The following is a 71,532-nucleotide window of genomic DNA, read 5'->3' on the forward strand; positions in this document are numbered from 1 at the left end:
GCCCACCTCCTGCTCCGCCCACTGGCCTCCCTTCTCCCTCTGTCCAGGGGATGGCCTCCTGTCCTGCAGGGTTGGGGGCTGGACTTGGGGAGGAGGAGGAGGAGGGACAGAAAAGGAAGGTCAGTGGAGAGGCTGAAAGCCAGTGTGCGTCCAGCCTCCACCCTCTGTGGGTGGGCAGTGCAGAGTGCCCAGGCCTCAGGCTATGGGAGCAAGATGAAGGTGGACAGAGGTGGGCAGTGTGCAGGTAGGAAGAAGCCCAGGCCCAAGGGTCACCCAAACACATGCTGTGGAGACTCCAGGCAGGCAGCCTGCTTCTCAAGTCCTTACTGGGGCATCCAGAGGGCCAGGCCAGATGCCCCAGCTGGAAGGGTCCCTGGGGACAGACCTGCCTTCCGGGGCCATGCACCAGCCACCCACCCCATGACTTCAGACTCCACAATAGTTATTAACATTTATCAGGATATTTCACAAGAACACCTGAGTTTCTTTCATCTCCTGAAAAGCTGGAAGCTCTGGCCACACAGGTCCATGCCTGCGTGGGGACAGCTGGCAGAGGCTCCCCTATATCACCATGCCTGCTGGCCTCCAGCATGCCTGTCATGGGGGTCTGTGTTGAGACTTGCTGGAGACACCAGGCCCTGTCTCCAGCTCCGCCCTGGTTGCCTCCATCGCAGCCAACTGGATCTGTTAAGACCCCCAAGCCTGCCCCGTGGCTCTTGCCTCCTGGAGCATCACCAAATGAGACTCCGTGGAGACCCCACGACCAGGCCTTGTCTCCCCCATGCTCCCTCGGCTCCTCGCTGTGTGTCACTGGCTCCTCCATGCCTTGGTGGCCCTGCACTCAACTTAGGCACCCTTCCTGCAACCCCTCCCCCAGGGTGTCCTGGCTGGGAGTGGGGCTCCTAGGGACCTCCTGCCACACCCTCTGCCATGCCCACTCCCCTTCTGTTCCTCCCCTGTGGCTGCACATCTTCTCAATGTCTCAGTGGGAATAGCCACTCCAAACAGAGCGATTTCCTTTCCTCTGTGTTCTCAGGGCCCAGCACTGTCCAAAATGGACAGCGAGGACATTTTTCCGGGTCCTGCTGCAGCCACAGCCTTTGGGACGCCTCCTGCTTTCACCCTTGTAGCTGGCCCCAGGACATATGGACCGTGATGGAATATAATGTCCTGGTGTACCCCGAGCTGCTAGGGACAGAATGCCCACCTTACCAGCCTTCCAATGTGCTGACTGAGGACAGGACCCTCCTGAAATTACTGTGGAAGCTTGCGTACCGGGCCCCCCAGGCTGTTGGCTGGGAGAGGATAAGGCTCAGGTCTGCCCTGGGGCACAGAGAGCTCACTGGGAACCAGCCACGGGGACCCTGGGCGGGAACCCACAGTGGGGGCCGCGGGTGAGGACCCTGGATGAGGGGCCCAGTCTTGCCCCCTCAGACCCCAGCAGAGTGGCACCATGTCCAGCAGGTCAATTCCAGCTGCCCACTTGGTCTGGAACTGTGGGACTCTTGGGGGCATCCTTTCTGTGACTGTTTCCTCAACTGTCAAGTGGGAACATCCTGGGGTTTAGGTGAGACTGGAGTATTACAGAGTTGACCCTGAGAAGGAGCCCCACTAGGCCCACGCTCAGTCAGTGCATGAGGCAGAAGGAGCCCCACTGAGCCCCACGCTCAGTCAGTGCATGAGGCAGAGAGCAGAGCTCCAAGGGAGAAGGGGCAGGACCAGCGGGAAGAGGCCGGCTGGGCTCCAGGTCCCTTCAATGCCTCTGACACCTGCTGTCCCTGCCTTGGCTCCACGGGCAGGGACTTTGCTGTATTTCCTTGAGTAAGAGCACGGTTGGAAGGGACTGGCCTCCCCTTCCCAGTGGGCAAGTTGCTGGTATCAAGCAGCTTCAGAACACCCACTGCAGGGTGGTGAGCTCTCACAGATGCAGGACTGAGGCCCAGGTATGCAGCAGGTATACAGCTGCAGCAGCATCTAAGCATAGCAGGGTGGGTATGTGGGGGACAGCGCTGACTCATGCCTAAGCTCACCTGTGCCCTGCCCACCTCACCTGGGTCTCTACTTTACCCGTGTCCTGTCCTACCTCACCTGGACCCTGACCACCTCACCTGGGCCCTGCCCACTTCACCTGGGTCCCAACTCACCTGTGCCCTGAGCACCTCACCTGTGCCCTGTCACTCCTTGCCTGGGCCCCACCCCTGCCTCACCCATGACCGGTCATCCATTTCTGGCTCCCACAATGACCCTCTCAGCCCACAGGTATGTGCCCTGCAAGTCTGCCCATGGCTGGGCAGTGACAGGCATCCCTTCAGGGTGCCTTGCGGATGTTAGAGGGATGGGGGTCCCAAGGGACTGGACACCCCTCAGTCATCAGTTCCTAGGTCCCTCTGCTCTCCCTCAAGGCCCTCGGGGCTCTGGTGCAAATAGACCTTCCTGACATCTTTGTGAGTAGCCAGCACTCCCACGATCCCGTATCTAAGTCTGGCTCTACTTGCTACAGGGGCAAATGGCCCTGTCTACCTCACTAACATGACCAGGGACACAGAGCAGGTCTCCAGGCATGGCACCTTGTCTGAGGCCCCCCTGTCTAATGCCGCTGCATCCTGGGGCAACCACAGGGGTGTTACTTGCACCCTGCAGGCCTGGATTGGGGTCCAGGGCGTCATGACCGGCTGTGCCCATCTGTTACCCTCATTCTCCAGCCAACCAGGCCCACTGTGGGGAGACCCTGCCCCAAGGCTGTGTCCACCTGTTGGCTGCCAGCATTTATTTATGTAGATAAGCACTGTCCACCACCGACCAGGGGAGGCAGGCACAAATCTCAGGCCACAAATCACGACGCCTGTGTGGTCCCCCTGTAGTTTCGCAGCATGGCTATTCAGGAACCCACCACTCGCTCCCTTGGGCATCTCCAAATGGGGTGGCGAGCTACGAGGTGGCACAGGGTGTGCCCAGTCCCCGGGAGAGGAAAGAGGAGAGAGGAGGAGTCCAGGGGGCCAGTATGGTTCAGCTCACATGGATGTAGATGGTATAGATGGGTGGGCAACCGTCAGGAGGGGTGGCATGACTGCAGACATCCACCAGGTGTCCCTGGGCACCACCCATGAGCTCCTTCTGTCTTCCAGCGCAGATGACCCCTCACTGCCCATTCGGAGTTTTCTTGACAGTCATCCCACGCCCCATTCTGGGCCACACTGCTGGGCCTGCAGGCAGAGGCCCGGGTCTTTGAGGGACGTGCTGGGTGACCCTGGGCAATTGGCTGCCCCTGTTTGGGCCTCACTTTTCTCCTCTCTGACATGGAGGAACCCTCCAGGGCCAAGTGCTATGTGGCCTGTTGGTCCCTCAGCAATCCAGGCTCCCTTCATGCCTGCATGTGGCCTGATGCCACCTCTCAGATGAGTACAGGCCCTGCCACGGTGGCTGTTCAGCTAGGAGACACGGCAGAGACTCAACTCATGGGGCAGCTGGGGCCTGGGGCTGCTGGGCCCCTGGGCTGGCCTGGGCCAGATGCCCGTGGGCTGCTGAGCTCAGGGCCTCCAACCACTGCTGCTGCAGCTCGGCGGACGGGGCACTCAGGTACAAAGACTGCTGGGCCTGCTGCAGCTGCCACATGTGTCCAGCATCCAGCCTCTCTGCGGGGTCTGGCACACTCACCCTGCAGCCAGAGAGAGGGATGGCATGCAGCAGCTGGCCATCCTGCAGGAAAGGAGAGGAGCGTCAGCACCCCGGCCTCTGGAGTCCTGGCATCACTAAGTGGCCCCACAAGTGGGCAGCAGAAGGGTGATTCTGGACAGCCGGGGAAACTGAGGCCCTAGGGTCACATGAGCCACCCACCACGTGGGGTTGGGCCCAGGCTGCATGGCCCAGGCCTATCTGGGCGCCGCGGGCTTGAGGCTGTGGGCTGCCGGAGCAGGGTGGACCCCCACCCCCACTGTGGCCCAGCGTTCAGAGGACACAGCTGGCTGCCTCCTCGAAGGTGCAGCACCAATTCCAGGGAGTCCGACTCAGAGATGGCAGCCCACACCTTGCTCCAGGCTGTGCCGCCATCCGACACCAGCAGGGGGCCACAGAGCAGGCTGGGCGGGGGGTCCACCGCGGCTGGCTTCTGGGGACACAGAGGACAAGTCAGGTGGAGTCTCCCTTGTAAGAGCCACTCTCCAGGAAGCACCAAGGCTGAAGCTCTGGGGGGAGAGAGGCGGGGGAGACAGACTGGACAAGGCCTGGGCCAGCCTGAGCTTCCCCAGGGTCACTGCAAGGCCACTTGGGATTGGGCTGGACCTTCTAGGCAGTGAGACCACAAGAAGGGTCAGGACAGAAATAAAGATAAGGTAGGAAAAAGTGGAACAGCAGGGAACCAGAATATGGCGGCTGTGGATGATTTCCCTGTACACACACACACCTCTCACACATAACATCACACACCACACACATTCACATCCTCCAGGACTATGAAGAAATAAGTTTCTGTTGTTTAAGCTGTCCATGCTGTGGTATTTGTTATACAGCCTGAGCTGACTAATGCACCATCTAACTCCTGAGTGCAAATGGTTCCCAAGCTCTCGGCCATGACTGGATCCTAAGAGCCCAACATGCACACACGTGATATTTGGCATTCAACTGCTAGCTGCTCTCAGTGGCCTATGGACCCAACTGAGCCCTACCAGTCCTGGTCCCAGGGAAGGCGACAGCACTAGGAGCAGTCTGTCAAGGCTTCTGGGGTCTTGTGTCTGGAAGGCTCACCAGCCCCAGCCCACCCACCTCTGTGCTCTGCTTGGGCTCCAAGGGCTCCTCGAGGCTGGGGCTCGAGGGGGCCACCGGTTGGGTCAGGAAACACTCTCGGCAGACACGACTCTGCCTGCCGTTCTCAGCCTTGAACTCGGAGCACTTCCCACAGATGACCTGCAAGACAAGGGCACCTGTGACCCCAATGCCCAGGGACAGAAGACTATCCAGAAGGAGGCTGGAAGGAGAGGTGTAACGGCCTGTGGAGGGGAAGGGCTTGTCTGTGAGCCATGGGAGTCGGGAGCCTTGTCCACAGGGCAAAGACCCCAAGTCTGGCCCCTGCTGGGCCTCCAGAGCCTGCCTTCTTGCTCAGAAGTTCCAGGATCCAGGGGTCTGTGTGCATGGAAAGAAGATTTGGAGGAGGAACTAAGCACATGGAGGTCCCAGCAGCTGGCCTCCTCCCACCTGGACTCACCGCCCCGCACAACTTGCAGTGGTGCTTCCTTTTGGTGATGGAGTTGAAGGTCTCGCCGCAGCTGCTGCAGCCCTGCTTCTCCTTGTCACGTCTGGTCTTAGACGACCCTCTCCTGGGCTCAAGCTGTGGGAGGCAAACGGCTGCAGTCAGCTTCCCAGCGCATGTGGAGTGGCAGCTGTGCGATACACAGGCAATGCACATACAGGGCAAGAAAGCCGGACGTGCAGAAGGGAATTAAGCAGGAGCCACCCTGGCCATGGCCCCCTGCCCAGCCTCACTCCCCAGAAGCTGCCCTGCTGTCACACGGGGTGAGATTCCAAGGGGAACAGGAACTCTATGCTTGGAATGACTTGTCCCACCACGGAGGTCAGTGACTTTGCGTGTCTGCAAAGATAACAACCGGAACCCACACTGGGGGAAACGGTGGCTGCTCTGCACAGGAGCCCAGATGCCAAGGACTGGGGTGTCTGCACCCAGCATCCAGCCAGGTGGCCCTTGCTTCCATGCTCTGCCCTTTATTGGACCCCAGAGCATGGTCCCTGCTCCATGCCAGGCACTCAGAGGTGTGCAGTTGCCCGCCCAACACGTGTGAGAGTACTCTCCAGGGGTGGGAGCAGGGTCAGGGGCTGGACTCCCCTCTCTATCTCCTCCGATGCTGCCTGAATTTCCCACAAAAGAGGGCAGTGATGAGTCCTTTCAGCAAGACAACGGGAAGTCATGAAACATGGTGTGTGTTCAGAGAGGTTAGAAGATCTTTAAGACTAGTCACAAGAACACACTATAAAATGCTTTTACTTCTTTTTTGTTTGTTTGTTTTCTTTTACGTTTAAACAAGCTGTTTTGTGTAAGGTTTCTCAAAAAGTTTTACAAGAACCACATCAAACTCCTTGGAGCAAAGAGGAATTGGAGAGTGGCAGGCAGCAGTGGGAGAGAGGTTTTCATTTTATTCTATCACTTTACTTTTTTTAAAAAAAAAGTATTTATTCCTTTTTTAGTTAAACATATTTACAAATTTTTAAAAATCTAAAGCAGTCTAAAACTAAGGAACAGGTATATAAATCATACATGGGAGGTAGATGTCAAGGCGACATGTTGGAAGACTGTTCAAAGGTGTCAAGTTATATTGCTAAGGGAAACAAGCAAGTTGCAAAATAATGTACAGTAGCGTATAATGTTTATACCAAAAAGAGTACGTGCATGAAAAAAAGACTGGAAGGAAGCACACCTGATGATCTTATTGGCTGTTTGGGGTAGAGTAACTCTTATCTGACTCACTTATCTGGATTTTCTCAAGTGTTCACCGAGAACAGCTTGTGAAAGAGGAAGAAAACCAATAGATACATGGAAAAGCAAACCAGCCACTCACTGACCAGCCCCCCTAACCCCCCCACCTCCTGCCTCACATTCCCATTGAGGACTGTGTTCCCTCTGCACTGTGGACAGCGGTTTGAGAGCTGGGTGAGGGAACCTATGTGGTCCACTCTGGCTGCCTACCCCTGGCCATAGTGACATCAGTCGTGTCCAGGACCCCAGCCCCACCAGATGCAAGGGCTTGGGAGGTGAGCAGGAGGCAGGAGGGAGTGAAGGTGGGAGTGGGCACCGACCATGCAGGGTGAGGCTGGGGTGGGGGCTCAGTAGCGCTGTCTGATTAGGTTTCCCCATATGATTAGGAGTGGTGCAAGTTGGGGGACAGCTCCCAGGCCCTTGCCCTGCCCCTCATCAGCCATGAGACCCTGCACAAGTCACTTCTCCTCTCCAAGCTTGGTTTCCTCATCTGTAAAGTGGGGTGAGGAACCGTCCCTGGCCCTGAACCCCATCACAGCACAAGAATCCTGACTGGTTTTGCTGATTGCCCTTACATGTTACCATGGCTCTCAGGAAATGCCCCATCGTTTGATGAAACAGCTTTCTAGCTCTGAACCACCCCAGCCCCTTAGCATTTCCTCTCTGTGTGGGTAGGGGGCGCTGGGGTCCCAGCAGAAAACAGAGTCAATTCACCACAAACTTAAGACTTTAAGAAATGTCACAGATATGTATCAAATTCCCCAGAATGTCAGAGCTAGAATGGCTACTGGAAGTGCTTGTCTCAACCTCTCCCCTGCACAGATGGGGAAACAGAGGCCCAGAGACAATTTTTCTGTTTAAAAGAGAAACACTTAAAATAAGTTTAACATTAGTGTTTCTGAGCAGAATAAAATGAGGTCTGAGATTTGTTTTAAAATATTCCAGAAGAAAGAAGAGTATGTGGGGGTGGGGTGAGGATAGGGGTGGAAAGACAGATAAAACATGAACAGCACAAAGTTGAAGTTGCTCCAGGCTGGTGTGGGGGGTCTCGCTGTCTGTTATTTCTACTTGTGTGTGTCCAAAGCTTCCCTAATAAAAATTTGAACAAAATAAGCTAAAAATATGTTTAATATAAACTCTGCAAGTTTAAGGAGAAAGAGATGCACTGGTTGGGGGTGAGGGAGACAGAAGGGAGGGGCTTGGGCATTGGAGGCTGTTACGGGCTGAATTGTGTCCCCCAAAAGTCATAGTTTGCAGTTCTAACCCCCAGCACCTCAGAATGTGACTGTATTTGTAGAGAGGGCCTTTAAAGGGGTGATTAAGGTAGAATGAGGTCACTAGGGTGGGCCTTAATCCAATATAACTGGTGTCCTTATAAGAAGAGGGGATTAGGACATGGTCACACACAGAGGCAAGACTATGTGAGGACACAGGGAGAAGATGGCTATCTACATGCCAAGGAGAGAGGCCTGTGAACAAAAAAAGAACAAAGAGTGCCACTCATCATCCAGTTATATAAGGGTTAAGATGTACCCACTGCAGTCACCCACGACAGTGCACTCGGGAGGGAATTCAGGATGAAAAAAACAAGATGAGGCATTCTGTGTGTTGGAGAAACAGGCCCCGAGATAGAGGCACATCTCAGAAAGAATTTCAGTGACCCCAGATTCTTGCATCTTCCCATGCAGAGAAAATCACTTAAAAGTATTAGCTTAAGATACCTGCTCTTTGTGATATAGCAGGAATCTTTTACCAAAATGTATGCTTGACTACATGTATTTCCTAGCCAAAAAATTTGTACATATACTGGCTCCTCCCCTCCCTCTTACAAGCAGTTCCTCAGAGCTATCTCCCAGGCTATAGTCCTCAGTAAGATCCTGAGTAAAACTTAAACTCAACTCTAAGTTGTGTGTTTTTCTTTAAGTCGACAGGCCTCAGGAGAAACCAGCCCTACCAACACCTTGATCCTGGACTTCCAGCCTTCAGAACTGTTAGGGAATAAGTGTCTGTGGCACTTTGTTAAGTAGCCTGAGCACACTAATTCTGGCCTATGCTTCCAAGCTCTGCTGCCTCTGCTCATAGACCCCACTGTGGGCCCCACCACTGTGAGGCCAGTGCTGGCCCCCTGGTACGAGGAGCCCTGGGACCAGCTGGTGCCTCTGAGGGTGATAGGGACGCTTGCTCTGTCCAAGACCCCATCACCCTCCTCCTCCATCTCATGACCCCTGACCCCATGGACACTGGGTGTAAGAAAACCTTGGGCCCCCTCTCGGTTTATTCCATGCAGCTCAGGACCACAGAGCCCTGTGGGTGGAAAATGGGTGGCACAGACCCGACAAGCAATACTGACGCTCCCCACAGCCACATGCCTTACTGAAGGCAACCCCTGTCACCCGGCCTTGGCTGCCAGCCACACTCTAGCCCTGAGGCACATCTGTCTGCCCCACTCAGGGCTCCTCCCCTTGAGACCATCTCTCAGGACTGCTGGGGCTCAGACATGAGAAGAGAGAGGAGGGGCCATCCCTGGGTCTGCTGTGGCCCAGGAGCCTCAGCCCCCTACCAACCTTCATGGTGACCCTGCCATGCCTGTTTTCCAGGTGAGGACACCAAGGGCACTCGAGGTGGGAGTGGTCAGTGGCAGGTGGCTGGATCCGCATCTTGCCTTCAAGCACTTACATGTGCTGCAGAACCTGGGCTCTCCAGACCCTGCGAACAGTGCTGCACAACTGCTGAGAACACAGAGAGGCCCTGGGGGCTACTGGGGCATCCCTGAGGGGCAGGGCTGCCCACAAGGTGGAGGAGAGGCTGTAGCAGGTCAGGGGTATGTGGCCAAGAGCTCAGGTGCTGAAGGTCAGCAGGGACCCTGTCCTGGCCAGAGGGACCAGAGGGCAGTTCCTAGAGCCGGGCATCTTGGGGCTGGGGCTTGGAAGAGCGACCCATCCTGGCTTCCTTTTTTTAGGCTGCAGTTCGGTGATCAGACAGGGTCTGAGTACCAGCTTTCTTGGCTGGGAACCAGCTTCCTCGGTGCTGAAGACTGTAAGCCACCATGGCCCATGCTTGATGCAGCTCCCCCAGGCATTTCCCGACACCGAGGGCTGGTGACCAGGTGGCTGAGGTGAGCCCACCTGCAACAATGAGGACAGGTCTTCCTGGCCAACCATACTTCCTTTTTGGATGAGGATATAGAATAAGTCAACCAAAGGGAGGGGCTCAGATTTTCTTTTTGGATGTGGAGACATTGGAAAGGCCTGAGCCAAGTCTAACCAGGGAGGTGTGGAACCGTGGCTTCCCTAGTAACAGCCAAGCGACTTCACCCAAAGCGCTCCAAATGCACAAGCGTGGGCTTGGGAGGTCTGTGCTGAGGGCCTGTTTTATTCAATGTTTTCTCTTCAGCAGATTCACTTACAAAGCAGGGAAGCAGGAGGAAAATTCAGGTAAGAATTGGGTCCCAAACAGTGGCCCTGACAACCAGCCTCAGAAGATGGAGCCACACAGTTATCATCGGTCCTAAAGGGTGTGGACGTAGGCCCGGGTCTTAGGCCCGGCCCTGTGGTGGGTGCAGCCCAGGCCCTCTGCCCTTCACAGGCAGCCCTGTCCTGGGCTTGGGGTGGAGGGGCAGCACTAAGTTTGTGCATGCTGAACGACGGGTGGCAGGGATGGGGCCTTTCACGACATCGTGGAAGGGTCCATATGTTGCCATGGTGGCTCTGGAGCCCAGGGAGGCCTTGACATTTCTGTGCTTCCGTGAAGAGAGACACAACTTTTGCAGAACGGGGAAGTCTTTGGATTCTGCAAGACTCCCTTGCAAAACTTCCTGGTTTGGGTTTAGCTTTTCTTAGGAAAGAGGGCCTAGTGGGAACTGTGCGTCTGAGGACAACACCAGGAAATCAAATGAGCACACCAAGAGTGAGTTTACATTTCCTCTCCAAAAGCTTACATCTGGCATGTTGTAGCAAAGATCACTCTTTCTAGTGTCAGAATTAAAACCCACTTTGGGGTACTTTCCACAAATATCCACTGAGCACATCTCGGACTTGCCCTGTATGGCAGGAGCTTCACTGAGCTGCCCTCCTGGGTCCACCAAAACCCGTGCTCGTCAGAAACACAAATGAGAAAAACCATGGCCGGGCCATGTGTGCTGGGGCCGGAACTGCAAGTCTGTTGCTGACAAGCATTTGTCTGTTGTAGGGCCTGGGCCTGGCTTGGGGTGGATAAAGGGACTGGGACAAGGAGGCCTGAACTTGAATTGTGATCCCGAGCATCTGGCAAGTCAATGATGCTGCAGAGCCCTTGGAAGCCTGAGCCCCTGGGTAGAAGAAGGTGGGGTGGCCTGCATATCCACTGGCTGAGCGTCGCCATCGATGCGCAGCAAGTCTGCAGCCTGGCCTGGGCAGACCCCTGGACTGCGCTGAGGCCCTGTGCCTCAGGGGCTCTCAGCTACCTTTTTACCTGTCAAAGGAGTTGGGCAACCAATCGGAGGGGCACCCGAGTAGCCAACAGATACCTGACACAGCTTCTCTCTCTCTTCTCCCCACCCAAGGGAAGGTGAGGGTAGAGGGGGAGGAGTTGCCCAAGGCCTCATGTCAGGACCCACTCCACGTGTTAAAACATTAAACATGTGACCTTCAGGTCCCTTCCAGCTAGAACATTCTCCGATGGGCACTGCCTGTCGTGTGTGCCAGCCCCACCTCCTGCTCCTCTGTCTCTGCCTTGGCACTGGATCTTCCTCAGCCCTGTCTCCCTGACCACACAGCCCACAGCCACTTCTACTTTACCCCGCATCCACGGACTGAGGCCTGCCTGTGGACTCACCCTACAAAGAATGGGGGTTGCTCACGGCCCTTGATGCCTTCCGGCATGCCCCAGGCCAAGGGTCGGATAGCAGGGGGCCCTGCAGGGGGTCCAGCTCAGCTCCTCTGCAGAGACAGGGAGAAGCAGTGCTTCATGCAAAGGGCCATCATGGAGGTTGTCAGAGACCCTGGCCAAGGGACCCTGGAGCTGACTGGAAAGCTGGAGAGGCCCCATGTGTCATTTTTCTCTGGGCAGTTAGTTACACAGATGAAGCTTGAGTGTGCAAGCTGCTTTTCATGATGTTCCTAGACGTTCCAGAAAGGAGCCCAATAGCACACTGCCAGCCTCACACGCACAGTTTGGTGATTCAGAAAGCTGATGGTGGGTTGCTTCATGTGAGAAACACTTGTCAGTGACTCTGGGGTCAGCTGCGAGGGCTTCACAGATGAGGCCTTGGGGCACAGTAGGCATAATTGAGGCATTCTGCACAGAGGGGATAGCAGGCGCAAAGGCCCTGGGACATGGCCAAGTGAGGGAGGCCAGGGCATGGTGGGGGAGGGTGGACTGGAAGGAAGGCAGGGCCAGACAGAGCCACAATGCAGGGAGCCCCTCAGGGAGTTTGAGGGGCTGTGACAAGACCATGTCTCCCCTGCTGATAATGCTGCCTTCAGATTTCCTGACTGAGTTCAAACAAATTAGCACAGACCCCCTTTGGTTCTCGCAGTGCCGCCCTGTGGCAGCAGTAGCACTCAAGTAAGGGGGTTCCCTCCTCTCACTTGGTCCCTGAAGCCCATCATGCCCTAGAAATGCTCCATCCCTCCATGGGAGCCCAAAAACTCCTCAAGGTTTTCCCAGTGCCTGGCAGTCAGAGACACGTCGGGTCAGGGGTCGTGTGGTGACCTGGCAAAGCTTCTGCTCTTGTAACAGAGCAGGGGACTGGAGCATCTGGGCACACCTGTTCTGGGGCCTCAGCTGGGGCCCAATGCTACCCAGCAGCATGGATTATGTGGGAGGAGGGGACTAGTTTTCTTACTAAAAATCTAAGCCAGGACAGGAACATTTACTCCCCGTGATGAGCTAGACATCCGTCCCTCCCTCTGCTGCTGTCCCAGGAAAGTCAAGTCCCACCACAAGGCCTTTGAGCAAAAGGCCAGGTCTCCTCACCTATCAAGCCCGTTTCCTATTCCTAAAATGGGTTGACCCTAACAAGTCCCAACCCAGAATGGCTGTGATGACCAGCAGGGTGGCCCTTGTAGCCAGGAAAGAAGGAGCTCTGCAAGTTGGTGCTAAATTCAGGCAGACTTTGCTGTCCAACTGGGGAGCACCTGCCACCAAGGGAGTGCTGGCCCAGATGAGGGATGTGAGAAAGAGAAGTCAGGGGGAGGGAAGGAGAGGCAGGCCCAGTGGAGAGAATGTGGGGGCAGTACCGACCTACCCATGGAGGAAGTTCCCCTTTAGGAGCAAACCCCCTGTTAGGGGTCAGGCTGGGGCTCAGGCCTCCACTCATTCCTTCTGAGCCTGGAAAATTCAGGGATAGGGCAAAGCGAAGATGCCCAGGAGAATCCCCTCTCAGGATGCAGGGTACAGCAGCTCCTTGGTAGTCTAGGCTTATAATTGTCATCAGACTTCACGACTATTAGGCCCAGTGGTTAATAATGATGCTTCCCTGTACTGGATACTCATTGCATGTGAGGCGCACACATTTACCCTGTTACTAATCTCCCAAACTGACAGAGCAGGAGGGACTCGGGCATAATCCCGTGGCCTGGCCCTGTCAGGGTGGGGACATGCACACAGGCTATCTGACCCTGGACCACGCCTTCTCCGCCCACATTGACTGAGCCTCCTGAGGGCCAGGTACCGCCTTGATCCACATTTCATCCAGGCATACTTTACCTGTGGTAAAGAGCACAAGTCTTCAGAAGAACTCAGCTGTGTAACCTTCACCTACCCAAGGAAATGGATATTTGGGTCCCAGCAGGCTTGCCCCAGCCCTCCACCAACAGGCCCTAGAGGCCATCACTGTGAGGACCCAGGTCACATGGAAGGGGGAGGCTAAACCCTCACCCTCAGGTCACCCTGGTCTGACCCCAACTTCCACCTCCCACCCCTGTCAAAGCTGGGGGGGTCACTCACCCCTGCAGCACCCCCTCCACCAGTGGCTACCGCTGCAGGCACCTCTGAGTTGGCGCTCACCATCTGGAGGGGACAAGACAGCTGGCATGAGCAGAGGTTCTGTGGCCACATGCTGACATCCAATGCAGCGTTGGAATGCCACCATTCCTTCTGTCTGGTCACAGGGTCAGGAGGAAGACTGTCGGGGCCTGGTGTTTGCTATGACTTTGGGAATCTGTCCTCCCTGGCCTGAAGGCATCTCAGAAGAGTTATCATTTCCCAGCTGGGGTGGAGGGCGGTAGGCAGGTATGAACCTCCTTGAGGCCCACCAGGCCTAACCAGCTGCATCACACCACGTGAGGTGGCCCTGGCATCTGGCTTTCCTCAGGCATCTGTGGAGAGCTCGGTGCCCTGCCTTCTACGGTCAGGCTCTGTCCCTGCACCAACTTTAACGGCAGGTATGGGGTGGGGTGGGGGGTTCTGTTTCCAGGTCACCTCTTTTCAAAGTAGGGGACAGTACTTTCCCTGCCCGGGGACAACACAAAATTTTCTTCTAAAATAGTCCAGAAAGCAGACAAAATGGAGATTTGATGCAAATATTAAGTGGATAATGAGGTGGCCTGTCGCCCACAGACCAGTGAGACCACAGGGAGGGCCAACCCAGCCTGGTGTCTGGGACTCAGGGCTGCTCAGCCAGGCTGGGCTGGGTATCCCTTAGCTTCAGGGATGTCCCTGAGGCATGGAGTGAGGGACCCTCACTGTGAAGTCATGTTTGGTTATACCTAGACAGAGGGGATGGCCAAGGCCTAGGGTGGACCCATGTGGCCCTGGGTGGGGATCCTGCTTCCTGGCTCCCCCCAGGCCTGGGGACAGCTTCCCACGGGGAGCAAGCTACCCCTGCTGATAAGATCACAGCCCCTAGGTGCATGTGATAGGACAATGCCTCATGTAGCAGCTTTATCCAGGCCTGTCCTTCCCTCCCTCCTCTCCAATCACTGACCACCCCAGCTATAAGGTATAGGCGTCCCCACATGGATGCTCAATAAAGGTGGGCATGAGGAGAGCATGGGGACCAGCTTCCCCCCCAAACACCAGTCCTTGTGCAAAGGGCCTGGGTTGCCCCAGGGACACTGGCACTCACAGGCGGGTCTGGAGTGAGGGAGGAATCCTCATCCTGGCTGAAGGAGCCACTGAAGGCCTTGAAAGTCTGGCTGTTCTGCTTGTGCTTCTCAATGGTGGCCTCAATGACCTGAAACAAAACCACAGAGAACAAGGGCCCTCAGAGAGCATTCCAGGAGGGTGAGGACAAGCGTCCCGTGGTCATTGCGTTTTCCCCTGACCAACAGCCTCACATGTCCTCTGAGATGAGGGAACAAGGCTCAGGGATGTGATCAGTGACTGACCAGGTCCCCACTCCAATCTCCATGGGTCCCAGTGCCACCCCACACGCAGTACTCCAAGCCACGGGCAGATGCTCTTGGAACATTTTATATGGATTCGAGGCCATGTTTCCACTTCCTGCAACAGCATTCCCATCTAATATCTGTTTGAATTTCCTTTTTCTCTTCTCACTCACATTTCTGTCTTATGAATTTTGGGAGCCACTAATGGTGGCTAACCATCACTAATGGTTAGCGTTTGGCCTGGTGGTGGTCTGCCAACCCCGGTCACTGCCTTGGCCTCCGCTCTGACGTGGCCCTCCTGACCTGTGTCCCTACCATGGCTGGTTCTGAGCTGAGCCTGCTCTGGCTGCCCCAGGACACTGCCTGGCCTGTCTTTGGAAGCACAGGCTCTGTCCTGGAAGTCAAGCTGCTGGTCCTGCAAGACCCACCGCTCCTGCCGGCCATGGAGAGAAGGACAACGCGGACCCACCTTGGAGCTGCCAGACTGGAGATCTTCCCCAGTGTGAGGGCACCTCCCTGCATGTCCACCTCCAGGCCTTTATGTTTACTTGTTTACTGGGGAGCCCCAAATAAGAGAATGGATTCAAAGGTTTGTAGAGTCCGAAGGTGCTTATAAACTTGGTCACCCCATCACTTCAAGGTGGATAGATGGGTGGGTAATACCTGGGGGGGACACGGGGCCATCCCATCCCTTGCTCCAACATGAAATGGCCATACCGCTCAAGAATTTGGTCATTTGGTTACTTTAAAACTTTAGGAGCTTCACCTGAATCCATTCTTTCTTTTCCTCTTCTGTCCTATAAAAGCCAAAAGAGTATTTTATTCATTTAGTCTTGGATACTGACTCTAAACCACCTGATTCCTCTCAGCCCTGAAGTACATGCCTGTGCTGCTCACTGCCTGAAAGTGCAACTCACGGCTTGGGAGAGCGGCCCCAAAGGCTCTGGAACACTGTGGCCAGTACCACCAGGTGCAGTCAGGCGAGGTCAAGTGTGGCCAGGTGGAGTTAAGTGTGGCCTTGTGGGTGCAGGTGGGGTCAGGTGTGGCCAGATGAAGTCAGATGTGGCTAGATGTGGTAAGCTTGGTATGCAGAGCCCTCTGCAGTGGATGTAAACCAACACTTTGGTGGGCCACAATGGGTCATTGCAAAGATCTCACGTCATTGGCAGAAGTGAGAGATGCGCTCTCCCAAGCCCCACCACAAGTCACGCACCATCTTACAGGGTAGTGTGACAACAACCACCAAAATTTAGAGTGGACATGCTACCCTTTGGCCAGCAATTTTACTTCAGGAGTCTACCAGATGGACGTAACGACACATATGTACGAAACTTGGTTCATGGACACTGCTTGCAGCACCATTTGCAACAGCAAGACCCCAGAGGACCTAGGTGCCCGTCAATGGGAACCAGCCAACGATCATATTGGAAAATTATGCTGCTTTAGAAAATGGTGCTCATATATGGGATGATTTCTGATAAATTAAATGAAAAAAGCAAGATGCAGAACAGACTAGATAGAAAATGGTCATCTGTGATTTAAAAAATAGATACAGGGCTTCCCTGGTGGCACAGTGGTTAACAATCCACCTGCCAGTGCAGGAGACAAGGGTTCGAGCCCTGGTCTGGGAAGATCCCACATGCCGTGGAGCAGCTAAGCCCATGCGCCACAACTACTGAGCCTGCATTCTAGAGCCCGCGTGCCACAACTACTGAAGCCCATGCACCCTAGAGCCCGTGCTCTGCAACAAGAGAAGCCACCGCAATGAGAAGCCTGCGCACCACAACGAAGAGTAGCCCTTGCTCGCTGCAACTAGAGAAAGCCTGCGCACAGCAACAAAGACCCAACACAGCCAAAAATAAATAAATAAATTTATTTTTAAAAATAAATAAATAAAATAAAAAATAGATACATATGTATGGGGACAGAAATTCCAGAAGAATACTTCAGAGATGGTTAAGAATGTCTGCTGGTGGTGGGGAACAGGGTGTGGGCAGAGGCTTAATTTTCATTGACTTCCCCTTAGTACTGTTACATTTTAAACCACAAATAAGCGAGTAAAATGAACACAAACACATCGAAAGTTTATCCAGTTTAGAAAAGGAAGCCATCTGCTAAAATTTCAGGTCAAACATATTCACACAGCAGCAGACACCAAGGCAGCTGAAACCTACCGAGTTTGTAGCTCCAGGGACCTTTTCTTTCCAGTTATGATGAATGTGTAGGCTGCATTTGACTTGACGACATCCTGCACCTGAAGGCATACAACAAAGGACAAAACAAAAACAGTAGGTCACTTTTAGCAGGTCCTGAACTGTGGACTCACACTCTCAGACTTGGAGGTCTTTCCCTGAGAAGGGGTGGGGAGAGGTGACCCAGTGAGTCTGCAGGGGAGTGCTCGGCTTAGGGTCATGGTTGCTGCGGGCCACTCCATGAGTCAGTCCATGGTGGAGGGTGGACCACCGACCTGCTCAGGCAGGGCTAGAACCGCTCATTCACTGTTCTTGGAACTGTGCCGGCCAAATCTGCCTGCTCTCAGGGCTTCCCAGGAAGTCAGCCCCAGTGCCTTTCCCCACAAAGGTACCCACAGGCACTCCCGACACAGGGATGGGAATCTTAGGAGAAGAGCCAGGAGGATCTCCACTACCCTGCCGGGGTTTCTGAGGCCCCATGGGCAGGTACCTTCTATCTGCAGGTGTCTGCAACAGGGAGCCTTCCCTCATCCCCTCAACACTCTACTCCCACAGCCCTTGGCTGGATGTGGCCCACAGGCTGGCCACTGTCAGAAGGGATTTTTTTGTATCACTAATGCAACCCTTCACTTTTTAGAATAAAGAAATACTTTGATTTAGCCAGTATTTTTGGAGTGCCCGTTAATTCAAAGCACTCTCCCACAGAAGAGGGGGACTGACTCCAGCTCCAGCAGCCCCACAGCACGAGACATCAATGGACGCAAGGAATAGGGACAGCAGGGACAACAGGTCATCTGGACCTTGGGTACAAGTGCCTGCAGAACCTCATCTGGGCTCCAAATTGGTTCAGGAGTGGAGAGAGCATGGACCAAGGACAAGGGAACAGGCAGGATGGGCACCCCATCTGCATTCACCCCAAGTTTCCCTTAGAGTCTGTAAGTGGGGCCCTTAGGGCTGACTTCACAGGGGACAGGAGATGGCCCAGGTCCTGGCATTGCCCTTCATCCTGCCAACATGAAGCCGGCAGCGCACTGGCAGGTAGGCCAAGTGGAGGGACAGGGGATCCTGCCCATTCAGCCCAGGATGCTAGGCCAAGGCGCCCTCAGAGATGTTCCCCCATGCCTGGGTCAGGATAGAAGCAAGGCTCAGACAAGTAGGCAGGCAATCAGTTGCACAGCAGTGAGTACTTTGGTGGCTAAAGCGCTGTGTCCCTACACCTGCTCTGTGCTTTCTCAGGGGAACAGATCGGTGGGAGGGGCTCACCCACCTGGAGGTCGGAAATGTCCATCTTCTCCCGGACACTGAACTTCTGGCCCATGAGCCGCAGTTTGGGCACACAGTAAAGGATCATGCTGTTGAACTGCGATAGTGACGGGCACGTATGGGGTGAGGGGCGGTTGACTCCACAGAGGAGCACCCCAGGGAGGAGGTGGGGCGTGGCTCTGGCAAGAGTGGGCAGGGCTAGGCGGGGCTGGGCTGAATGTGGGAGTGGTGAGGGCACGCTGGGGGTTGGACTGGGGGAGTGGCTGAGTGGTGGGGCGGAGCTCTGCAGCTGGTTGGGCCTGGGCTGGATGAGGGTGTGGCTGAGTGGCTGGGTAGGCCCAGGCTCTGCCGCTGGGCTGGGTGTGGCGTGGCAGGGGCGTGGTTCTGCAGCTGGGCTGGGCAGGACTGGGCAGGGCTGGGTGTGACCGATTGGGGGCTCACCAGGAAGAGGTGGCGGTCCTGGGTCGTGCCGTTCTTGGCTGATAGCTTCTGGATGTGGCCCTCCTTGATCAGCTCGTTCGCAGGGTTGACGATGTCCTCCTCCCCACCCAGTCTCTCGTATACCTCCAAGAGCTTGTGCATTTTCTCCTGAGAGGGACACGGGGCTCAGGCAGCTGCCCCACCACAGGGATTGGAGGCCTGCCAGGGCTGGGGACCCAGTGGTGTGTGGAACCCTGCCCTGCAAGTGTGGTCCAGAACCAAGGAGGGACCACGATCCTGCTGACAACGGTGGGAGGGAAAACACGGGCCTTGAACAGAGGTTCACCTTGCAGAGAGTAATACATAATAACAACAGTTAGCACCATTGCTATGTGCCACACCCTGTTCTAAACACAATGTGGGTATTAATTAATTTAATTCTAGCACCCGCCTTAAGAGGCTGATGCCATTACTATCTTCAATCTATAGACAGAGAAACTGAGGCACAGAAAAATCAAGTGAGTTGCTGGAGATGTCTCAGCTAGAGAACTGGGACTGGCTCTCTTAGCCTCCACAGTGAAGGGCATTGGGTCAGAGGAGATACGCTGGGCAGCTGCAGCTTTTGCCCTGGACAGTCATCCCCTCTTGTGGTAGCCTTACCTGGTTTCCTGCTCCACCCTCAGATGGCCCAGGGCCATGATGAGACCAGACCTCTGCCTATCCACAGGTCATCGCCCTCTGTTCTCGAGACTGGTTGTGTGGTCATATGGCCAACCAGCACCCTTGTGGTGTGAGGGGAGAGGGTAGGCAGCTCGTTGCTCCAGCTCTGGGCCAAGAGGCCACAGGCCCTGACCAGGAGCTTGAGCCAGGAATGAAGGAGTGAACTCAGCAAAAGGCAGAGCTGAGCCTACAGGAACCTTAACCCAGCAACAAGGAGCATGGATCCACCATGCTACAGCAGCCACTGCCCTTGGACCTGACCAATCTTAGCCTGCACTCCTTGGAAGCAGGCTGGTTTGGTAGCTCTTCTGCCTCTGGTATGGAAACAGGTGGTAGATGTGGGCATGGGAGCCAGCATGGAGAGTGAGGAAGAGCAGGCTAGGCAGGGCCAAAGGGCCTTGTGTGTACTGGGGGCTGGGCGTGCAGTGGACATGTAGGAGAGCTTATGTGTGTACCTGTGAGGCAGTGGCAGGCCAGGAGGCTTCTGGACAGGGAGTGACAAAATAAGCAACCTATAGAAAGCTCTGAGTAGAGAAGTACAGACCAGAGACCAGGGAGATTGGAGGTGGGGAGGCAGGGGTGGTGGTCCAGGTTGAGGGGATTAGGGATGGACAGGTAGAAGCATGAAGAGGGTCCCATGAGCACACATTGATAAGCCTTCCCCCACACCTGACCAGAGCCCCCTGCCTGTCACAGAGACCTCACCAGACTTGGAGCGAGAACTGCCACACAGTGGACATGCTACTGTGGGACAGGAGTCCACCCCAAGCCCCTCAGAGATGTAGGCCCATGGGGGCTCCTCCATGGGCTCTGTGTGAGCTCATGACCACAGAGTTCCATGAAGCAGCTCTTTCTCCTCCATTAGATTTAGTCTTGGGGAGGAAAAAAAGGGGAGATTAGATTAAAAGTATCTAGAGTGAAATGTCACCTGTTTAGGTTGCCATGGGTGCCCCACTGTGGGCCTGACCTCAGGCGCATCTGGTCTGGGGGCTCCAGACCCAATCCCGGGGACAGGCAGGTAATGAGGACACAGAACGTGGACCACACATAGCAAGAGCTGCCCCAAAACAGGTGGCCCGTCTCTCATTTCTCCTTTTTGAGAGATGTGGGGTCAAAGAAATATTTCACTTTCTTTTTCCTCTCAAAAAACAACAGTGCCCATGTGAAAGTAAATAGGTCTCAGGACTGAGGCAACCAGGGCTGGGTAGGGACTGTGGCGGCCTGGAGAGCCGGCCCACTTAGGGGGCACCTCGCCTCGTCCCAGGTTGTAGTGTGGGCCTGGGGTTTTCAGAGTTTTCCAGTAAAGCCAGGAATTTGGATTCTCCTGTGAAATGACCTGATCTCTAATTCTGGACAAGGATTTAGAAATTCTTACACCATGTCCAGGCAGTGTGCAGGCCAAACAAGGGCCTCTGAAGACAGGGCCCACTGGGTCAAAAGGCATTGGTATGAGCTAGGAGGCCTCCCCATCGGCAGAGCCTATTACTCGGGGGCGTTAGATCAACAAGTGGACACCATCTCCTCCACCTTCAGGCTGTATTTGGAGGTGGGGCCTTTGGTAGGTGATTAAGTTCAGATGAGGTCATGGTCATGGGGTGGGGGAGGGGTGGGGGCATGATGAGATTAGAGCCCTATTAAGAGAGACACCAGAGAGCCTGCTCTCTCTTTTTGCTATGTGAGGACACAGCGAGAAGCTGGCTGTCTACAAACCAGGAACCAAATCTGCTAGCACCTTGGTCTTGGACTTCCAACCTCCGGAATGGTGAGAGTAAATGTCTACTGTTTAAGCTGTCCAGTCTACAATACTTTGTTAGAGCAGCCTCAGCTGACAGAGCTTCAGTGAGTGAATGAACGAAAAATTAATGATGCTGACACCAAGAGCTAACACTAAATTATGCCAGGTCCTGTTCTGAGCACTTCATGTAGAGTGATTTAATCCCTACAACAGCCCAATGAAACAGATTCTGTCAGTGACCTCATTTTACAGATGGGGAAACTGAGGCATGGAGCGCTATATAACTTACCAGCAATCACCAAGCTAGTAAGGGACAGGCCTGTCTGGCTCTCAGTGGAGTCTCTGTCTTCCTGGGGGACAGGTGGGTAAGTATGCATGCTGACAGTGCCTGGCCCACCCTGTGCCCTCCCTGCCCCAAACTACTGGTCCCTTGGGCATCTTCCAGGGTCGCCCACACTCACCATTTTCCGAATGGCAGCGTTGGAGTGGTTGGCAGCTGTGGAGATGAGCTCCAAGGACCCTGCAGGAAGAAGACAGAGTCAAGCTGCAGGGCGCCTGGTGGCTCCACCCAGGTAGTCGCCCCACGAGGCTTAGTGTCATGTTCTGCCCTGCTCCTGCCCTTTCCCACGGCTGTACCAGGCTGCTCATGAGACCTGGCCCTGGGTGTGGGGATGCGACCCTGCAGATGCATCCCATTTGCTGGGGGTCCGCTGGGGTTGGCATGCCACTCCCCTGTGCAGACCTTGCCCCATGCTGCCTGCCAGCTGCTGCCCATGCACCAGGAGCAGCCTTGCCAGCCCCATAAGGTCCTGCGTGAGGCCTAAGCTCTGCCAACACTTAGCAGCCCCCTCCACAGAACCATCATCCACCCCTCGCACTGCAATGGGGGCAGGGGCGGTTTTCCCTTACACTCAGACTCTCAGTCACCTCCTTGTTTAGGGGTCACTTGGAGCTCTCTCTGTCTCTCTGTCTCTGTCTCTGTCTACCTCTTTGTCTCTCTCTTTCTCTCTCTGACTCTTTGTCTCTCTCAGTGTGGGTTTTCAGCAGGGGCCCCAGCTCCCACCGCCCAGGAGCCCCTCAGCCTGTGGCCGGCTTGGCTCACTCTCTGCATCCTTCCAGTCTGGGGCATCCTCTGGGAGCCTCTTCAGGTAGTCCTTGAGCAGCAGCTCATAGCGGGGGACCCTCTGCACGGGCTCCAGCATATGGTGCTGCAGCGTCAGGTTTCCGCACATCTCCTGCTTCTGTGGGGGAGATAGAGGCAGTGTGGGGCACCCCTGGACACACATGTGGATCCCCCAGGAGGCTGCCTGGAGTACTGTACCCAAATGACTGCAGACCGCATCTTACAGCAGAGGAAACTGAAGTTTGGAGAGGTTGAATGATGGAGTAAGGAGCTGGACCCCAGGCAGGCCTGCTCTAGACCCAGCGCTGGCCTTTTTATACACATCCTCATTGGAGACTGTTCTGTGGGGACAGCTGGGAGGACCCAGACATAAGTGAGGGGGTGAGCGTGCAAGGAGTGCAGGCAAAAGGAGAGAAGGAAACACTCTGATATTATCAGAGCTATCCTCTCTGGGGAGGGACAGGGATGCTGAGAGATGCAGGGGGATCTAGGACCCTACGCTGAGAAATCATGGGTGACTTGATTACAGTGGGATCTGGGGAAAACACAGAAAGTTATCAAGGGGCCACCCCAAATCCGAGCCTGGCCTCCAAACCCTCAGCACAGAGGGACTCTGTGCCCATTAACCCTTCAGGGTACAGTGAGGAATGTAGGTGCACGTATGCATGTGTGAACACATATGTATGTACACACATGCACATGTGCCTATGTATTATGTGTGCACATGTATGCATGTATGTGCATGTGGCACATACTTGAAATATTTTTTAAAGCATTACTTTATTTAAAATTGGTGAATGTGGCTAATTAAAACCCCAAAATTTTGTATGGAAAACAAAATCATACATAAAGTTAAAAAATAAAACATCAATGGAGAAAAATAATTTGCAACACATTTGACAGTTAACAGCTTACATTCTTAACATATAAAAACCTCATGAATCAGTAAGAAAAAGACCAACATGGCAGTAGACAACAGCAACCAGAGGTGTGACAGGCTGTTTGCAGAAAAAGAGAAAGAAAAGATCAATGCAACATTTTCCTAAGTGCTTCCACTAGCCATTGAGAGATGCTGTGGAGGGAGACCAGCAAGTTTGGATCCAGGTCCTATTGAATGACAGTTTCTGATGACATAGATCGCACAAACTTTTTTTTTTTTTCTTGCGGTACGTGAGCCTCTCACTGTTGTGGTCTCTCCCGTTGCGGAGCACAGGCTTCGGACGCGCAGGTTCAGCGGCCACGGCTCACGGGCCCAGCCACTCCGCGGCATGTGGGATCTTCCCGGACCGGGGCACGAACCCGTGTCCCCTGAATCGGCAGGCGGACTCTCAACCACTGCGCCACCAGGGAAGCCCTGCACAAACTTTTTGAGCCACGATTTCCTCACCCATGAAATGAGAATGATGATTTGTCCCTGGAAGTTATTTTAAGGATCAAAGCATCAATAGAGCATCTGGACACATCCCACAATTTTACTGATTTTCTCCATGTTGAAACACAAAGCCAGCACTGTGCCCATGAAGCAGAGGTGGGACCGCCCTACCTGGATGCCTTGGACAGTGTCCTTAAATGCCGGTGAGCGCTGGGTCCAGGTGCTCACCAGCTCCACGGCCCGGTCAAAGTTCTTGACATATTCACCATACATCTTGAGGAATGGGGCCAGCTTCTGCAGGATGTCTCCAAGCCGGGGGTTTGTGTCCCTTTGTGGGGGAGTGAGTGAGATCGTCAGGCAAACAGCTCCGCTGAAGTGCCAGGGTGAGACAGGGACTTCACCAGGGAGCTATGGGACAATGGCCTGACTCCCAGCTCTGTGTGATGGTGGGCAAACTGGTCACCTCCCCTAAGCCTTACTTTCCTTCTCTGTATCACATGGGATGGAAAATAGTGTGTTACCTAGAGGATCATGTAAAGTACTTCAACCATGCAGTCATAGAACGATTGCTCAAGACCAGGAGTTGTTAGTAATAATGGAATCACTTTAATGATGAGCCACAGTTATCAAAAAGAATCAAGAAAACCCCATTATACTTCTTCTATATGAGCAAAGATTAGGAACAATGGGGCAATTTAACTCTGGCAATGTCATGGGAAAGCAGCACCGTGTAATAATGAATGGTTTGGACAGGGATTTGGAAATAAATTTCAAGGAGCAGAAAATATATAACCTTTGACCTTAGAACTGTGGGGGATTTATCCTAAAGAAATAATCAAAAAGAAGAAAAAAAGACATATGCATAAAGTCATCCTTGGCAGCATTACTAGGAACATGCACTCAGAGGCCCACCACCTGTGAAGACGGATGGGCAAGCTGCTGGACTCTCGCACCCTTATTACACAAGGAGTGTCTGTGTGCTGACAGTCACTCCAGGGCCTTGAGGAGAAAACTTATATCTAGCAGGTGTGCACTGCATCAGCCAGAAAGCCAATCTAGCCCTGAGCTTTAACCTCATGGCCTTGGACACAGTATAACCTGCTCTGCAGGTGGAGCATGTTTTTCTAAATATTTACAAATTGCCCTGGACCCCTGCTGAGCCTTGCAGGTGCAGGGACAACCCCCAATCAAGCCCCCTGGCCTCTGTGTTCTCCCTGGCCTGGCTGCAGCTTGGAAATGGCCTCTTCTCTTACCACAGAACCACACACTGGCTCAAGCCAGGCCAGTGAAGAGGGGAGACAGCAGAGACCCCAAAGCAAAGCTGCAGCAGCACCCAGAACAGAGAGGGAAGCACATAATATGGAGAATGGCAAGCTGGGGGCCATGTCTGTAATGTTTTATTATCATTTCTTACAGCTGGGCAGTCCCTCTGCCACAAATGAACGGAAGCGGCAGAGGGACAGAGGGACAGCCCTCTGGGGACACTGCTGAGGAAGAAAAACATCTCATTTTTTAAAGCAGAGGTGCAATATACACTAGGAGGGAAGATAAACCAATAAGCACTGTCTATTCACTGGTGTTTGCAGATGGCAAACCTCATTTAAATTCCACAAAGCCCTGAGCAGGTATTAAAGTCCTTTTAATTTGCAGATGAAGAAGCTAAGACACTGAGAGGGCTTGGGGTCAGGGTTGGCCCAGGACCCTACAGAAAGAGAGCCCAGGGCACTATGAGACAGGCTCCCCAGGTGTCTCCTGGCTTTTGGGCATACAAACCCCAGATTTAGAGGCTGCTTGGCAGACAGTATTCAACAAAACCACTGCAATAGTGTCACCATGACCCTCAACCACCAAGGGCATTGGAGCCAGACTCCCTGGGAGATGCCAGCCCCTACACTTCCCAGGCACCATGAGCTGCACTTACCACTCATTCATGATCCGTGTCTGCAGCTCAGGAAGGAGGAACTTCCCGTGGAAGCAATAGATGGAGGAGATGTTAGAGAAGATGCCTGTGGTGACTTCCGAAGGGATCCCTGCTTCCATCAGTCGGGTGCAGAAAACCTGGGCACGGAGAAGCCCATGCAGTGGTCACTGAGTGTGGGTCACTGCAGATGGTTACGATCATGCTTCTGCTGCAGGTATGGGAGCTCAAGAGAGGCTGCCGTTGCCTTATGTTTTCTTAGTGAACCTTCCACTTCATCAAACTGGCTCAAAGAACCTTATGGTCTTAAAGCAAGCTTACTTATGGCTAAGAATTGAGGGGTGAGGCAGGGACAGTCCCCTCTAGATGGGGACAGGCCATCTTTCTTCCATCTGCCCTTCAAGGGAAATGGATGGTCCTGATTTCCTTTCTTTGCTTTGTGAGCTACAAACAGAAGAAGCACCTGTCAAAACCCAGTTTCTGTTGCAGTTTTACTTCCTGTGCTCATAAACCCCACGTTGCCAGGTGGACAGGGAGAGTGCCACCCACTGTCCCAACTATTTGTGCAGGAAGATGTCCAGAGGCCATTTACATGCTCAGATAATTTAACTGCCAAGAAGAAAAAAAACCCCAAGGTGACTGGATGAGACCATTGCCCCAAAGCCACAAGTTCTGAAAGCAAAAACTAAGACTTTCTGGAGGAGACTTAAATTTGTCCAAGTTTTAGTATTCATGCCAGTCATACTCCAACTGCAAGCCCTAGCCAATGCTAAGAGAGAAAGTTTGCCTCTGAAACTGTCCACTGAAACTCTGGAAGTGGACAAAGGCAGGCCCAAGCCAGGACGGCTACCTGGTCTAGCAGGTGTAGACGCTTCACGTAGGTCTCCTCAGTATGCAGCAGCTCCTGGGCAATGTGGAGCAGCTTCTGGGGCTCAGCGCACTGTGAAGAGAAGAGCCATAGCTCACCTAGGGAAGATGAGTTTGGGGGAGGCAGCATATGACAAAGGCTACCCGCTGTATGCCAGGGATGACCAGGGGCCCCAAAAGACCAGAGGAAGCTGCTGGGACTGGGATGTGGGGCTCAGTTCTCGCAGATGGAATTTCCAGGGAAGTTTCTGGGGAAGACATAATAGTTTCTACCAACCCCCCCAAACCTTCTGCAGCCCAGAGAGAACTCTATCTTCCCGGGGCTTTAACTACAGAGGAGCTGCAATAGCCACATCAAAATATATTGTGGAGTGACATCAGCAAGGTGGCAGATTAGAAAGCTACAGGCCCTCCCAACAGGCACATGAAAAGATGCTCCACATTGCTAATTATTAGAGAAATACAAATCAAAACTGTAATGAGGTACCACCTCACACTGGTCAGAATGGCCATCGTTAGAAAGTCTACAAATAAATGCTAGAGAGGGTGTGGAGAAAAGGGAAACCTTCTACACTGAGAATGTAAATTTGTGCAGCCACTATGGAGGTCCCTCAAAAAACTAAAAATAGAGTTGCTATATAATTTTGCAATCCCACTCCTGGGCATACATTCAGACAAAACTATAATTCAAAAAGATACATGCACCCCAATGTTCATTGCAGCACTATTTACAATAGCCAAGACATGGAAACAACCTAAATGTCCATCAAAAGATTAATGGATAAAGGAGATGCGGTACATATATACAATGGAATATTACTCAGCCATTAAAAAGAATGAAATAATGCCATTTGTAGCAACATGCGCTAGAGATTATCACACTAAGTGAAGTAAGCCAGACAGAGAAAGACCATATGATATCGCTTATATGTGGAATCTAAAATATGACACAAATGAAATTATCTATGAAACAGAAACAGGCTCACAGACATAGAGAACAGACCTGTGGTTGCCAAAGGTGGGGGAAGGGATGAATTGGGAGTTTGGGATTAGCAAATGCAAACTACTATATATAGAATGGATAAACAAGGTCCTAGTGTATAGCACAGGGAACTATATTCAATATCTTGTGATAAACCATAATGGAAAAGAATATTTTAAAAATATATATGTATATATATAACTGAATCACTTTGCCGTGCAGTAGAAATTAACACAGCATCGTAAATAAACTATACTTCAAGAAAATATATTAAAAAAAAAAAGAAAGTTATAGGCCCTCCTTCCCCCACTCATGAGTTAACAATATACAAACAAGAATACCTCTGTGGAAACTCTGGAGACCAGCTGAGAAGCTACAGCTTCCAAGGCATTGTAAAACTAAGAAGAGATTCTATCAAATAGAGAATGAAAATTGGCATGTTTGGAACACCCTTTTGTGTTCCTCCCCCATGCAGCATAGCACAGCACAACTGGGAAGAACCGCCCCCCCCCCCCCCCCAGCTAGGGCTCCTCCCTCAAGATGGAAACAAAGGAGTGAACTGTGCATCCAAAATTTTGGCTCATCTGGAAGCTGCCTGAGGGACTGGTTTCTGTCTTGCCTGATTTGGAATGCTGTCATGACCAGCGCCAGAGTTGGAAAACAGAGGCAAGCAGCATGTTAGAGCTGATGTTCTGCAGGCAGATGCCAGGGGAGCAGGAGATCAGAAAAATTTTAATAGGTCTTAGAAATTCCAGCCTGATTGGCTAAGGTTTTCCCTGCACAAAGCCAGCATGCAAAGACTGGAGAGATGGTTGTTTTTCAGATGCCCAAATTCCAGCAAAAATTTACAAAGAAACAGGGAAACATGGTGTGATTAAAGGAACAAAATAAAATTCCAGAAACCAGACCTAAAGAAACATAGCTCTATGAGCTGCCTGTAAAAACTATTAAATACCTGTCATATAGATGCTCAATGAACTAAAAAAGAACACAGACAACTAAGTGAAATCAGGAAAGTGATGCATGAACAGAATATCAATAAAGAGATAAAAACTATTTTAAAAAAAAGAGCCAAACAGAAACTCTAGAACTGAAATTTGCAATAACTAGACTGAAAAGTTCAAGCTAGGTCATTTGAAATCATAAATCAGAGAAACAAAAAGAAAAAACAATGAAGAAAGCAAAGAGAGCCTAAGAAACTTATGGGATACTACCCAAGGGACCAATATATGCATTTTGGGAGTCAAGTACAGCATACTTGAAGAATTAGTGGCTAAAAATGTCCCAAATATGAGGAAAGAAATGGACATATGAATTCAAGAAGCTCACAGAACTCCAAATGGGATAAATCCAAAGAACCACACTGGGACACATTATAATAAAAAAAAGGGGGGGGTGGGAGGAGTGGGATGATATATTTAAAGTACTGAAAGAAAAATAAAACTGTCAACCAAGAATATGTATCCAGCAAAGCCATCTTTCAAAAATGAAGAAGATGATACCAAAACCAGATAAACATATCACAAAAAAAGAAAATTACAGGCCAATATCACTGACAAACATACACACAAAAATCCTCAACTAAATACTAGCAAACCGAATCTAACAACACATTAAAAAGTTCATACACCATGATCAAATGGGATTTATCCCAGGGATGCAAGGATTCTTCAGTATACACAAATCAATTCCTGTGATACACATATTAACAAATTGAAGAATAAAAACCATATGATCACCTCAACAGATGCAGAAAAAGCTTTTGACAAAATTCAACACCCATTTATGATAAAAACTCTCCAGAAAGTGGGCATAGAGGGAACCTACCTCAACATAATAAAGGCCATATATGACAAATGCATAGCAAATATTATTCTTAATGGTGAAAAACTGAAAGCATTTCCTCTAAAATCAGGAAGAAGACAAGGGTGCCCACCCTCGCCAACATTATCAAACATAGTTTTGGAAGTCCTAGCCATGGCAATCAGAGAAGAAAAAGAAATAAAAGGAATCCCAATTGGTAAAGAAGAAGTAAAACTGTCACTGTTTGCAGATGACATGATACTATACACAGAAAATCTTAAAGATGCCACCAGAAAATTACTAGACCTAATCAATGAATTTGATAAAGTTGCAGGATACAAAATTAATGCACAGAAATCTCTTGCATTCCTATACACTAACAATGAAAGATCAGAAAGAGAAACTAAGGAAACAATCCCATTTACCATTGCAACAAAAAGAATAAAATACCTAGGAAAAAACCTACCTAAGGAGGTAAAAGACCTGTACATAGAAAACGATAAGATACTGGTGAAAGAAATCAAAGATGACACAAAAAGATGGAGAGATATACCATGTTCTCGGATTGAAAGAATCCACACTGTGAAAATGACTATACTACCCAAAGCAATCTACAGATTCAATGTAATCCCTATCAAATTACCAAGGGCATTTTTCACAGAACAAGAACAAAAATTTTACAATTTGTTTGGAAACCCAAAAGACCTCAGATAGCAAAAGCAATCTTGAGAAACAAAATTGGAGCTGAAGGAATCAGGCTCCCTGACTTCAGACTATACTACAAAGCTACAGTCATCAAAACAGATGGTACTGGCACAAAAACAGAAATATAGATCAATGGAACAGGGTCAAAAGCCCAGAGATAAACCCACGCACCTATGGTCACCTAATCTATGACAAAGGGGGCCAGAATATACAATGGAGCAGAGATAGCCTCTTCAATAAGTGATGCTGGGAAAACTGGACAGCTACATGTAAAAGAATGAAATTAGAACACTCCCTAACATACATAAAAATAAAGTCAAAATGGATTAAAGACCTAAATGTAAGGCCAGACTGTATAAAACTCTTGGAGGAAAACATAAGAAGAACACTCTTTGACATAAATTGCAGCAAGACCTTTTTTGACCCATGTCCTAGAGTAATGAGAACAAAAACAAAAGTAAACAAATGGGACCTAATGAAACTTAAACCTTTTGCACAACAAAGGAAACCATAAATAAGACGAAAAGACAACCCTCAGAATGGGAGAAAATATCTGCAAATGAAGCAACTGACAAAGGATTAATCTCCAAAATATACAAGCAGCTCATGCAGCTCAATATCAAAAAAGCAAACAACCCAGTCCAAAAATGGGCAGAAGATCTAAATAGACATTTCTCCAAAGAAGATATACAGATGGCCAACAAACACATGAAAGGATGCTCAACATCACTAATTATTAGAAAAATGCAAGTCAAAACTACAATGAGGTATCACCTCACACTGGTCAGAATGGCTATCATCAAAAAATCTACAAACAATAGGACTTTCCTGGTAGCACAGTGGATAAGAATCCACCTGCCAATGCAGGGGACATGGGTTCGAGCCCTGGTCCAGGAAGATCCCATGTGCCACAGAGCAACTAAGCCTGTGCACCACAACTACTGAGCCTGCGCTCTAGAGCCCGTGAGCCACAACTACTGAAGCCTGCGCACTTAGAGTCCATGCTCCACAACAAGAGAAGGCACCACAGCGAGAAGCCCACACACCTCAATGAAGAGTAGCCCCCGCTCGCCGCAACTAGAGAAAGCCTGTGTACAGCAACAAAAATCCAAAGCAGCCAAAAAGAAGATGAAAAAAAAACTACAGACAATAAATGCTGGAGAGGGTGTGGAGAAAAGGGAACCCTCTTGCACTGTTGTGGCAATGTAAATTGATGCAGCCAGTATGGAGAACAGTATGGAGATTCCTTAAAAAACTAAAAATAGAACTACCATATGACCCAGCAATCCCTCTACTGGGCACATACCCAGAGAAAACCATAATTCAAAAAGATATATGCTCCCCAATGTTCATTGCAGCACTATTTACAATAGCCAGGACATGGAAGCAACCTAAATGTCCATCAACAGATGAATGAATATAGAAGATGTGGTACATATATACAATGGAATATTACTCAGCCATAAAAAGGAGAAAAATTGGGTCATTTGTAGAGACATGGATGGACCTAGGGACTGTCATACAGAGCGAAGTAAGTCAGAAAGAGAAAAACAAATATCGTATATTAATGCATGTATGTGGAATCTGAAAAAATTGGTATAGCCAATCTTATTTACAAAGCAGAAATAGAGACACAGAAGTAGAGAACAAACATATGGATTCCAAGGGGGAAGTGGGGGATGGGATGAATTGGGAGATTGTGATTAACATATAAACACTATTGATACTATGTATAAAATAGATAACTAATGAGAACCTACTGTATAGCTCAAGGAACTCTACTCAGTGCTCCGTGGTGGCCTAAATGAGAAGGAAATCCAAAAAAGAGGGGATATATGTATCTATATAGCTGATTCACTTTGCTGTACAGCATAAACTAACACGTTGTAAAGCAACTATACTCCAATTTATAAAATAAAAAATATATAATAATAAAAATTTTTTAAATGAAGAAGAAATTAAGACTTTCCCAAATAAACAGAAGATAAAGAGTTCATTACCACTAGACCTGCCATACAAGAAATGCTAAAGTAAGTCCTTCAAGTTGTGAAAAGATGGTAGATAGCAACATGAAGCTGTACAAAAATATAAGGTTCTTCAATAAGGGTAAATGCATGAACAAATATAGTAGCCTGTACTATCATAATTTTGGCAGAAAATAACACAAAAAGGACAAAAACATTTAAAAGCTATAAATCTATGTGAAAGTACATACTATACATATAAATACATAATTTGTGACATCAATAACATAGAGTGTCTGGGAGGGGGAGCTGTAAAGGAGTAGAGTTTTTGTATATCATTGAAGTTAAGTTTTGTTCAGCTTAAAATAAAATGTTATACAGATGAAAAGATGCTCAACATCACTAATTATTAGAAAAATGCAAATCAAAACTACAATGAGGTATTCCTCACACCAGTCAGAATGGCCATCAGCAAAAAGTCACAAAAACTAAATGCTGGAGAGGGCGTGGAGAAAAGGGAGCCCTCTTGCCCTGTTGGTGGGAATGTAAATTGATACCTCCACTGTGGGGAATAGAATGGAGTGTCCTTAGAAAACTAAAAATAGAACTACCATATGACCCAGCAATCCCACTACTGGGCTTATACCCTGAGAAAACCATAGTTCAAAAAGACACATGTACCCCAACATTCATTGCAGCACTATTTACAATAGCCGTGACGTGGAAACAGCTTAAATGTCCTTCGACAGATGAATGGATAAAGAAGATGTGGCATATTTATACAATGGAATATTAGCCATAAAAAAGAACAAATTGGGTCATTTGTAGAGATGTGGATGGACCTAGAGTCTGTCATACATAGTGGAGTAAGTCAGAAAGAGAAAAACTAATATCAAATATTACCGCATATACGTGGAATCTAGAAAAATGGTACAGATGAACCTATTTGCAGGGCAGGAATAGAGATACAGGTGTAGAGAATGGACATGTGGACACAGGGGAGGGGAAGGGGAGGGTGGGATGAATTGGGAGATTAGGTTTGACATAAATACACTACCATGTGTAAAATAGATAGCTAGTGGGAACATGTGGTATAGCACAGGGAGCTCTGCTCAGTGCTCTGATGACCTAGATGCGTGGGATGGGGGTGGGTGGGAGAGAGGTGCAAGAGGGAGGGGATATATGTATACATATAGCTAATTTACTTTGTTGTACAGCAGAAACCAACATAACATTGTAAAGCAATTATACCCCAATAAAAAATAAAAAGCAGATGGAAGATCTTTAAAAAAGTAAAATACCATAACTTTAACTATTTTATGTAATTGCAATAGAAAAAATATATAGAATATACTCAAGAGGCAATGAGAAGGGAATCAAGCATATTATTACAAAAAAATCAATTAAACTTAAAAAAGGAAAGCAGTAAGATAGGGACAAAAAAGCTACAAAACATACAGAAAACAATGAAGAAAGCAATAGTAAGTCCTTCCCTACCAGGAATTACTTTAAATGTAAATGAATTAAACTCCCCAATCAAAAGATATGGATTGATTGAACAGGTTAAAAATAAAATCCAATTATATGCTACCCACAAGAAATTCACTTTAGATTTAAGGACATACATAGACTGAAAGTGAAAGATGGAAACAGATATTTCATGGAAATGGTAAACAAAAGAGATCACGAGTGGCCATATTTACATCAGACAAATGAACTTTATGACCTTTTTTTTTTTCTTTTTTTTTGTGGTACGCGGGCCTCTCACTGTTGTGGCCTCTCCCATTGCGGAGCACAGGCTCCGGACGTGCAGGCTCAGCAGCCATGACTCACGGGCCTAGCTGCTCCATGCATGTGGGATCTTCCCGGACCGGGGCATGAACCCGTGTCCCCTGCATCGGCAGGCGGACTGTCAACCACTGCACCACCAGGGAAGCCCCAGACAAATGGACTTTAAATTAAAAAACCATTACACAGTACAAAGAAAGACATTATATAATGTTAAAAGGACCAATTCACCAAGAAGGTATAACAATTATAAATATTTATTCATCAAACCTCAGAGCTCCTAAATATATGAAGCAAACTTTGGCAGAATTGAAGCAAGAAACAGATAGCAACAGAAGAATAGTAGGAGATGTCAGTACTCTACTTTCAATACTGGATAGGACATGCAAAACATCAATAAGGAAGCAGGGGATTTGAATAATACTGTAGAACAAATGAACCTAACAAACATATGCAGAATATTCCATATAACAACGGCAGAACATACATTCTTCTCAAGTGCACACAGAGCGTTCTCCAGGTCAAACCACGTGTTAGGCCACAAAACAAGTATTAACAAATTCAAGAAGATTGAAATCATATAAAATATCTTTTCCAATCACAACAGAATGAAACTAGAAATCAACAGCACAGAGAAAACTGGAAAATCCACAGATTTGTAGAAATTAGACAATACGCACTTAAACAGGAGTCAGTAATAGAGATTAGAACAGAGATAAATGAAACAGAGGGTAGAAAAACAAAGGGAAAAAACCAACAAAACTAAGAGTTGTTTTTTGAAAAGATAAACAAAATTAACAAACCTTTAGCTAGACTTACCAAAAAAATGAGAGAGAACTCAAATAAATAAAATGAAAGAGGAAATATTACAATTGATACTAAGTTGAATACAAGGGATCAGAAGAGATGGCTCTGAAAAATTAAATGCCAACAATTGGATAAGCTAAAAGAAATAGATAAATTCCTAGAAACACACAACCTACCAAGACTGAGTCATGAAGAAATAGAAAATTTGCACAGACCGATAACAAGTAAGGAGGTTCAATAAGCCATAAAAAACTTCCCAACAAAGAAAAGCCCAGAAACAGATAGCTTCACTGGGAAATTAATACCAATTGTTCTCAAATTTTTCCCAGAAAATTAAAGAATAAGGAACACTTCCTAACTCATTCCATGAGACCAGCATTATCCTGATACCAAAACTTTGGGGCCTTGTTGACCCTGGAGGGACTGTCCCTCCCAGGGTTCGCTGATTCCTAGAGATGTAAAGGATTCGCCGGCAAGAATGTCTTTCAAGTGCAAACCAACCCATCCAGAGCCCACACCCAACCACCTTCTTTATACTTGCTTTCCCCTATTCCCCTGCCCTAATTACACAAGCTATCCAGGGACAGCCCCTGTGCACAGAACCCACTGAAATTATTCAAACTGGCCAATCTTAAGACTGCTTACCCTGTCTCACCCATCCCTTTCCTCAGAAACCACAATAAAGACTCTACTGTAACTTATATAGTATTTGTACATAAACTATACTTCAATTAAAAGAATAAAATCATTACATGATTAAAAAAAGACTCTTGCTCACAATTTCCACTCCCTCTGCCTCCTGCCCTACCCTGGTGCTTTTCCCTCTGGTTCCCCATGGTGTGGTGTGCCCCCTCCTCTCGGGAACTATGAGTAATAAACTGTCTTTAAATGGCAGTCATCTCCTGATTTGTGGGCTTCACCATTCCTGAATAATAATAAAACTTAGCTTAAAACATGCCCCCAGCCCACTCGCTGAGAATTTGGCTTTCAACAGTGCAGGGCTGTGGCTGCCCTTTGCCCACGAAGCCTGCCTCTTGATGTGGCCACGTTAGTCCATACCATCTCTACCAGGAGCCAGCAGGTCTGACCCTGGCCAAATGCCACTTGTGCTTGTCTTGGGACCCAGTCACTTGCAGCTTACCTCCGCTGTTCTCCTCCCATGCACAGGCGGTCTCTCTAAGCCGAGGCTGTCGGCTTTACTTCCGTGTCCCCACAAGTCCCAGTGTAGAGCCCAGAGCCCAAAACGCTAAAGGGACACAGATGAGCTTACTTGCAAGGCCAAGCCCCCACGGGCGGGCACGCCTGCTTCCCGGAGCCATCTGCACGGGGCTCCCCTCGCGTGTCTGGGCTCCCTTCCTGACTCTGCCACACACCATGGGAAACCCTGGGGTTTCCCCATTCATAAAATAAGGTGACAAGCATGCTGTCTTCCTCATGGGGGCTCTGCAAGGCAGGCAGCAAGCACTGGCAGAGAGTGGTGGCAGCGCTGTTTCCGCTAAGTTGGACCGCCACAGCCACCCTGGGGTGGGGTCCCTGTGCCACCGTGGGGCCATGGAACTAAGGCTTGGGAGTGAGATCATTGTCTGATGTGTCAGGGAGACCCCTGCCTGTGTGGTCCTTCCCCAGAGCCTGCCCATCAACCCATAGCAGGGGCTTCTCTGAGCATGGTGTCTGAGTGTACACCCTGCTACTGGCACCAGGCCTGGGTGATGGCACTGTAACCTCAAATACCCTCAGAGGAGAGCTCTGCAGCCCCTGACACCTGGGACGGGAAGGTGGCCTACCTTGGCTGGATCCGCGTCAGCCCTCAAGGGGCTATTCTCGGGGTCTGGCTCCTCACTGCTGCCCTCACCCATATCGCTATCGGCCTCCTCCCGTGGGGCCTTGCCACCTGGGGCTGTCTCCAGGTGCAGCCCTTTGATGGTGGGGCCTGGGCCCGCCTCGCTGCCGTCCTCGCAGGAGAAGTGCTCGCCGACCACGCTGCAGGAGGGGCTGTCTATCCCGCTGTCCCGGTTAGGGATCTTAGTGCCGCTGCTGGGCTCACTCACAGAGCCCACGTCCCCCGCAGAGGCCTGGCTGCCAGGGCTCCCGGAGGCAGGGTCACCACAGTGGGCTCCAGGCCCAACAGGGAGTGCTCGGAGCTTCCCCGGGTCTGTGCTTGGATGCTCCAGGGAGGAGCTGCTAGGCCCAGCATCTGGCTCCCCCCGGGTGGCAATGGGGGCTGGGGGCATTGAGGACACCCCTCCTGGCTCCATCCTCAAAGTTGAGTTCTCTGAGCTCTGTGAGGGGCTGGCCGGGGTCTTCCTGTCAGGGAGAAATGAGCATAGTCAATGCCAGCTGGGCTATGGACTAACCCCCAGGTGGGGCCCTCTGGAGAAAATCAACATGGAGGAGGGGGGCTGGGGCTGAGTGTGAAGTGAACACCCTGGTCAGCCTCAGCTGGGTCCTGACTAGGCAGGCTTTGGGGCAATGGCAAGTGGAAAGCATTTTATTCTAAAAATAAATTTCTTCATTAAAAAAAGAAGGAAGAGAGAGAGGGAAGGAGGGAGGGAGAGAGTGAGAAAGAAAGAGAGAAAGAAGGAAGGAAGGAAAGAAGGGAGGCAAGAAGGAAGGAAAGAAAGAAAGAAAAAAGAGAGTGAAAGAAAAAAAAGGAGAGGGAGGAATGAATTCTGTAGCGTGAAGCTACCTGCCCCTCAGTGAATTCAGAATATATGTATAAACGAGTAGCAATAACCACCATGAGCACAGTGAATCTGGTCTGTACTGTGCTTTGGCGTCTGTGGCACTCTATCCTACCATGTAGCTCTGAGGTGAGGCAGGATCCCCATCGAGACCCTCCCTCAATATCACTGTCGATATTCTGTCTGACAGGTGACCTGTCATTTTCCAGAGACCTGGAGGCTGAGGAGGCTGGATCTTGGTTCCCAATTCCTCTTCCTGCTAAGCACTGGAGCTACTTCATGCCCTCACATGGTGCCTCTTCTGGAAACCTTCGTGGAGGAAAGGCACCTTCAAGTGTCAGTCTAGGTGCACAGAGAGGGTCAAAGGTGAGACTAGACTGGGAGGAGATTGACATTCCCCAAAATCTTCCACTTGAAACCCCAGTGGAGCTGCAGAGGAGGTCAGGGACCAGGAGCAGCAGTCACTTATTCCTGGCCAATAGGTGGGTTACCTGAGGCTGTCAGACTCCGCAAGGACACTGAGGTGGAAGGGTGGGTGCCAGGCTCCCTGCTGGCTGTGTTCCGGGTCCTTTGAGTTGGCCAGTCCAGGCCTTGCACAGGGTTGGAGGGCTGGGGGGGATTTGCTGAAAATCTTTTTCTTGCCCAGCAGTTTTGAAGTGGAGCAGTTCAGGAGGTTCTAAAAAAAAACGTGAAAGGAGAATGAAAACCACCTTCTCCGCTGGCACTTGGAGCAGCGTGGGTGACAGACCCAGTGCTCAAGGGAGAACATGGAAGGGCATCTTCATGCCACCACCCAGTGCAGGAGACCCCCGGGCAGGCCATAGAGGTCTGCGGGTGGATGGAGCATGGCTGAGTCCCTGGCCCCCGTGCAGCAGCTTCTAGGCCCTGGCTTAAAACTGGGGCCAGAACTGAGCTTGTCCCCAGTCATGCAGTGACTCAGGGAGAAAGGGTCCCCTTGAGTGTGCAGTGCCCACTGTATCTGAGGAGAGCTGGCTGGCATCTCCACGCACCCTCCCAGACACAGGCACTCACTCAGCTCTGCGGCCAGTGGCTTCTTCACACATTCCCTTCCTCCCTTGCTAAACAAAATAAAGAACCATCGGTGGAGATGCAGTTTCCCCTCCCTGCAACACACACAACCAAAAAGGTGTCCTGAAGCCTGACCCTCGGCCACCCATGCAACAGAAGGGCCTCCGGTCAGAGTGTGCTCAGAAGAGAAACATGAGCCACCTCTGTGCGTGCGTGGCCTTGAGCGCTGGCGAGGCCCCAGGAGTCAAGCACCAACTCCAGCCCCTGTGATACTACGCTCTTGCCTTCCAGTGCAGTCAGATTTCTTCTGAGTGGACCTTTTTTTTTTTGCTGTACGCGGCCCTCTCACTGTTGTGGCCTCTCCCTTTGCAGAGCACAGGCTCCAGACGTGCAGGCTCAGCGGCCATGGCTCACGGGCCCACCCGCTCCGCGGCATGTGGGATCTTCCCGGACTGGGGCACGAACCCGCGTCCCCTGCATCGGCAGGCGGACTCTCAACCACTGTGCCACCAAGGAAGCCTTGGACCTTTCTTTAAGTGACACTAAAACCAGTACAGGGTGCACATTTAGTATTGGCTACTGCCACGTTCTTAAAGAGCTTAATGGGGAGAAATATCAAGATTTCTAAACAGAAAATGCATGCTTTGCTACATTTTTCTCATAGCACAGGTGATAAACTCCAGTTTCCGGAAATCAGACATGACACAGCAGTCAAAATATGCCAGATGGAATGCAGGCCACGCTCAGCTTTGGTGTGTCCAATGCAGCCATCTGGTGCCAGGTGGAGCCTGCTGCAATCACACCTCAGGGATTCCTCCTTCTGGTCAAGATGGAATAACAGAAACTGGAGATACTCTCTCCCTGGAAACAACCAAATTATGGATAAAACATACGAAACAACAGTTGAGAGACACCTTACACCAGGCAGCAAAGCGCGGTGCTCCTGAGAGGTGGGTACAAGTGCAGTGATCCCTCTCTCACCCCAGCTTCCTGCCCAGAGAAGGGGATCTCAGGTAGACCTCTGAGTAAGGAGACAGAGCTGGGAGTCCAGGAACATGAAGGCAGCTGGAGGTCACAGGATAGAGCACTAGAGAGAGAGCTGCACAGAGAGAGCACAGAGAGCTGACAAGGGCCCTTGGAGATGGCTCAGTGCATGTGTGAGGAAACTGCAATGCTGGAGAAAGATCTACGTGAGAGGGTCAAAGGGAACATCGCCTGGTGCTCACACAGGGCAAGGAATATGCCTGTTTCCACCAGCTAGACTGGAAACCCCAAGATCCACAGGGAGTTAGAGAACTTGGAAGGGTCTTGCCTCAGTGTGGGGCATAGTTAGCCCCATGGTGAGCTCTGCTCAGGTCCCACCTAACAAATACTGATGAATTTTAACAGGAAAGTCCATCTGTTTACAAACGACTTAACTGCCTCCCTAAACAATGCCTAAGGACAATTATAAGAGCACAAACATATTCAACATCCAGTAAGGTAAGATTTATAGTGTCTGGCATCCAACCAAAAATTACCAGACACTGAGGGCAGGAATACACAACCCATAGTGAGGAGAAAAAGGCAGTGAGTTGAAATTGACCCACATATGATACAGATGTTAGAATTACCAGACAAGACAAGGTCATTAAGGCAGCAGCAGTTACCCGCATTATATTTAAAAGGTCAGTAGAAACATGAAGGATAAAAAAAAGATGCAAATCCAACTTCCAGAGATGAAAACCACAAAGTGTGTGATCAAGACCCACTGGAAGGGACTGATGGCAGATTAGATATTGTAGAAGAAAAATTAGTGAGTTTAGAGAGACAATAGAAGCTATCTAAAATGAAAGAGCGAGAATGAATTGTGAGATGTGGAGAAACTTTAAGCAGCATAATATCTGTGTAACCAGAATATATATGTGGAGTCTCAAAAAAGGAGTGAGCTTGAAAAATATTTGAGAAAAATAATGACCAAAATTGATACCAATTCTACACAAATCTTTCAACCATTGAGGGGAAAAGAGAATACTTCTGAACAACATGGATGAATCTAGAAATAATTGTGCCAGGTGAAAGAAGACGGACAAAAAAAAGGCACCTACTTTTTTCTCATTTACATAGAGTTCTAGGAAATGTACACTAACAGGTGCTGCCAGAAAGCAGACAGGGATGTCGCCTGGAAGGAGGGGTAGGTGTGGTGTGGGGGTTACAACGGAACACAGAGAAGCCCTCAAGGGGTGACAGCTATGCTCATCATCTTGGCAGTGGCGACACTTTCACAGGTGTATATGTGTATGTCGAAACGTCAAATTGTACATTTTAAACATATGCAGTTAATTGTATGTTGATTATACCCCGTGGAAGGTGATACCTCTGAGCTGTGCAAACTTGGTGAGTTGCTGACACTCACCAAGTGTCATTTTCCTTGTTACAGAAGGGACAATGAATCATGTAGAGGAGAGTGGTGAGGGGTGTGGCAGGCCCAGAGGCTGGGGAGGCTGGCCTGCCTGGATACCCTTCAAAGGGAGGAAGTGTGCCTTTCCTCTGGAGGCCCTTTAGCCATGACCATCTTATCTTCCAAGGGTTTTAGTGCAAGGGCAACTGAACCATGCTCGGCCAGACTGGGAAGCCCAGGGCTCAGCATAAAGACACCCTCCAGGGAGCAGAGTACGTGGTGGAGGAAGGTCCTCGTTGCAGAGCAACCTTCCTAAAGATCAGACGACCCTCTGATCTGATTTGGGAAGCCACAGGATACAGCCCACAGCCTCGCTTACCTCAGGACTGGTCTCCCTGCTGCCTGTCCAAGGCCAAAGTGAGTGCAGGGCAGGCCAGTCCAGTTCCAGCCTCCCCTCCACACTGCTCAGAGCCAGAGGCTAGGGTAGGGTTGGGGGAGAGGAAACACATGTCCAAGGGTGCCCAACATACACACATATAAACACACACATGCCTCCACACGTGTACACACATATGCACATGCACACATACACAAATACATATAAACACATATCCAATTGTACATACACACCCACACACCCCATGTGCCAGGAGATGTGCTGTGTGCTTTTGTACCCTTGCTCAGCCACAATCACCAAGGTGGGTGACATTCCATGTTTCAGACAAGGACGCCAAGGCTGACCCTGGCCATGCTGGCCTGGGGTAATCAGCACCCAGGAGCTGGGTCCCCCAGACATGCTGCTCTGAACCCCCTGGACTGGGCTCCGGGCTCATTCTGACATGCCCCAGGCCAGGGACGTGTAATCACGGAGAAGCCAAGGAACATCTGTCATTTCTGTCTTCCCAGCCACTCAGCTCTCCCTTTAGAAGCCCTGAGCTGAGGGAGCCCACCCCAGGTGAGTTGAGCCTGCTGCCGAACTCAGGACCCAGGGCCCCTGACACCCGAGGCTGCCACCACCCAGCATCAAAGGCCCCAAACCTGGGACTGGGGGAGGTGTGGGGACTGGAGAAGTACAGAGAAATTAAATGTGCCCCACTATCTAGTGCGTTGTGGACCGTTAAGTGGCTCCATCCACAGTAGCCAGTTGGATGGGGTAGCATGAATGCTGTGGCGCCTGCCCTGGAGTCTCTGAACCGCTTGGTAGCTGCCTGAGATGGGCAGGGATAGTCTTACAGACCTGCCGCTGGACGTCCCCACCTTGGAAACAGTGTAGGAACCCCCACTAAATCCACCATTATGCCCATCTCACTTGCTGCCTGTCACCTGGTACCCTGGAGGCCCCAAGTGGGCAGAGACCTTGGTGTCTTGTCACTGACATGGCTTAGTGGCCCCGGCATGTGGAGCCCCAGCTGACAGCTGGCAGCAGCCATCAGATGTGTGAGCCTGAGAAGAAGACTTTGAAACAGTTCCAGCCCTCGCTGGCAACAGTCCCAGAGAAACCCTGAGTGAGAGCCATGGGAATGCACCCCACGAGCCCCAGAATCATGAGAGATGACAATCCTTGGTGGGGTTGCTCTTTACCCTACCATGTCCAGGTGGTTGGTTACGTGAAGGAGGTAATCCAAACAATACTGAAAGCGCCATAGGGCGATACCAGAAACTGCTGGGCTGCACGCAGGTTGCAGGCTGGGAGACAAGGCTGCAGAAACCCACAAGGCTGTATTAGCAGTGACAAAAGTCTGGCTGCGTTGGCCATGCCAGATGTAGCAATCAATGACATGTCAGCAAAGCTGCCCAGTGACCCAGGGGTGCCTGCGCTCCAGTGTCAGGATCCAGAAGTGCAATACTTGCCTTGGGGCCTCAGCCCGGGAAGTGCCCTGGCTGCAGCTGGTACAGTCTGCGTTCTCCATCCTGTGTGCTGAGAACACAGAGATGGACACAGGTACTGTGGGGTGCCACATGCTTCAAAATTCGCTGGGGTCAATGGGACCTCGGGGCGGGATGGGGCCAGCAGAGTGGGGAGGAAAGGAGACGGATCAGCACAGCACCACCCCAGCTTGCTGGGACACCCTGCTCAGATGTTCCCCAAACAGTTCACACCATCACTTTAAAAATTTACTGTTTTTTTTTTTGTTTTTGTTTTTGTTTTTGTTTTTGCGGTACGCAGGTCTTTCACTGTTGTGGCCTCTCCCGTTGCGGAGCACAGGTTCCAGACGCGCAGGCTCCGCGGCCATGGCACGGCATGTGGGATCTTCCTGGACCGGGGCACGAACCCCTGTCTCCTGCATCGGCAGGCGGACTCTCAACTACTACGCCACCAGGGAAGCCCACTGTTATTTTTTTAAACCGCATGAGTGATGGGTCATTTTTTTTTAAAGAAAAAGATATTATGGAAAAACAAAAAAGAAGCAAAAGTTACCTGTCCGTTCTAGTACTGGGATACTGGTGACTGGGCAGGGGCCTGCAGGCTGGACAGCGGGGGTGTGAGGTAGGTGCGGGTCCTAACGCTCCTGGGTGTGCTGCAGCTTTTCTTAGAGAAGCTGCATTTGTTTCAACACCAAATTCCAACATGAATCCCTTATGTCCTCAAGAACGCATTTCTCCCAGAAGAATTGAAAGCAGAGACTCGAACAGATGTTTGCCCCCTGTTCACATGTGAACAAAGGTTCAGAGCAGCATTTTTCACAGTGGCCAAAAGGTGGAAGCCTACTTCAACATGAATGAACCTCGAGGAAGTGTGTGTCTGGAACAACCCAGACACAAAAGGATAAATATTAAGATTCCGCTTGGGTGAGGTACCTGGAGGGGGCAAATCATAGAGACAGAAAGTAGAATGGTGGAACTGAGACTGGGGAATGGGGAGTTAGTACTGAATGGAATAGATTTTCATTTTGGAATGATAAAAAAGTTCTGGAGATGCATGGTGGCGATGGTGCATAACAACGTGAATGTACTTAATGCCGCTGGGCTGTACACCTAAAAGTGGTTAAAACGGTAAATTTTATGTTTTGTGTATTTTACCACAGTAAAAAATAAAAAAGTTTTTAAAAAAAGGAATGCATTTCAGAAAGGTTTGCATAGAAATTTCTGTAAATTAGGGTCAAAGTGACAGTGATTCGAAAGCACTGAAAACTTACTCCCTGCCCTGCATTCCTGTCACCCTGGGCCTCAAACCCAGGCTTTTTCTCCACTCACCCACCCGGAAGCCTCGAGGCCCACAGTGACGTGCGATTGTGGAGAGGCCTGGCCCTGAGCAAGAGCTGCCTGTAAACCTCTCACCCCGCTGCTGATGCATCGTCACCCTGCACTGCCCACGCTACTCCTCAGGAAACATGGCCCCCAGCGCAGGGCCTCGAACAGACCTGGGGGGTGGTTGGATGGTTGGACTGTGGCCCATGCTCTGTGTGGCTCTGGCTCTGACCTCGGCCTCCAGACCATCTTTTGGTCCCCCACCTGACGAGGTGAGGCTCAGAGACAGCTCATGGCCCAGCACAGAACATGGGTATCATTATTAGAGGCTCAATAAATGATTGTGGGGAAAATGCAGGATGATTTCCCAGTTGATTACACTCCTGAGACCACAGGTGCCTCACTGGGAGGGAGGTGGGAGGGCTAGAGCCCCCTGCCCACCAGGGAGGGCCAGCCAACTCCAGCTATGTAGAGGCCCTGCCTGGACTCCTCCTTGCTCTGACCCCAGGCCGTCTTCTTGGGCCTATGGGGGCATGACAGCCCCCATGGATTGCATGATGCATCTTTGGCCCTCCTGCGTGGATCCAGGGAGGCAGCAGCACAGTGGGCCTGAGGCCCTGCATCCAGAGTGATCAGTTTCTACCACTTATTGACCCAGTAACCAGAGATAAGCTCAACTTCCCCAAACCTCAGTTTCCTTGTCTGTAAAATTGGACCCAACAACAGTCCTGCAAAGGTTCTTAAAGCTTGAGGCAGTGCACAGCACTCTACCCTCAACTGGCCATGTCATACATTTTTAGTGGCCCTAAATGACAAACATGGGCAGGACACCTCACCAGGGTGATGGTCTTCAGCCATTAGCATCGCCTGAAGCTCCCAGGTCCCCTGTCACAGGGCCTGCTCAGCTGCAGTAGGAGTTGTGTGAAATCACACAATGAGCCCAGTAGTGATGACGTGTGCCCAGAGCTGGATTGCCAGAAACTCAGGGAACGCACTGGGTGCAGTGTAAGGAGCTATGACAAGAGGGGTTACATGCAGGGCTGCGCTGTGCGCAGGGTGGTTGTGCCTGGGAAACGGACCGCTGCACTGTTTCCTTCTTTTTCTTTTTTTTTTTTGGCTACGCTGCGTAGCATGTGGAATCTTAGTTCCCTGACCAGGGATCCAACCCATACTGCCTGCATTGGCAGCATGGAGTCTTAACCCCTGGACTACCAGGGAAGTCCCTGCACTGTTTCGACTTAATCTTTTTACTTATGTATTTACTTAATATTTTTCTTTATTTCGTGTTTTTAAATTTTCTATACTTATTTCTGTTTCATATTTTGTTTCCGTTTTAATTTTACTTTCATCTAGAAGGAGTATAAATATAAACACTACAGACACTGTACATTACCATACATTAAAAGCAACTATAAAAATGAAGTCACAACCTTTGAAATAAAAAATAAATCCTTCCTTGCACAGGCAGGTAGATGTGTGATAAAGCAAATAGAATCTCAGGAGGGGACACTGTAAAATTCTTGGAGCTTTGCTGTATGTTTGAAATGTTTTGTAATAAAGCTTTTGGGGAAAAAGGTTGATCTCTGCAGTACCCAAGACCTCCAGGCCCACACTTGGGGTGGGGCAAGGGGGGCTCCTTGTTCCATTCTGACCTCCTCCATTGGGCACCCTGGGCTCACTACATACTTCTCTCTACTTTTGATTATGTTTGAAATTTTTATTTAAAAAAGTAATGAAACAAAACAGACAAGAACTTTCCAACAGCTTCCAATTGACACTGAAATCCTTGAGCACAGAGGTAACTCTGCCGCTCCTTCCCCACTGAGCCACCTCAGGGCCTTTGCAAGGTGCTCCCTCTAGAGGAACAGCCTGGTGCAGCTCCCTGAACTCACTTCCTGCTCTGTGACAGGCCTTCCCCAGATGAGGCCGCCCCTCCTCCATCCCCGCTACTCCTCCAGGCTCACCCACACCTCCCACCTCCACTCCCCACTGGCTGCAGCCCACACAGGTGGAAATCTCACCTCCTTCACATGGTCCCCCACCTGGCAAACAGCAGGACTCAGTAAGCATGTTCAGTGAGAAAGTGAATAGATGAATTTGAATCGGCATCGCAAGCGGTCTTATTTCCCTTCTAATATGTACTTTTACATAACCATACAAAAATGTCCTCTGGCTGAGTCCAAATTTTGAAAATATAAAATGCAAATCAATATTACAGAAGGTCAAATCCCACCTCCTACAGTCCGTCACTCGACAGCCCCACGGTCGTCTCATCTAACTTCACAGTGACCTTGTTAGGTAATTACAGCGAAAGGGACACCCAGACAATGGATTCACCTTCCTAAAGCCACACACCTGCACCAGCAAGAGCTCTGTGTCCTGGGCACCGAGGGGCTCCAAGTGGGCCCCACCAAAACCCCCAGAGCTGATGTGTAAGGACAGCCACCATCCACTTCACTGGGGACCTAGGTGACCAGTCATCACACATGGGGGCTCAGACAGAGGGGACAGTATCCCAGACAGATGGAACAGCATTACAGACAGAGGAAACAGCATCCCGGGCAGAGGGAACAGAGCCTCAGACAGAGGGAACAGCATTGCAGAGAGAGGGAACAGCATCTCAGACAGAGGAAACAATGTCCCAACAGGGGAAACAGCATCCCAGACGGAGGGAATAGAGTCTCAGACAGAGGGAACAGTGTCCCAGGAAGAGGCAACAGCAACTCAGGCAGAGGGAACAGTGTCCCAGACAGAGGAAACAGTATCCCAGGCAGAGGGAACATTATCTCAGACAGAGAGAACAGCATCTGAGGCAGAGAGAACAGTGTCCCAGACAGAGGGAACAGCATCAGATAGCATCAGACAGAGGGAAGAGCACAAAGCAAATAAGAGTCAGCCAGGCCATCTGAAGAGCTGACAGTGTGCCGAGGTGGGTGAGCCCAGAAAGGGAGGGGATGGGACCTGGTGGTTGGAGCCAGGATGGATCTCATAGCTGTGGGTAGCCAGGGGGTCATGCAAGTGAGTGACACCCCATCCAGGTTTGGATTTCACATCTCGGCTATGGTTAATACTGCCCCAAGCTTACATTTTTACCCCTATGTTCACCCACTTTTTCATGGACCTGTTTCCTCATCTGTCAGGGGGGTCGTCAGATCCCACCTGGAGAAGGTGGCAATGATGCAGCAAGGCAGGTGCTCCTGGCACTGGATCAGCGACTCTTCCATGGTCACTGTTCTGAGTCCAGGGACACCTGCCACCCTAGGTTCTCAAGGGGCTCCGGGCAGCAAAGCCTCACCCTTCCTCTGGGGCCTCACTACCACATCTCAGCTTTAACCCCAACAGACCTACCACAGTCCAGGCTTCTGTGTGTGCAGAGCACACAGTCTTGTCCCGCTTTGCGAGGCACTGCATATTTGGAGGTGCTGGTTTTTGTGCGGAGACAGACATCAGCCAGAGGAGCGGAACCAGGGCCTCTGGCCTCCTGCACCCAACCAGCTGGAGACAAACCACTTCCTCCCCCTCCGCGCCCGGCCCCACCCAGCCCCAGGGCCACTTGCCAGTCAAGCTGTCAGGCTTCAAAGGTTTGACTTTTCCCGGCTTGGCGTCTTGCAGTCCATGGTCTAGGGCAAACGGTGGGCCTCAGTTTCTCTGTGACCTTCAGTTTCCTCTCCTGAAAGAACAGCGGAGCGAGGTCACCCCGGGCTTTGTCTGAGGACTAATCCGAATAGTAGCAGAGCTGCCCGAAGCACACCCAGCCTCCAGGGGGCTGTGCTCACCTCCGGAGCCCGGCACCACTCAGACCCCAGTTCACATACAGGAAAGCTAAGTGGTCGAAGCATCTGCCCAAAGTCACAAGCTGGGGGGAGGGGCTGCAAGCCAAACGTCCCAGTTGGCCACGAACACCAGCAGGGCACCAGCCACCTGCTGCCCCATGCTCAGTTTCCCCTCTCCAGTGGGGTCTCAGAGAACCCCAGGCCCAACTTTCCACCTCCCAAGGGGACTCCACAGCACCTCACCGACTGCAAGAAGCTGTAAATGGGCTGATTGCCAGCAACCACAGGGACTCCCACACTACAAACCCCAGAGGGTCCTGGGAGCCAAGTGCTCTGGGTGCAGTCGTACCCTAGAACGTGTCCGCTCTGTACAACAGGCACAAACACGACTGCCTCTGGTACCCCATGGCTGCCCATGAGCCTCCCCCAGTCTGCGAGCCTCTCACAGGTGGTCCGCCCACCACCCTGCACTGTCTGGGCACAGTGTGGGATTCTGAGGAGACCCTGATGGGCTTGGCCTTCCTTCCTAGTAGCACTATCATGGACAGGCCCTGTCTGTCAGTACCTAAAATGCAGATTGCAGAGGAATCTTCTGGAGCCTCACCATGTGGAAAGGCCTAGCCCCCTAGGGACCGTGTTTGGGACCATTCATCCGTCCTCCGTAGGCCCAGCCTACTCAGGGACCCTCGCCTCAGGTTCATCTTTGCTAGAGTCTAAGCCACTGCAGATGACACCCAACACTGTCCTGGCAAGTGTGATTGTTTGCTGTTCGATGATGCCCACAATAACCTGACTTGTTACAAATCATGCCAGAGGCACCACAGGAAGACAAAGGGACACAAGACATCACTCAGCGCCACCACGGCAGCTTCCTGCCTTGAAAACATCCGACCCTGAATGGGTCCTGCTCTGAACTTCCCCTGACCCTGAAAGTACCCCTTACAGGACCAGCACAGCCTCTCAGGGCTGGCGAAGACCCCGAAGCCAGCACCACTCACCTGTCTTCTGCGGCACACACACTTCTCTCCAGGACTGACTTCAGGCAGCAGCAAAACACAACTTCCTTTTGCTGGTTTTCGCAATATGGGTCACTAAACGACAGTGCATTTGCATTTCCGCACTATCACACATCCAAGCTCACTGGTTCTCCCCCTGCCTTATTTGCAAAAATACAGCCCAAACCGGCTGGAACGCTGTCCAAGGCCCAGGCCAGCCTGGCCTGTGTTGGTTTAAAGTTTAACAGGCTGCTTGGGTGTCCCTGAGTTGTTCTGGGCGTGGAGGCTGCAGCCATTCTGCCTCTGCCTCTGTGGGTTTTTCTAAGCAGACCTCCAGGCGCCTGTCGCTCAGACCCTCAGAGAGGGATCGTCAGTGGGTTCAGTGCCTGAGCGGTGGGGCTGGCCCCAGACCACACAGGCAGTGGCCCCTAGATCAAAGAAAGGGCCCAATGGGCCCCCAGAGGTTTCTTCAGGTCTTCTTTGGTGGGAACGGTGAAAATGGCCACAGACGGTTGGAAAATTGAGAGGTCCCACTGAAAACAGATTATTTCAAGATGCTCCCAGGGGTGAAGCCAGTCCCCCACCACTTCCTGAGGAGACCTGTTCCACAACAGATGCTCCAGCCCAATCCAGCACCCACAAGGAGGGCTCCATGACTTCTAGGGTGAAGGTAAATACATAAAGATACAGGATTCCTACAAGGCTTAGACCACGAATTCTGACCTAATTTAAATGATGGATTCTTCATCCAGGCTTACATGCTTTTTAAAAAACAAAGCAATTTCTCTGGGCCTTAGTTTCCTTGTTGTTGCAAGGGTGTCACCATAGAGCCCCCCTCAGAGGCAGTACCTAACACACAGGGATCATGTGAGTGTAACGAATGAAATCATCGAAAGGGCCATTTAATGAGATCATTTCTCCAGCCCACCCTGACCTCCCTTGGCAGAGCACACAGCCATGTTTCTCCACGAGTTCCTAAGTGATGCCCACAACAACTGGAGAAGGGACTTACTTCCTCAGTTCTACTAAATATTTACCCGTTGTTTGGGAGGGGGTAGGCTGAGACATGCTACCCACTTTCACCTCCAGATAGTCTTCCTTTCAACCAAAGATCTGAAGAATTGTACAGCTAGGACTCTGATGAGCTCTCACTCACCTCCATGAATAATTGCAGTGAAAGCCACCATGCGCCAGACCCTAGGAGTATGGCCAACCTGGACCCAGGCCCAGCTCTAGGATACATAAGTGCATCTCCCTCCAGGAATCTGAAGACCAAGGTGAGGATGAGTTCCATCTGACCCCCAGCCTTTGCTGAGGTCTCAGAGTAGCCTGGCCAGAAGGTGACAGAAGACAGGGTGGCCTGTGTTTCAGGGGCACCTGGCTTCACATCCTGGCTCACAGGTTGTGTGACCTCCACACATCACTGAGCCCCTCGGAGCTCCAATTCTTCTCATAAAATGGAGATAATACAGGATGCGTGGTTGGAGTTTTTGTGAGGAACGAGAGCCTGGCCTGTGGCAGATTGACCACTGGAATGCTTCCAGCCCAGGCTGGGAAGGACAGTGCCTGCTACCATCCTCCAGCACAGCCCTTCCCCTTGTTGACATCCCTCAGACAAGAGAAGGGCAGGGGGACTCCATCAGGACATGGAGACCCAAGCCCAGACTCTGCTGTGCAGAACTGACCTAAGAAAGCAGAGATGAACCCTGACAGCACAGCAGCAGACCAGATATAATGACCCAAAGGTCATGTGGTGGCGGGGCTTGGCCAAAAAGCAGAACTGGGGTGAAGTGCCCTCTCATCCTGAGATGGGGGTCTCCACTGGGAGGTGACACCATCCAACAAGGAGTGTGCTTGTAGCAGTCGGCTCCCAAGATGGTTCCTGGTGATCCCACTCTTCTGCAGCCATGCCCCCTTTGAATAGGGTTGACCCCGTAATGCAGCCAATAGGACACTGCAGAAATATCGAGGGTGACTTCTGAGGCCAGGTCACCCATCACATTGCAGCTTCTGCCTTTCCCTCCTGGGTCAGTTGCTCTGGGGGAGCCAGCTGCCACGTCATGATAGTGCTCAAGCATCTCTGAGGAGAGCCCCATGTGTGGAGGAGCTGGGCCCCCAGCCAACAGCCAGCACCAACTTGCCATGAGGGAGTGAATTACCCAGAGTCAAGTCTCTGGGTAAGACTGCAGACTCACAAGAGACCCCAAGCCAGAGATAAACTGTATCCAAATTGCTGACCCACCAAAACTGAGTTGGTAAGTGTTTACGGTCTTCTTAAGCCACTAAGGTTTTGGGCATTTCGTTACGCAATAATAGATAGATCTGTTATGCAATGATATAATATGGTCGTCAGGAAATGGGCATCACCTTAAGGTCAGGGGGCATCAGCCCAAGGTGAAGAGGTGACTACAGGGTATTAATGGTACACATTCCTATTTCTCTATCCAATTATTTCATCAGTGACCCAACGGTCCAAATTGTTTCCTCAACCCTGAAGGGTTCCCTGGTAACAATGGTGAAGATTCTGTTATTCACTCTCGATGGCCCTGAATAGCTTCACAAATCAGAGGCTCTTCAGGGGAAGGCCAAGTGCCCCAAACCGTCCTCCCTCTGCCCATCCATCCTCCAAAGGGGATGCTCACTCCTCCCCCAAGCAGCTCACTGCACAGGGGGCAACACTGATCAGGAGGGCTCCCCCTACAGCCCCAGCTCTGCCCCAGAAACCCCCAGCCCCACCTACCAGGACAGCTGGCAAGGACCTGGGGGCGGCCCTAGGTCTGAGGAAGGCAGAAGAACCCTGAAAGCAGTCACCAAAAGGGACTTGTGTGGAACCAAAGGCTGGAGAGAACGGGTGAGCAGAGACCTTTCTACCAGGGGGAATGTTCACTCATTTCACTCAAGAGGTGATCGAAAGGGAGAGTGCCTCAGGCCAGCCATAAGAAACTGGTCTTGGGGACATTGAATGGGACAGAGCCCACATCCCAAGGTGGGGCTGCTGCCTAGCTCTCAGCCCTCACAGAGGAGAGTATGGGGCAGTCTCTTGGAATAAGGCACAGGCCGACACGGAATCCAGGAAGGTCTTGTGATACGATTTATTTTGTGTTATGATTCCTACTCATCTTGTGTGAAACGCATAAGATTTAAGCTACATTAAGTAATTCAAGGTGGACTCACAGTGGTGAACGTGAATTTCCATACTGGTTGTTTTGAAATGTCCAATACAGGACTGTGAGTGTAATACACTGAGAGTGTAATATAGATAAGGAGCTTGTTTGGCAACATCCTTGGAAAGATTTCGGGAACAGAGGGGTGACTAATAGAGACAAAACTCCCTGGGGCGTAACCATGACACCTTACTGACTTCTTAAAAGTTGAGACCACTGAACCAAATGACTTAAAGGCTCTTTGCTGGAGGACCCACCTCCACGCTGCTGAGAGCTGTTCCAGACGGACCTGCCGGAGGCTCTGTTGGAACAGAAGCGACTTTCCACTCACACTTGTCAAGACACCCGTTGCTGGACCAGAGACTGCTACTGGTGCTGAGATGCCTCCTTCCGGGACTTGTCCCTGGAGTGGTTCGTTACCCCCTTTCCTGTTTTCTCCCTACTTTGACTAAGCTGTGTTGTGTGTTGATTGTGTGCAATAAACCGAGTGATTCGTGAATTGAATGTTAGCTACGTTTCGTGTATCTCCAATCCCGTGATTCTTACCTGACTTTACTGTTGTGCCTTCAACAAACAGGTCTGTACGAAGAACAGTGGAAAGCGTGAAGAAAGAGGCCTTGGGGGTTAAGTCCAGGGTTTATGGAGTCTCTCTATAAATTTGTTTGTCTCTCTGTACATCTGTACATTAATTTCCTGCCCAACCCTGAACTCCCTGGTTCTCCATTCACTCCGAGAGTGCTGTGTCCCAGCTTGAGGAACAGAGGTCATCCAAAATGAGTATTTTTTTTTTTTTTTTTGGTGGTACGCGGACCTCTCACTGTTGTGGCCTCTCCCGTTGTGGAGCACAGGCTCCGGATGCGCAGGCTCCACGCCCATGGCTCACGGGCCTAGCCGCTCCGCAGCATGTGGGATCTTCCCGGACCGGGGCATGAACCCACCTCCCCTGCATCGGCAGGCAGACTCCCAACCACTGCGCCACCAGGGAAGCCCGAAAATGAGTATTTTTATAGTATAAAATATTGAACATGAAATGGCCACATCTGGTTGTTTCTTATTTGCACTTCCTTGAGTGTGAGAAGTACAGGACAGTACCGCCTCCACTTTCTTCTGGAGAGTGAAGTGACCACATCTTATCACTCCCGACCTCCCCGGCTGATGATGGGCCATGTTGTCAGCACTGGACAATGGGAGCAACATGCCCCCTTCAGGCCTGGCCTCTCAAAAAATGCCCACGCAATCTTCCAGCTCCCTCTTCCCCATCTGCCAGGCAAATGCATGGAAGTCAGGCCAGGAGCTACCAGCTGGAGAGGACTGGACCCCAGACTGTCGACGAGCTAAGCTGGACCTTTGTCCCCCAGAACCCATTCTCCCTGGGGACCTGAGTTAGGGCTGGTCACAAGGAAATTTGCCCATGATCTGGGAGATGAAAGTGAAGCGGTGCCTCCCTTTCTTTTTTTTTTTTTTTTTAAACATCTTTATTGGGGTATAATTGCTTTACAATGGTGTGTTAGTTTCTGCTTTATAACAAAGTGAATCAGCTATACATATACATATGTTCCCATATGTCTTCCCTCTTGCGTCTCCCTCCCTCCCACTCTCCCCATCCCACCCCTCCAGGCTGTCACAAAGCCCCGAGCTAATATCTCTGTGCCTTGCGACTGCTTCCCCCCAGCTATCTACCTTACTACGTTTGTTAGTGTGTATATGTCCATGACTCTCTCTCGCCCTGTCAAAACTCACCCTTCCCCCTCCCCATATCCTCAAGTCCGTTCTCCAGTAGGTCTGCGTCTTTATTCCTGTCTTACCCCTAGGTTCTTCATGACATTTTTTTCCCTTAAATTCCATATATATGTGTTAGCATACGGTATTTGTCTTTTTCTTTCTGACTTACTTCACTCTGTATGACAGACTCTAGGTCTATCCATCTCATTACAAATATCTCAATTTCATTTCTTTTTAAGGCTGAGTAATATTCCATTGTGTATATGTGCCACATCTTCTTTATCCATTCGTCCGATAATGGGCGCTTAGGTTCTTTCCATCTCCGGGCTATTGTAAATAGAGCTGCAATGAACATTTTGGTACATGACTCTTTTTTTTTTTTTTTTTTTTTTTTTTTTTTTTTTTTTTTTTTTTTTATGCGTTACGCGGGCCTCTCACTGTTGTGGCCTCTCCCGTTGCGGAGGACAGGCTCCGGACGCGCAGGCTCAGCGGCCATGGCTCACGGGCCCAGCCGCTCTGCGGCATGTGGGATCTTCCCAGACCGGGGCACGAACCCGTGTCCCCTGCATCGGCAGGCGGACTCTCAACCACTGCGCCACCAGGGAAGCCCCCACATGACTCTTTTTGAATTTTGGTTTTCTCAGGGTATATGCCCAGTAGTGGGATTGCTGGGTCATATGGTAATTCTATTTGTAGTTTTTTAAGGAACCTCCATACTGTTCTCCATAGTGGCTGAACCAATTCACATTCCCACCAGCAGTGCAAGAGTGTCCCCTTTTCTCCACACCCTCTCCAGCATTTATTGTTTCTAGATTTTTTGATGATGGGTGCCTCCCTTTCTGAAAGTCATTGTGATTAGATGAGAGAGACCCAAACAGGAGTGCTAGCAGGTTCCAGCTCATCCCCATTCCTCTCTCTCTCTGTCCCACTCCACATCTCCCAACAACCACCATCAACCCAGCCCCAGAAGCAGGGTCACAGCCTTCCTCGAGTATCTCCACCAGTCCCCCTTCATGGTTCTGGTCTGCTGGTAGGACCCTTCTTTCCCAGCTGGTGTTTAGTAAGCACATGCCTGAGCCAGACTCTGCCTGGGCTGGATTTGTGGGGTAACTTGGCACCCACAGGCCCACCCCAAATGCTGCTCAGAATAAGATCAACCACCAGGGTGCATCCTCTGGTCATGCAAGGGTGTCCCTGGCTGTGGACATCTGATGGCCCCAGAATGTGCAGGATCAAATGTGTGGCCAGACCTCACTGAGGTTTTCCTGCAGACACAGAGGCCAGGGGACAGCAAAGGCACTAGCTCTGGGCAAAAGTCTCCTCTCACCTATACTGTATGTGTCATTGAGCTTTGCGATCATATCTAAGCCCCGTATGAGACTCTGATGTTTAAGACTCTTTCCCATGCGGACAAATTCAGAGTTTACTCATAGCTGCCAGCAATGGAAAAGCCCCTGTTAGAAAAGGGGGTACCTAACCCACCTGCGTACATTCTGAGTGGACGCTCAGAGATCCCATCAAATCCTCTGTCTCTAAGCAGAGCAGAGAACAGAGCCTCCAGTTTCCTCGTCACCAGGAAGTGGCAGGGCTGGGGGTAGCCCTGTCTTCTTGCCTGTGCTGATCTGAGATGACCTAGCTCTCGCTGTCCTTCAGTGCTGTAGGTGCCAGCGACCTCTCCCAGGACACTCTTTTGAACCATTAGGTGGACACTCTGGACCAAGGGTATTGGGCAATCGCTGCTTCAGTACTGGGCAACTCGGGAGACACACGGAGCAGCCACTCTTCTGGATCCTCCAAGAGCTGTCAGCCCACTGGTCTCCTATCAGAGCCCCTCAGCACTGCTGCTGGCCCCTGCATGCACTCCCTGCCCCACGGTCCTCTCTGTGTCCTTGGGGATCAGGCCAAAACCACACGCCAACACCACTTCAGTGTCCCTGATGGTGTATCCTGTGCCAACACAACGACCCAGAGCAGGCATCAAGAAATCCCTCCTCACCGGCCAGGCAGCAGGCAATCCTCACGGGACAGCAGTGTGGAACCAAGAAAATGGCCTGCAAAGTGGTCCCGACCAAAGGGGAAAACTACCATTTTCCAGGACCTTTAGAAATGTTTTTCAGAACATTGAAAATCTCTCACTGTTGCTATAAATATAGAAAGATGAAAAATGGTAAAACCAACATTTATTCAATATGCTGTGACAAGACATTAGAAACATTAAGACAAGGTGTTTTATTTCCTTGTATAAAAACTTATACAAAGAGAACCTAATTCTCTCTTCTATCTATCTTTTAGTAGAACTCTGGGCACATATAACATTAAAATCCAATATACTCCAAGAGTGAAACCTAATGTAAACTATGGACTTTGCATGATTATGATCTGTCAATGTAGGTTAGTCAACTGCAACAAAGGTACCACTCTGGGGGAGGTGCTGGGGTTGTTAATGAGAAGGCTATGTATGTGTAGGGACAAGGGGTATATGGGAATATCCCTTTGCCCTCTTAACGTTGCTGTGAAAGAAAAACTACTCTTACAAAATAAAAGCTTAAAAAAAATTTTTTTAAATACAATACACTAAATATAAGATGGTACCCCAGATTGGATGCTGTGAAATCTGACTACAGACTGCAGTTTATGGTATTCTACCAATGCCAATTTCTTGACAAATGGAACCTGGTTTTGTAGATGCCCATGCTGGAGCAAGCTGGGTGAAGGGTATAGGAACTTGTATTATCTTTGCAGCTTGTCTGTATATCTAAAATTACTCCATAATAAAGGGATTATAAATTCAGTACTGAATATTTTAATGAGATGGAACAGTCCTGTTGCGAGGCCATGAGCAAGGTAGGCTTTCTCACAAAATCTTGTCTCTTACGGCATTTCACATTCTAAATAACTTCCTGGCTCATGTGTCAATCAGTGAGGCAGCATGAGGGACAAAAGGATGATAAAACCAGCTACCAGATGTAAAGTAATTTGTTTGCTGTTTATCAGATTTATACATGTGGAGTTAGATGAGTTAATCTGACACAACCTAAATTTGGTTTTATTCCAAAATGGTTCAGTTTTTTTTTTTTTTTAAGATTCAGATGGCTGATCTGCCATCAGATGAGTCATTCTCCATCATTTAGTCCAAATAAGGGTGTTGGGGGTGGGGGGTGGTGAGTGGAACTGTGGAATGATCCACAAGCCAGTAACTCTGGGCGAACGGCAGGAATAGATAATCATAGAAAAGGAAATGTGAGTGGTTCTTAAACGCCTCACACGTAATGAGAGAACTACAGATTACAGCCACACTGAGATACATTTTCTCCCCGTCAGATTGGCAAAGACTGGAGGAGGGGGGAGGTGAGGCTGTGGGAAGAGGCTCCTTCCACATGGTGGATGGGAGGGTGAAAGGACACATACGCCCTGAATTCAACTCTCCGGAAATCAGTTCTGCAGGCACACTTGCCCAGGTACACAACAACAGTGTGGCAGGTGGTTCCCTGCATCGGGCTGGTAAGAGCAAGTCTGGAAACAACAAAGACCCACCTAGGGAGGACTTGCTGATAAATCACATGGCCACCTGCTAACTGCAGAGAGAAATTTACACAATGGGGGGATCTGGCAAAGCCACCTCAAAGGATGATGCAGCTAGTCACTAAAATGAGATGACCAGAGCCCGAGTGACACAATAGGAAGTACCTAGCCACAAAACGTTCCATCCATGAGCTCTGAAAGGTTTTGTTTTCAAATGGTTCTGACAAAAAAAAGTCTGCCTATGTATATAGAGAGAGACAGCAAATATGGGGAAATATTGACACTTGGTGAATCAATTCTTACAATTTTTCTGTAAGCTTGAAAATGTTTATAAACAGTTTAAAATGGTTATCTATAGAGAACAAGAGGAAAGGGGTGAATGAAGATAGGGGTGGGAGTGAGATTTCTCTTGTAGCTTTTTGGTTTTTTAGCCATATAACCTAATTTTATTTTAATCATTTTGTAAGACTAAGATAATTAAAACAAACAAAAAAATTCTACTTCCTCTCATGGCTGTCTCTATGACAAAGCACAGAGCCAAGACATGAGATAGCACTCCACAGGCACCAAACACTGGAGGTTGGCTTGGAAAGGGTCAGAGTAGTGCCTGAGGTGCACCACTCCCCCACCCCCCCACCACCTTGTGGGAGGCAATTTGGAGCTTCAACCAAAACAAGGATGACAATACACAGGTCACCCCCTTCCACACAGCTCTGCCTGCTCCAGGTGTCTATCCTTCATGTTCACACAGATGAGCAAGGACATGCAGTACAGTCATATTTGTAATAGGGGAAAATTGGAGGTGTTCTGGATGTCCAACAATAGAGAACCAGTTCAATAGATTACCACAGCATAGGTCTTACTATAAAATATAAAATGATTTAATTTATTAAGTAAAATCATTACTATAATAATAAGATTAAATTAAATAAAAAATCAAGACAGTGTGATATTAGCATAGGGACAGAGAAATAGATCAATGGAACAGAATAGAGTCCAGAAATAGACTCACATTCACATGATCAAGTTGATTTTCAGTGAAAGTGCCAACACTTGTCAATAGGAAAGGAAAACCCTCTCAACAAGCTGGAATAAGTGGTTATCTACATGGAAAAATGAACCTTGACCCTCCACTCACACCACACACATAAAAATAACTGGAAATGAATCACAGTCTTAACTGTGAACAATAAAACTAAAAATGTTCTAAAAATAAATAGGTGAAAACATTCATGCATTCAAGGTAAGCAAAGATTTCTTAGGCTATAAAAGGCACTAGCCATGTAAGAAAAACTTGACGAACTGAACTTCATCAACATGAAAAACCTGTGCTCATCAAAAACCTGTGCCCATTAAGAAAATGAAAATGCATGCCACAGACTGAAAGCAAATATTTGTAATACATCTATCTGACAAAGGACTTGTGTCCAGAATATATAAAGAATCCCTACAAATCAATAAGAAAAAAGACAAATGATCTAACAAAAAAATAAATTTGAGGAAAAGACTAAACAAAGCACTTGACTAAGAAAAGTTATCTAAATGGGCAAAAAGCACATGGGAAGGTGCTCGGCATCACCTTTATCAGGGAAATGCAAATTAAATTCACAATGAGATATCACCATGCCCTACCAGAATGGCTACAATGAAAAATACTGACAATACTAAGTGTTGACAAGAATGCTGAGCAAACAAAACTCACACAGTGCTGGTGGAAGCATAAAATTGTACAACTGCTTTGGAAAACTGCTTGGCATTTTCTTATGAAGTTAAACATACATTTTCCCTGTGACCCAACAATCCCACTCCTAGGGGAGTCTACCCAAGAGAAAAGAAAACATCTGTCCACACAAAGACCTGGTCACAAATGTCTATAGCAGCCCTATTCATAATAATTCATAACTGGAAAAAACCCAAACGGTCACCAACTGGAGAATGAATAAGTGAAGTGTGGTATAGCCATAATATGGAATTAAAAGGAATGAATTACTGATACACCAGTGATACGGATGCATCACAAAAGAAGCCAAGCACAAAAGACTAATTTAGATGAAGTTCAAGAACAGGCAGAACTCGTCTATGAAGTTGAAGTGTGGTATTATCTGGGGCTCTGTGGTGAGGGTGGGTATTAGTTTGCTTGAACTGCCATAACAAAATTCCATAGAAACAACAACAAAAATTTATTATCTCAAAATTCTGGAGGCTAAAGTCTGAGATTCATGTGTCAGCAGGGCTGGTTTCTCCTGAAGCTTTTCTCCATGGCTTGGAGATGACAGTCTTCTCTCTGTGTCCTTACATGGTCTTCCTTCTGTCTGTGTGTGTCTATGTCCTAATCTCTTCTTCTTATAAAGACACCAGTCATATTGGATTAAGGTCTACCTGCAAGACCTCATTTTAATTTAATTAACTCTTTAAAGGCTCAATCTCCTAATATAGTCACTTTCTGAGGTGCTGAGGATTAGGATTTTAACATATAAATTTTGCAGGACACAATACAGCCCATAACCTCCCTTAAGAATGAGAACAAGGCAAGGATGTCGGCTTTCACCATTCTTATTCATCAGAGCAGTGGATTCTCTAGCCAGTGCAATAAGGCAAGGCAAGGAACTAAAATGCATACAGAACAGGATGGAAGGAATAAAAACATCCATATTTACAGATGACATGATTGTCTACAAAGAAAATTCTAAGAATCTACATCATACTCACTGGTGAAAAGCTGAAACCATTTACTCTAAGATCAGGAACAAGACAAGGATGCCCACTCTCCCCACTTTTATTCAACATAGTATTGGAAGTCCTGGCCACAGCAATCAGACAAGAAAAAGAAACAAAAGGAATCCAAATTGGAAAGGAAGACATAAAAATGTCACTGTTTGCAGCTAACATGATATATACAGTAAGTCCCCTACATATGAACCTTCAAGATGTGAACTTTCAAAGATGAGAACATGCATTCCACCAATGTCAGGTGTGAGTGAAATTGCAGCTTGCTCTTTGTCTCCTATTGCTGATGATCTTTCAGCTCTACTATCTCCCACCTCCTCTCCCTCCTCCAGTCAGTAACTCTTCTTGCCTGTTTACTTGATGCCAGCCCCTGTATGCCAGCTGTTGTACTGTACTTTTCAGTTACTGTATGATTAAAAAGTGTTTTCTTTGTTTGCTTTTTATGTATTATTTGTGTGGAAAGTATTATAAACCTATCAAAGTACAGTACTATATAGCCGATTGTGTTAGTTGGTTACCTAGGCTAACTTTGTTGGACTTACGAACAAATTGGACTTACAAACGCATTCTTGGAATGGAACTTGTTTGCATGTTGGGGACTTACTGTATAAAAAATCCTAAAGATGCAACCGAAAAGCTATGGGAACTGATGAATGAATTCAGTAAATTTGCTGGATACAAAATTAATATACGGAAATCTGTTGCATTTCTATACACTCACAATGAACTATGAGAAAAAGAAATTAAGAAAACAATCCCATTTACAATTGCATTAAAAAGAATAAAAATACCTAAGAATAAATCTAAACAAGGAGGTAAAAGACCTGTACTCAAAAAAACTCTAGACATTGATGAAAGAAATTGAATACAACACAAACAAATGGAAAGATATACTGTGCTCATGGATTAGAAGAATTAATATTGTTAAAATAACCATTCTACCCAAGGCAATCTACACTTTCACTGCAATCCCTATCGAAATACCAATGGCATTTTTCACAGAACGAGAACAAATAATTCTAAAGTTTGTATGGAAACACAAAAGACCCCGAATAGCCAAAACAACCTTGAGAAAGAAGAATAGAGCTGTAGTTATCAAGCTCCCTGACTTCAAACTACACTACCAAGCTACAATAATCAAAACAGTATGTTACAGGCACCAAAACAGACACATAGATCAATGAAACAGAATAGAGAGCCCAGAAATGAACCCACAATTAAATGATCAATTAATCTATGACAAAGAAGGTAAGAATATACAATGGGGAAAAGATAGCCTCTTCAATAAATGGTGTTGGGAAAACTGGACAGATACATGCAAAAGAATCAAACTGAACTATGTCACACCATATACTAAAATAAACTCAAAATGGTTTAAAGACTTAAATATAAGACCTGAAACCATAAAATTCCTAGAAGAAAACATAGACTGTACCCTCTTTGACATCAGTCTTAGCAATATTTATTGGATATATCTCCTCAAGCAAGAGAAACAAAAGCAAAAATAAGTAAAAGGAGCTGCATCAAATTAAAAACTTTTGCACAGTGAAGGAAACTATCAATAGAATGAAAAGGCCTCCTACTGAATGAAAGAAGATATTTGCAAACAATATATCTGATAAGAGGTTAATATCCAAAATATACAAAAAATTCATACAACTCAACATTGATCCAATTAAAAAACGGGCAGACACTGAGGTTGCTTCCATGTCTTAGCTATTGTAAATAGTGCTGCAATGAACATTGTGATACATGACTCTTTTTGAATTATGGTTTTCTCAGGGTATATGCCCAGTAGTGGGATTGCTGGGTCATATGGTAGTTCTATTTTTAGTTTTTTAAGGAACCTCCATACTGTTCTCCATAGTGGCTGTACCAATTTACATTCCCAGCAACAGTGCAAGAGGGTTCCCTTTTCTCCACACCCTCTCCAGCATTTATTGTTTCTAGATTTTTTGATGATGGCCATTCTGACAACAAATACCGTACGCTAACACATATATATGGAATCTAAAAAAAAAAATGGTTCTGATGAACCTAGGGGCAGGACAAGAATAAAGACACAGATGTAGAGAATGGACTTGAGGACACGGGGAGGGGGAAGGGTAAGCTGGGATGAAGTAAGAGAGTAGCATTGATATATATATACTACCAAATGTAAAATAGCTAGCTAGTGGGAAGCAGCTGCATGGCACAGGGAGATCAGCTCCATGCTTTGTGACCACCTAGAGGGGTGGGATAGGGAGGGTGGGAGGGAGGCTCAAGAAGGAGGGGATATGGGGATATACATATGCATATAGCTGATTCACTTTGTTATACAGCAGAAACTAACACAACACTGTAAAGCAATTATACTTTAATAAAGATGTTAAAAAAAAAAATGGGCACAAGACCCGAATAGAAAGTTTTTCCAAAGAAGACATACAGATGGTCAACAGACACATGAAAAGATGCTCAACATTACTAATCATCAGGGAAATGCAAGTCAAAACCACAAAGAGATATTACATCACATCTGTTAGAATGGCTGTTATCAAAAAGACAACAAATAACAAGTGTTGGCGAGGATGTGGAGGATTTACATTCCCACCATGCTCTGCTGGTGGGAATGTAAATTGGTGCAGCCACTGTGGAAAACAGTATGGAGGTTCCTCAAAAAATTAAATATAGAACTACCATATTGTACAGCAATTCTACTTCTGAGTATTTTTCTGAGGAAAACAAAAACACTAATCTGAACACCCCTATGTTTATTGCAGTGTTATCTACAATAGGCAAGATATGGAAGCAACCTAAGTGTCCATTGATCGATGAATGGATAAGGAAGATGTTTCATGCACACACGCACACACACACAATGGAATGTTACTCAGCCATAAAAAAAGATGAAATCTTGCCATTTTCAATAACATGGTTGGACTTTGAAGGTATTATGCTATGTGAAATCATTTGGACAGAGAAAGACAAACACTTGCACAAGTGAGCCCTGTGCCTGTACCCCTTCCACTCACTGGTCACATGGGGTACACATGCAGCAGGAACTGGGGGCACCTGTCAGACTCCAAGGATAGGACAAAGTGTCCAGCACTGTCATTCTCCTTTCCACAAGGCAGGCGAGAGCCACAGAAATGATAAACTCACCGGGCAGGAGGCTGGGATGAGAATCCAACAGGCTTTGAATGGGGAGGCAACTTAGCTTTCAGGCCCCAAGACAAATCCTAATGAATATTCTACTTATCAATAGACAAGACCCAGGAAAGGAAAAGGGAAATCTTTCCAGACCCACAAAAACCTCGCCATCTTTGGGTGGTGAGCTTCTGGGAATTTTCATTCTCCTCTTAATGCTTCTCGTTAATATCTAAATTTCTACGAAGAACATTTATTGTATTTGCAATTGGGAGAAAAGCCAACCTATTTAAAAATAAGAGAATAAAGGCTTCTCCATTGCTCCTTTGATATTCCAAACCTCCAGCTATTACATAGTCAGAGCCAGCTGTCTCCACGTCTGTTTACGTATGGAAATTTTAATTTCTACTTAGCTGTCCTAAATCTCTCTTAGGAAAAATGCGGTCAAGAAACCCCAAAAGAAGGGACTCTGAGTGTAATTCTGTTTTCTGAAAACACGTTTTTACAAAAAGTTTTCTATGTTGCTCTAAACTGAAAGTGTGTTTTGTTCAAAGGCCTAAAATATTTCCTAAATTGGGCACTGCCTTGAACGTCACCCACCTTCACCAGCAGTCAGGCAGCTAGGAGGGTGAACAGGCCAGCACCTGGAGTCTGTGAGGCCACATCGTGGGCAGGTGACAGTGGGAGAGCCCCTTCACACCAACACAGGGCTACGGGGTGGGCAGTGAGGAGCGGATTAATCATCATTCGCTTTACTTTCTTATTAAAAAAAAAAAGGAACTGCTCTAAAAATATTTGAGACGAAACTTAGTCATCTCAGCCAAGAGAAGCCTTTGGCATTGCACTGGAGAAGCAATCTCAGCCTCAAAGCCTTGGATGAAGTGGCATTTAAGAGCTTTCCAGAGAGCACAGGATAATTACAGAGAGGCCCTGGTGTGGGCTGCAATGACATTCAAGCCTGAAGTGGAAGCAACCTCTTATCTTTAACAAAGAGCTCTGATGATCTACACTGAAAGGAAAGTGCTGTGTCCAGGGTACATTTTTTTTTAATCCTGTAAGAAAAAAATATCACTGTGTAAATAGAGAGCTATATGAAGGAGTAAGACAATAAGAGTGGCTTTGCCCCACTCTTCAGGTCCAGGTGTCTGGATACAGGGTGATTCCAACGTTGTTCTGGCAACTGCACAGCCTCAACCAGAGCATGGCCGAGCCCAGAGAGGTGCGGGGTCTCCCCTGTGTGCTCAAGATCAACCCACATTAGAGTTAGCCAGGTGGCATTTGCACAGTCACTTGGACCCTTCCTTTCTTGTTCAGCTCCTTAGTCTCTGCTCCTGATTAACCAAAGGCAATTCAGAAATCAACAGCTCTGCTTATTTAGAGGGCTTTGTTTCAGGGCACTGCTGTGCTGGAGACTCTGGGAGAAGGTAACTAGAGAGAACTGGAATCTACTCACAGCACCACTGTCCTAGTGAGAATAGGAAGGGAGGGAAGAATGGGTAGAGGGAAAGGGAGGGGAAGGGGAGAGGACCTGAGTGTCCCTTAACAGAGGTCTAAAGCTGAGGGATAGTGTCAGGAAGCAATAGCAGGCTGGGAGCATCTGCCCACCACCCTGCAACTGATTATTTCTTAAGCAGCATAGTTTATTTTGCAGACAAAATTTTTTGGAACTTGGTTTAAGGCAAAGGATCATGGAGAGAATAGAGAACAGATGCCCCCTTTGCCATGGAAGATCTTAGACTCCCATACACGTGGGGAATGGGGAAGGGAGGAAGGACCTTTTCTGCAGCAGCTCCTGACCTTAGCAAGGTTACCATTTCAATGGTTTCCTGCAGACACTCCCTGCAAACGATGCACACGCACAGTTGGACACAGGCCAGGCTCCCACCTACACCAGGGTTCCCTGACCAATCACCTAGGACAAAAAAGCGACAGCCACACTCTCCTGGACCCACGCTGGAGAAGCAACACAGGCTGCTGAAAAGTCACAGCCTGTTGACCAGGACGCTTACATCTCAGAGGTCAGCGGTTTTATCCAATTTGCAGCCTGAGCACTAGCTATGAGGGGTCCTTTAGACACGATGTTAAGAACATGGGAGTCGACAGATATAACCCCACATCTGCGTGGGACAGCAGTTTCTTTTAGGATGCTATAAGTTCAGTGTAAGATGCATTCAGCAAAAAATTCTAGCCTCATCCAGCTTAGTTCCACGTGAAATATTCTGAGGTGCAAAATTACGTACTAGGAGAACACAGGCCTTCCTCACTTATCCATTCAAGCATATATCACTAGTAATTTTTCATTTTAAAAGCCCCAGGTGGATCTCTAGAAAGCCAGTTGGAATTCCCTCTAAACACTCTCAACTTAGCCTTTATCTCCCAGCCAGGCCAAGGGGGAGCGAGTCGTCCACGCCCATGGTGTCCCCTCTCCCTTGTTCCTGCAGGGGACAGGGGACAGAGTGCTGGGAGGGACAGCCAGGAGGATGGTCATTTAGGGGCTCCCACTCCTCAGACCCCCTCTGAGTGGGCTCCTTGAGTCTGTTTCTGGGTTCCATTCTTTAGACTGAAGAATGTTCACAAGCTCTGATAGCTCACAAGGGCCTGACCTGGAAGTGGGGAGGAGGCTCGGAGTAAACTGGCCAACACTGAACTCACAGGTACAGAGCCTTCTCTCTCCCCTGCCTTCTTCCAACACCCGGGCTCTCAGATGGCTAGGCTCAAGTCCAGAACTCCCACAGAACTCAGTCATGGGGCTTCACGCGCCCCCCCACACACACACACACAAGTTCTGTCTGCAAATACAACCAGCTCTTACACTGTATTCACCTGCTTCTCTCTTTTATTTTTTTTTCAGTACGCGGGCCTCTCACTGTTGTGGCCTCTGCCGTTGCGGAGCACAGGCTCCGGATGCGCAGGCTCAGCGGCCATGGCCCATGGGCCCAGCCGCTCCGCGGCATGTGGGATCTTCCCGGACCAGGACACAAACCCGTGTCCCCTGCATCGGCAGGCAGACTCTCAACCACTGCGCCACCAGGGAAACCCCGACCTGCTTCTCTTTATCCTGAATACTTTAGGCTAAACCAAATCCTTTCTGGAACAAGATGGGAAGGAAGGAAGGGAGAAAGGGAGGACGAGAGAGAGGGAGGAAGAGGGGGAGAGGGAGGGAAAGAGGGAGGGAAAGAAGGGAGGAAAAGGGAAAGAAATGAGAAGGAGGGAGGTCAGCTAGCTGGTTAGTCGTTGGGTAGTAGCTGGCTGGTCAGTTAGTCAAACCCTAACAGGGATCTTGCCTGTGGCTCTGGGACAGGGGATGGCTGAGAGCCTCTCAGGGAGAGTAGAGGGAAGGCAGGGGGGACCACACTCCTTGGCAGCACACAGAGGGCAAGGGCACAGCAGTGCACATGGGGAGGGTGCTGGCTCAGAAGGGATGGCTTCTCGGTTCTTCCCGGGAAGATTGCTGCAAACACTGGTGCTTCACCGCTCACTGGACACAGTTGGCCCACGCAGACATCTGGCGGCCCTGGGTGGGCTGGGAGTAGTGAGCTATGGCCAAACTACAAACCTGGTTCTGGGGAACCCCTCCTCTGGGTGTCCTGGAGAAGGTGGATACCCCCAAAGCTGGCCCGAAGCTACTGGACTGAAGCAGAACTGGAGCCCAGGAGCTTGGGTTGGGTGTCCCCTCAGCCCTGGTAGGTACTTCAGTCAGACAGACTCCACCTGCCGTAGATTGTACCCCTCAGCTCCTTTTACACACAGCAAGCCCCACTGGACAGCTGGGGGAACTGAAGCACTGGCCTAAGGTCATGCGGTGGCAGGGGCCACCATCACCTGGTTGTGTGCCCCCCCACCAACTCGCTTGGCAGGCAGACGTGTCCTGCTCTGAGCCCCCCAGACCTGTGTGAGCTGGTCTGTTCCCAGTGCCTAGAGCAGGGCCAGGCCCCCCACAGCCCCAGCTGAGGTCACCAAGTGAGCCACTAAGGGCCTGAGGACGAGCTGTCAAGACCCCCTGAAGTGCAGATGAGGAAACTGAGGCCCAGCCCAAGCTCTTCTTTATGGGATCTCTGTCAGGATCCAGCCCAATCGGCTAGGCTTGGACCCTTGCCTACACAGAGCAGACCCTGCGTCCAAAGCCAGCTGGCCTTCAGCTGACCAACTGGCTAGACATAGGGGCCTGGAAGGAAAAGCCACGCCTGCCAAGACATGTTTAACTTTTCTGCACAATGTAACCTCTCGTAAACAACCTATCTGGAGCTGGGGTGTGCTGTCATTTGAATTGAGTCTGTGTACATGTGTGTACAGACACAACACACAGAATCATTCTTTTCACTTCAAGCTGATTCAAGCAAGCTGATTCAACCCAGTCACCCTAGAAATCCACAACAACAGTAAAGAAGTTCTCACTGTCCTGATTCATAGATATAGAGCAGGAAACACATCACCAAAGAGCCAGGGACAGTCTGGGCTCACCAAGGACCTGGGAATGAGCACCTTACAGCCTCTTTAAAGAAAAAGTCCCCTTGCCCACATTTATCTGAACGGCTGGTTTTCCTAATGTAAAAGAAATAAAAAGAAGACAACCGTGGAACCTAAAATGCATATTACTAGGTGACAGAAGCCAATCTGAAAAGGCTACATACTGTATGATTCCAACTGTGTGACATTTCAGAAAAACTACTGGAGTTCAGGACTTGCCAGGGGTTAAGGCAGGAGGGATGAATAAGTGGAGTACAAAGGATTTTTAGAGCAGTGAAACTACTCTGTACAATATTATAAAGGTGGATACCTGCTGTGATACATTTGTCCAAGCCCATAGAATGTACACACCAAGAGTGAACCCTAGTGTAAACTGTGGACTCTGGGTGATTATGATGTGTCAGTGAAGGTTCATCAGTTGTAACAAATACACCACTCTGGCGGGGGATGACGATAATGGGGGAGGCAGGGAGCAGGGGCAGGGGAGTATATCAGAAATCTCTGTACCTTCCCCTCAATTTTGCTGTGAACATAAAACGACTCTAAAAAAAATAAAATCTATGTTTTTTTAAAAGACAATCCTGACATCTGAAATGGGGTCCCTGTTATCATGGCAACCTCAGGAAGTGGTATTTCTAAAGCACACACTCTATTCCTTTCCCATCCATTTAAAAAGAAAGGAGAAGACTGAGGTGAGGGTGAGGGAAATCCAGAATTAGACCAGGTCCCATTACAGAATCCAACATCCTGCATTTGTTTAAAAAATATTCTGGACAATTCCATTCAAGAGCCAGGGACCCTTCAGCAAAGCCAGCCCAGGTCGTCAGCCTAGACCCAGTGTGCTGAGATGCAGGGGGACCCCCTCCTCAAGTCACGCGGCAGCAGTGTTCCATCCCCTAGCCCTACAACCCTGGAGAAGAAGGAGCACCCAAGGAACCCAGAGAAGTGACCCACCTAGGACTTCACCACCCGAAACGAGAAAAAGTCTCCCCTTTTCAGACACCCGTCTACTCACCACCTTCCCTTAAGGAGGAAAACCAAGAAACACGGAAACAAGCAGAGCCAGGGGTTCTCCACAGGCCTGTGCAGCGCCATCAGCCACTCCTGCCTGGGACAGCTTGCAGGAGGGGACCCCAGGCAGATCACCAAGAAGCAGGACACCGCCCCAGGTTCCCACACTGGGGCGGGGCTGGCCTCCTCCCTCTGGGCACGCTGTGCTGTGGGCAGTCAGACCAGGGTGAGGCTGGCAGGGACCCCACAAACTCGGGGCTGGTGGTCTGGAGTGGCCCTGCCTGCCGGTTTCAGCCCTCAAGGGGCCTCAGTGGCACCCACGGCAGCCTCTTTTCTTCTCTGTCTTGCAGCTGCAGGGAGACGCTGAGCCCTGACAAAGCCCGCCTGCTCCTCCAGAGCCAGCAGGAGGGGTGAGGGGAGTGCAGCCCGCAGCCCGCAGCCTGGGATGCCCACTGTCACCATGGCAACAAGGAAGGGTGGGGGGGGCGACAGGCTAGTGGGACCTGTAGGGCCAGGGAGTCCATACAGTCATGGGCTAAGGAGGGGGCACCGGCAGGTTGGGAGGGGTCTTGTTTCTTGTTCTGAACCACCACCCTCCCTCTTGCAGACTTTTTAGAAAGTTCTGAGGCAACAGGGCATTTAAAATGTTTCATCACCACAATGAACCCCCCCTTTTTTTTTTTTTTTTTAAACCCCACAGTTGTTTATTTATTTATTTTTCTGGCTGTGTTGGGTCTTCGTTTCTCTGCGAGGGCTTTCTCTAGTTGTGGCAAGCGGGGGCCACTCTTCATCGCGGTGCGCGGGCCTCTCACTATCATGGCCTCTCTTGTTGCGGAGCACAGGCTCCAGACGCGCAGGCTCAGTAGTTGTGGCTCACGGGCACAGTTGCTCCCACAGCATGTGGGATCTTCCCAGACCAGGGCTCAAACCCGTGTCCCCTGCATTAGCAGGCAGATTCTCAACCACTGCGCCACCAGGGAAGCCCTGAACCCCCTTTTGTAGTGTGTGGACACTTAATACATGCCTAGGTAAGCATACAGGGAATATGCATCTGCTTAAAGAGTTCTTTGGAGACTATGGGTGTGCATGCGTGTGCGTGTGTGTGTGTGTGTGTGTCCCCCACACTCAGGCTTACCTCCACACTCACATTTTACCCTCACACTTGCCTGCACCCCTCAGTTTGGGGGATGCTAACTGAAACTTTGATCCTTAGGGCATGTCAGCTCCCCTGAGCCCTGTCTGTGAATGTGACACAGACTTGTTTATTTCCTGTCGCAAACCTGTAAGGTGAGTACTGTTATCACGGAGTTTTCTGCCAAGGAAGCCAAGGAGATAAGTGCCCCCCTGAGGTCATTCCCTCTGTAAGTGACTAAGCCTGGACTGAATGGCCACGTCACACACTGTTGTAAGTGCCGAAACCACGACCAGCAAGCACTGAGCAGACATAGGGCATGGGCGTGAAGCAGGCAGCCCGGCCCAGGCCAGCCATCGTTCCTGGCCTGGTACCCTGAAGCCTTGAGCAGCTGTGCCTCAGCCTCCCACCAGGTCTGAGTGTCCTTCACCCCCCATGCCTGCGATCTCACTAAATATCTTCGTAATTCAATGTCCGAGGCCTTCCAATGCCCACTGAGGTCCCCTTGGCGAGGGACCTGGCAGGACACAGAGGGTCTGAAACCCCAAAGTCTTCACTTCTCACCCTGCAAATTTATCTATACATATACACATGCAGTAGCATTGCAACACCTTGCAAAGAGAATGTGCTAATATGTTACTTACGAAATTATAAATAAGTGCAATGAAGAGGAAACCTTTTAAAGGAAAAAGATGCCCTGAGTGCAGATGAAACCCAGCTTCAAGTCTCAGCTCGCCCCTTGTCTGACCAGTGACCCCATCTTCTCATCTGTAAAGTGGAGATCTTGCTAGCGGGGCGCACTCCAGAGTTGCCGGAGGATTCCATGGGGTGCTGACGCATCCCACTTCAGTGCAGGGCCCAGCTCACAGCAAGTACCCAGTTAATGCCAGCATGCCAGTGTTTACATGTGTTTTTTTATTTTCCAACCAGAATCTACAATATCTTGTTTTAGAAAGTGGTTCCCTCACCCCACAGTATATTGCAAACTTACCCCTATTTGTAAATACTCTCCTATAGCCATGTGATTCTTTCTGCCCCAGCCAGTGCTGCTTCCCCTGGGCTGAGTTGGTGGAGAGTGATGGAGAGCTTCTCTCCTGCTGCTTCTCCACCCTCTGCCCCTTCAGCCCGACACAGGGTGGAAATGGGTGGAAACTAGCAATCAAGCGATTTCTCCTTCTCTGATGGGCACCTCTCTCTCCTCTAGCCCTGAACCACAGAACGCACCCAGCCTTAATTGCTTTCATAACACCACAAACAATGACCCATTTTACATGCTCACATGGATGGAGAGATTACTCTGAAGTCAGGATAACACTTGCTGTCCAGACTATGTAGACCTAAAACCCTCTGGATCTCATGGTTCATCACACGCCCACAGTCTAAGTCTGTCAGGTTGGGCTTCCCTGCAGTCCCACGTTTCTGGTGTGCTCTCAGTTCTCATGTTGGAAAAGGACAGGCAGCGTGGCAGGCATTCTTCGCTCCAATTCCATGATGCCTGTGACCCAGAATGCCAGCCTCCTGGGGCCACTGTCCCTGTCAGTGAGGGACATGCACACACACGTGTGCTCACATGTGAGTGACATGCATGCAGTGTCAGGGACAGGAGGTAACACTGCTCTTCTTGTCTCATCCCCTGGAGGCAGCTCCAAATGTCCCAATGTGGCCTTTACTGTGCCCGTAATATCCACAAATAAAAACACAGGCTTGTGAGCTAGGAAAAATGCCATTGTCTCACTAAATGCCCGTTTGCTCCTGAAGTGCTGATGCACAATTGTGTAGCCATTAAAATAATTAGGAGGGTTGTGTAGCAGTATGGGAAAAAAGGCAGAGTCGTAGAAACTGAATTACCACTTTGTAAAACCAACTTTTGCAAATGAGGAGGGGATGAAGCAACAGTGGATTGTACAAAAATGGTCTTTTTTCTCATGCTGTTGTGCTGAAAACTACGTAATAAACAAAAACCAGGAAAGAAGGGAATTTCCTCTGTTTCCTGAGCAGGAATTATGTTTGACGTGCTTTCCACAGGTGGCTTCATTTAATCGTACAAATCCAGGTCTTTTCCCCCAAAGCTAACACCCAGATGTCTCTCAGAGAAGGGCTTCTTTGCAATCTAAAATATCAAAGGGGGCCAGCCCTGCAACATTTCTGGGGTTCAACCCCAAGCC

The 71,532-nt window shown here is 49.5% G+C and overlaps 1 protein-coding gene across 8 annotated transcripts; it reads right to left on the minus strand.

Annotated features, from left to right (window-relative positions):
* Positions 1-2,752: 2,752 nt before the first annotated feature.
* On the minus strand, positions 2,753-47,256 carry FGD3 (FYVE, RhoGEF and PH domain containing 3). Of its 8 annotated transcripts, none has more exons than XM_032635937.1 (19): positions 47,077-47,251; positions 37,622-37,806; positions 37,344-37,439; positions 36,234-36,753; positions 26,384-26,473; positions 25,537-25,673; positions 23,787-23,943; positions 22,223-22,361; positions 21,582-21,640; positions 18,687-18,833; positions 18,250-18,342; positions 16,965-17,044; positions 15,557-15,587; positions 14,529-14,636; positions 13,409-13,471; positions 5,198-5,320; positions 4,759-4,899; positions 3,962-4,105; positions 2,753-3,699 (listed from the first exon to the last, which is right to left on the minus strand). In XM_032635937.1, the coding sequence occupies exons 4-19, from the start codon at positions 36,702-36,704 to the stop codon at positions 3,454-3,456; spliced, it is 2,229 nt and encodes a 742-aa protein (XP_032491828.1). In that variant the 5' UTR covers positions 36,705-36,753; positions 37,344-37,439; positions 37,622-37,806; positions 47,077-47,251; the 3' UTR covers positions 2,753-3,453. The 8 variants fall into 8 exon arrangements, 7 of the variants coding, with proteins under 7 accessions (XP_032491828.1, XP_032491827.1, XP_032491824.1 ...); XM_032635936.1 differs by having other exon boundaries at positions 37,344-37,472; XM_032635933.1 differs by lacking the exon at positions 37,344-37,439 and having other exon boundaries at positions 3,962-4,102; positions 47,077-47,252.
* Positions 47,257-71,532: the final 24,276 nt, after the last annotated feature.

The sequence above is a fragment of the Phocoena sinus genome, chromosome 6 (genome assembly GCF_008692025.1).
Source record: "Phocoena sinus isolate mPhoSin1 chromosome 6, mPhoSin1.pri, whole genome shotgun sequence".
NCBI lineage: Eukaryota > Metazoa > Chordata > Mammalia > Artiodactyla > Phocoenidae > Phocoena > Phocoena sinus.

Excerpts from the sequence above, each read along its gene's own strand:
- FGD3 (XM_032635931.1), bottom strand. The coding sequence starts at position 47,175 with ATGTCTGTCTCCGCACAAAAACCAGCACCTCCAAATATGCAGTGCCTC. Across the intron at positions 22,362-23,786 it reads ACACTGTCCAAGGCATCCAG|AAGCAGGAGATGTGCGGAAA; the intron begins GTAGGGCGGTCC and ends TCTCCCCCACAG. Across the intron at positions 15,588-16,964 it reads TCCCTGGAGCTACAAACTCG|GACAGAAGAGGAAAAGAAAG; the intron begins GTAGGTTTCAGC and ends TGGCTTTTATAG.